Below are 72,089 nucleotides of genomic sequence, written 5' to 3'. Positions count from 1 at the left end.
CGCTAATTTATCAGCACAGAGTTTCAAGCATTTCGCAGAGACAGTGTCTGACCCCATTGCTTTCCTAGTGTTTTCTCTTTTGAAGAGTCTGTTTACATCTGATTGTCATATTGGTAGGGCATGCACATCTGGGAACAGGTTAGCAGATTGTGTCTGGCCTCCTGTGTTGTGTAGATACTGAGGCACCGCAGGGGGTAGAGACGTTGGCTGGCTGGAGGAGTGCTCAGTTTGCCTGTTGCACAGATGCAAATTATGAAAACTGACTTGGTGTGTTTGGCTTTTGTTGCTAGTGTCAAACCTGCAATAAAATGTATTCAGTTCATTTGCAAGCTGCAGGTTGTGTAGTGAGTGTGGAGATTTCTTTCTGTAGTTCATAATTTCAAGTAGAGATTTCCATATTGTGGACATTTTTCCTCAAGTTTTTTAGAATAATCTTTTTTTACATCAGTAATGGCTCTCTGCAGTTTGTATTTCACAGCTTGGTAGAGGACTTTATTGCCTGTACGATATGCCCTTTCTTTGTCGAGGCACAGCTACCTAAGATGTGATGTAAACCAGGGTTTATCCTTATTGTACCTGGTGCACTTTTTTATGGGGGTACAGGACTCTTCGCAATAGGTAATATATGATGTCACAGCGTCAGTGTATTCATTTAGGTCACTGGAGGATTCTTTAAATATATTCCAGTCAGTTAAATCAAAGCAGCTCTGTAGTTTTTCTACATCTTTACTAGTCCATTTCTTAATTGTGGTCAGAGAGATGTAATCAGAGAAAGGAAGCTGTTCTTCGGTGCACATATATGGGTGTTCATTACCAGCATAGCATCAATTATAAGCTAATCAGTGTGGACCTCTTTGGTCCAGGGACCCCGGTGCGGTCGCAACTGGCTTTTTGCAATATAGCATGTGTTCAGTACCTTCTATACACTCCATTCTAGAAATCTCAGCTGGAGACACAAGACTAGTTATTATAGCAGGGAGACTTCCTGATCAGGCCTGTGCATACTGGTGGGGAGTCGGAGCAACTTTTGGGTGTCTAGAGTTGGGAAAAAAAATTACCGATTCAGACTCCAACTCCTTATATATTCAAACTGTAATTAAAAGAGCAAATCTAATAAAATGTACTATATCTCATATAATAGTCATAATAAACACATAGGGCTTGATTCTAAACCGTGATAACTCATAACAGGCCAATTTTGCACGCATTTTCGTGTTTGCGTGCGATCGCAAATTTGCGCACGCAATTGCAAATTTGCGATCGCGCGCAAATGCGAACATGCATGCAAAAATGGTCGTGATATGAGTTATCACAGTTTTGTGAATCCAGACCATTGTATATACAGTAATAGCAGTGCTTAGCAGGGGAGGACTGGCCAGGGGGGAAGGGGGTAGATTTTCCCCCAGGCTGCCTCTCATTAAATTATTAGGGCTGATGAAACACTAGGCTGGCTGAAGGAAATAAAAGTGCAATTATAGAGCAATTAGAGGGGGGTTAAAGGGACTCCGAGCACCTCTTATAGGCATGCCTTTAAGACTCCGACCAGTACTGCAAAGTACTTAAAGATGCATACCATTCTGTAGCTTGTGCTCTCCTCTTTCATTTGATGCCATTCTACACCAAATAGTTTTCGTCCCATTTCAAATCGCAGCTGCCATCTTGGCTAAGTTATAACTTCCGGGTCACCCCTGTCTTCTCAGTTAGAGAAGTGCATCACTGAATGAAGCAGGAAGAGGAAGTGACACACATGGCCATTGCAAGAGGCTCCCCTAGAGAGGTCAGAGCATGACTTTATTGGAAGTCTTCTGTCTTAAAGGCATGCCCATGAGAGGTAAATGTAAACAGCAAGATGCAGAGCAGAGGCTTGCCTGGAGGGTCCATAGAAAAAAAACTCTGTCTGCTCTCTCACAATCATAGCTCCCAACTGCCCTTTCTTTTGAAGGGAGAGTCCCTCTTTGGACATAAGTGTGTGTGTGTGTGTGTGTGGGCTTTGAACCTTGGGGTATAAAGGTGGCCATACATCTGTCGACTCGGTGATCAATCAACTGTTTTGATAATTGCTATTGAACTGGATGAAAGTCGGTGCCACCACAAGCATGCTCAATTGACGATTTGACAGATTACGGGCGGAAATTGGTTGAATCTGAGATGCTCAGGGTGATGTGGTTGATCGGGTGAACAGTGGTACCGGCATACGATAATCACGAATGACGGAAACCACTGGCTGTCATCCCGTCAAATGCATTAGGTGACCCCCGATTGGCGATGCCTGTGCACAGTGTCGTTTCTACCACAGGGCGCAGGGGGGCGCAGCGCACCGGGTGCCAGACAGCCAGGGGGTGTCGCCACGACCCCCCATAGATGCCGGACTGAAGAGGGGAAGAGAAGCACTAGGAGGAGGGGTGACAGCAGGGATAGCGGCGGGGAGGGGGGACATATCTCCCCCCCCCTCCCTCACCTGGGTCCCCTCCTTCTGCCTCTCTTCTCCCCCCTCAAAATGCGGGCAGCGGGCCGGGGCAGTGGTCAGCGAGCAGGCGAGCGCGGAGAATACTCACGTTACTTCCGCGTATCAGCCTGGAACGCTGCGTCGCCGTCACGTGCCTTTCTGCGCCTCCAATCATTGGAGGCGCAGTAGAGGCACGTGACGGCGACGCATGTTCCAGGCTGATACGCGGAAGTAACATGAGTATTCTCCACGCCTGCCTGCTCGCCCTGTTTGCTGCCCGCTGCCCACATTTGGGGGGGGGGGGAAGAGGCAGAAGGAGGGGACCCAGGTGAGGGAGGAGGGAGATATGTCCCCCCCTCCCCACCGCTATCCCTGCTGTCACCCCTCCTTCTAGCTACATGGAGGGGGGGGGGGGCACTATTCTGGGGGCAGCTAAACTGGGGGCCACTATACTACCTAAACTGGGAGCCACTATACTGGGGGCTGCTAAACTGGGGGCCACTATACTACCTAAACTGGGGGCAGCTAAACTGGGGGCCACTATACTACCTAAACTGGGGGCCACTATACTGGGGGCAGCTAAACTGGGGGCCACTATACTACCTAAACTGGGGGCCACTATACTGGGGGCAGCTAAACGGGGGGGGGGGGCACTATACTACCTAAACTGGGGCCACTATACTGGGGGCAGCTAAACGGGGGGCCACTATACTACCTAAACTGGGGGCCACTATACTGGGGGCAGCTAAACTGGGGGCCACTATACTACCTAAACTGGGGGCCACTATACTGGGGCAGCTAAACGGGGGGCCACTATACTACCTAAACTGGGGGCCACTATACTACCTAAACTGGGGGCCACTATACTACCTAAACTTGGGGCCACTATACTAGCTATACTGGGTCCACTATACGGGGGGCCACTATACTAGCTACACTGGGCCTGGGGGTCACTATACTAGCTATACTGGGGGCAACTATGGGGGCCACTATATTACCTATACTGGGGGGGGGCACCATACCAGCTACAATGGAGGCTACACTGGGGGCAACTATACTATCTAAACTGTGGGCCACTATACTACCTATACTGGAGGGCAGCTGTACGGGGGCCACTATACTAGCTACACTGGGGGCAGCAGCTATGCTACCTATCCTGTGGGCAACTATACTAGCTATATTGGGGCAACTATACTACCTTCACTGGGGGCAACTAGCTACCTATACTGGGGGCAACTGCTAGCTACCTTTACTGGGGGCAGTGGTGGCACCGGGGGGGGGGGGGGGTGTGCTTTGGGTGCTGAAGCACCCCCTAAAATTCTTCAAGCACCCCCCAGCGTGAACTGACTTTCGGCATCTAATAGATGCCGTGTCAGTTCACCGCAGCGGCAGAGCAGGGCTATAGTAAAATGTCTGAAGCCCTGCTCTGGAGACTTTGGGAGTTTCAGTTGCTGGCTGCAGAGGATCGTGGGAGCTGCGCACCGGACGTAGGCCGGAACAGGAGCTCTGCTGCAGGTGAGTAAATGTTTTTGTTTGTTTTTTTATTTATATTAGCAGCCAGGTGTAGCGGTTATGTTCTGGCCAGGTCTGCTACGCGATTGACGTGTTTTCTGGACTGGTCTGCAACACGTTTGGATGTATTTTCTGGTCAAATCTGCTACATGATTGCATGTATTTTCTGGGCAAATCTGCCAACATGATTGCATGTATTTTCTGGGCAAATCTGCCGACATGATTGCATGTATTTTCTGGGCAAATCTGCCGACATGATTGCATGTATTTTCTGGGCAAATCTGCCGACATGATTCCATGTATTTTCTGGGCAAATCTGGCGACATGATTCCATGTATTTTCTGGGCAAATCTGCCGACATGATTGCATGTATTTTCTGGGCAAATCTGCTGACGCGATTGAACGTATTCTCTGGGCAAATCTGCACACATTACGTTTATTTTCTTGAGAAAACCTGCACAAGTATGTGAATTTTCTGGGGAAAGGGTCACCAAAACTTGGGTCCACTGTCTTTGCGTTGCACTTTTAAAGGGAACCCGAGGTGAGAATAATATTGAGGCTGCCATATTTATCTCCTTTTAAGCAATATCAGTTGCCTGGCTGCCGTGCTGGTCCTCTGCCTCTAATTCTTTCAACCATAGACCCTGAACAGGCATGCTTGTTTCTGGTGTGATTCAGTTCGCTACTGCAGCCAAATAGATCAGCAGGGCAACTAGTATTGTTTAAAAGGAAATAAATATGGCAGCCTCCATATCACTCTCACGTTAAATTACAGTTAGCTCCGCCCTCATCCGGTCATGGCCACGGCCATTTTTTTGCCCGTTATAGCGCCACCCATTTTTTGCCCCTTTACTTTTTTTTGGGGGGGGGGGGGGGGGGGCGTATAATACCCAGCACCGGGTGTCAAATGCCCTAGGTACGCCACTGCCTGTGCATTTATACTTTACCTGTCATGCTGTCCTGCAAGTGTCCTTGCTGTATTTCCGCATTGGCGCCCCATGTGACTACCGGCAGATAGCAAGTGGGACGCGTGTGTGACGCCATTTGGGCTGAGGCTGCCATGAACACGGGCCTCTAGTTTGGGTTTTCCACCCAGGCCAAAATGTCCCAGTCCTCCCCTGGTGCTTTGTCCACAAAAATGAAATAATAAACCAATAAAAAAAAAAACAACAACCAGGTTCTTTGTGCTTCTGCAAGAAAGCAGTCACCGTATTTTTAACATCTGATTGTGACTATATATCTGATGTGTACACAAGAATCTTTTATATATAAGTCTGATGTGTAGTTGTGTCACTAGTAGGGATGGTCATTGAGATGCAAATAATTCTGCGTTGATGCAGGTTTATGCAAATTTTGAATGCAAATTTGTGCACTTCTTTTGCTCTTGAAATCAGTCAATTTAATACATTGTTAAATTTGGAGTTGGTGACTACAAATTAAGTTACACAGTAGAACTATACATACAGTATGCACTATGCAGAGCTGTTGTGAATCCACTGAGAATGTTGTGCATGTTGAATGCAGGTATTGACTATCACCCATAAAACTGGTTCAGATTGTGCGTGAGGAATGGGTATTAGAGGTAGAATCCAGTGCTGCTCGGATACCCCTTTTCAAAATCCGGATCAGATTCGGATCCAGATACCTAGGTATCCGATCCGGGTCGGATATCTGAGTTCAAAATTTCGGATAGTATCCGGCGGATTCAGATATCCGGGTAGAAAACCTGAAGTGGCCTTTAAATTGCTTTAAAAAGTTTTTAGGGTATATGAGGCATGTAGCATCATTATTTTGTAAAGGGGAACACTAATTGATGATGTGGGGACTTAAAATCCCCGCCCCCCCCCCCCCCCCCCAAAAAAAAATGGCTGTCAATTAACATTAGGCCTAGGTTCCAGACAGCGATCGTGCAGCCCACATTGTGTCCAAAGTCCAACCGCACAAATGGGACATGGCAGTTTTCAGCCAAGACACCGCCAACAAATTACGCAGCAATTTTGTTTTGGGTTAAATATAGGTGGTATCAGTGGCCTGTGGCAGCCTGGCGGTGGGAGCTGCACAGGCAGCAGGAGCAGGGAAATGCAGCAGCAGCAGGTGTAATGTGTGCCAGGAGCATGCCGGACGTAGCACGTTGCAATTGGCACTTAGCACGTGCCACGTGACACGTACCCAGTGCTGGTCGTAATGGAGAAAGCTACGCTTACGGATCATTACGCGTAATTTTACGCTATTACGCATTACAAAATTACGCTTACGGCATAGACATTCAATTTCGGTACATGTCTGTAATTACGCATAGCACTTACGCAATTACGCGTAAGTATACCGTAATTCAGGTTATTACGTTATAGGCTTACGCGTAAAATCCTACTAGCAATTAATGCGTAAGGTCATGCTGCCAAGCGGAAAAGTTGACGCATGGATCAATGTTAGGTAGCCGCCGACTTTAAGGGTTAATAGCAAAGCCCCCTTAAGTGCTAAGAGCCTCAAATTTGGAGAATATATTAGGAGATCAGAAGGAATAAGAGGAAAAAATTTTTTTCAAAAAGACCTTATAGTTTTTGAGAAAATCGATGTTAAAGTTTCAAAGGAAAAATATATACATTTAAAAACCCGCCGACTTTAACGGTTAATAGCAAAGCCTGCTTAAAATTTAGGAACACCAAATTCACAGGGTATATTAAGGGGATCAGTGGGAATAAGAGGAAATTTTTTTTTTTCAAAAAGACCTTATAGTTTTTGAGAAAATCGATTTTTAAGTTTCAAGGGCAAAAATGTCTTTTAAATGCGGAAAATGTCCATTTTTTTTGCACAGGTAACAATAGTGTTTTATTTTCATAGATTCCCCCAAGTGGGAAGAGTTTTACTTACTTCGTTCTGAGTGTGGGAAATATAAAAAAAAAACGACGTGGGGTCCCCCTCTTTAACCCCTTGTCCCCCATGCAGACTGGGATAGCCAGAATGCGGAGCACCGGCCGCGTGGGGCTCCGCACCCTGACTATACCAGCCCGCATGGTCCATGGATTGGGGGGTCTCGGAAGGGGAGGGGCAGCCAAGCTTTCCCCTCCCCCTCCGAGCCCTTGTCCAATCCAAGGACAAGGGGCTCTTCTCCACCTCCGATGGGCGGTGGAGGTGAAGGCCGCGATTTCCTGGGGAGGGGTTCATGGTGGCATCTGGGAGTCCCCTTTAAAAAGGGGTCCCCCAGATGCCCACCCCCCTCCCAGGAGAAATGAGTATAGAGGTACTTGTTTCCCTTACCCATTTCCTTTAAGAGTTAAAAGTAAATAAACACACAAACACATAGAAAAAGTATTTTAATTGAACAAAAAACATAACCACGAAAAAAGTCCTTTAATATTCTTAATTAACCATTAATACTTACCTGTCCCTTTAAAAGCCAGTTCCCACGCAATATCCTCGGAAATATACTAATCAGTTACAATGTAACAAAGTTATTACAATGTAACAACTTTGTTACTTTGTAACACCACCGCACCCGAAGTCACTCGCCGCTCACCTGCCGGCCGCCGCATACACGCTAGTCCCCGCTGGCTCCCGCCGTCCACTCCGCCCACACCTGTCACCCATATACATGCTGGCACCCATGGGTGCCAGCATGTATATAGGTGACATGTGGGAGAGGCGGGGAGGGCAGCGGAGCCGGCGGGGACTTAGCGTCCCTTCACCCGACAGAGCTCTGAGCTATATTAGCTCAGAGCTCTCGAAAGCATCTTTGTAGTTGGGCTCCAAGGAGCCCCATTGGTCCTTAGCAGACCAATGGGGTTCCTTCAAATCAGAAGGAACCCCATTGGTCTGCTAAGGACCAATGGGGCTCCTTGGAGACCCAAATACAAAGATGCTTTCGAGAGCTCTGAGCTAATATAGCTCAGAGCTCTGTCGGGTTTAGGACGCTAAGTCCTCGCCGGCTCCGCTGCCCTCCCCGCCTCTCCCACATGTCACCTATATACATGCTGGCACCCATGGGTGCCAGCATGTATATGGGTGACAGGTGTGGGCGAAGTGGACGGCGGGAGCCGGCAGGGACTAGCGTGTATGCGGCGGCCGGCGGGTGAGCGGCGAGTGACGTCGGGTGCGGTGGTGTTACAAAGTAACAAAGTTGTTACATTGTAATAACTTTGTTACATTGTAACTGATTAGTATATTTCCGAGGATATTGCGTGGGAACTGGCTTTTAAAGGGACAGGTAAGTATTAATGGTTAATTAAGAATATTAAAGGACTTTTTTCGTGGTTATGTTTTTTGTTCAATTAAAATACTTTTTCTATGTGTTTGTGTGTTTATTTACTTTTAACTCTTAAAGGAAATGGGTAAGGGGTACAAGTACCTCTATACTCATTTCTCCTGGGAGGGGGGTGGGCATCTGGGGGACCCCTTTTTAAAGGGAACTCCCAGATGCCACCATGAACCCCTCCCCAGGAAATCGCGGCCTCCACCTCCACCGCCCATCGAAGGTGGAGAAGAGCCCCTTGTCCTTGGATTGGACAAGGGCTCGGAGGGGGAGGGGAAAGCTTGGCTGCCCCTCCCCTTCCGAGACCCCCCAATCCATGGACCATGCGGGCTGGTATAGTCAGGGTGCGGAGCCCCACGCGGCCGGTGCTCCGCATTCTGGCTATCCCAGTCTGCATGGGGGACAAGGGGTTAAAGAGGTCTGGGAGGGGGGACCCCACGTCGTTTTTTTTTTTATATTTCCCACACTCAGAACGAAGTAAGTAAAACTCTTCCCACTTGGGGGAATCTATGAAAATAAAACACTATTGTTACCTGTGCAAAAAAAAATGACATTTTCCGCATTTAAAAGACATTTTTGCCCTTGAAACTTAAAAATCGATTTTCTCAAAAACTATAAGGTCTTTTTGAAAAAAAAAATTTCCTTTTATTCCCACTGATCCCCTTAATATACCCTGTGAATTTGGTGTTCCTAAATTTTAAGCAGGCTTTGCTATTAACCGTTAAAGTCGGCGGGTTTTTAAATGTATATATTTTTCCTTTGAAACTTTAACATCGATTTTCTCAAAAACTATAAGGTCTTTTTGAAAAAAAAATGTTTCCTCTTATTCCTTCTGATCTCCTTAATATATTCTCCAAATTTGAGGCTCTTAGCACTTAAGGGGGCTTTGCTATTAACCCTTAAAGTCGACGGCATTTTTATATTATACGGGAGCGTAATATTACGCGATTATGGCAGACTGTGTAATTTCAATGGGAGTTTACTGTCTTACGCGTAATTTGTTACGCGTAAAACGTAACCCCACGGTCTACGCGTAATTAATTACGCGTAATACCGTAACCTTACACGTAACGCTTACGGTGCATTTGTAGTGAATTACGATGCGTAATTACGCTAATGCGTAATTTCGGCCCAGCACGGCACGTACCAAGGGCCACGTGACACGTGTCACATGAACAGGTGGGTATGCAGTGATTTGTATTACAAATGTGCAGCTGCCTGTCACACACACAGGTACCATCAACAGGTGCAGTGACACTGCGTGCGCTCACGTAGGTAGGTAGGTGTACTGAACAGGTTGGTATGCAGTGATTGGTATTCAAAATGTGCAGCTGTCACACACACAGGTAGTCACTGAATGTGCTGGGCCAGGCAGTGGCATAGTAGGAATTACCAAGGGGCCAAGGTCCCAGCAGCAGCTGCGACTGATTGACTGGGCTGTATATGCAACACAAGTGTCTGTGGGACACACACACAAAAAGCAAAAAACAGATCACAAGAACATTAGCTCTCAAAAGAGCTGTTGAGGATGGGGAGTGCTTTTTAGCAATAAGATCAGCAAGAAGGAGCAACCTAACAAGCCTAACACAAGAGCCTAACTAAGCTTTCCCTATGTCAGCAGCAAGGTTCTCTCCCTTCTCTAATTACTGCAGCCACACGAGTGAGTGAAATGGCTGATGTTGCCTCACTGGAAGCCAGTATCAGCTGGATTTCCATGTATAGCTCCACTCTCTATATCAGATATAGAGAAGGTAAAGGCCTTTTTTCTGCAAGGTGGTGGAGCTACACACGGAAACCCAGCAGATATTGGACTCCAGTGAATCTTATTATACAGGTGAGATGCTGGGGCATTCACATTGGCAATGACAGGCTGGGATGGCTGACAGTGTAGAGTGTCAGCTTCCTAGCCAGGAGTTTTTTGTTCTCAAAAGCAGATGCCTTCTTGATATAGCTTTAAAATTCCTATGCTTTGGCAGTGATGAGATGCCTAATGTTACATACTTTCAATCAACAAAATTATAATAAGAATATAAGAGGATTTGGACTTGGTGGAATCATAAATGTTGGATGATTTTTGTACTGACTCCAAAGCCCTGTATATTAGGCACAACCCTGGCACAATCCCTATCTGCTGAGCATAACCATGGTGATGACTTCATCTATGCAAACATTTATTGTGTGAGCTGATCATCAATCATCAGCCTGAGAGACTCCAGAGGTACACATTCATGCTTCATTCAGTCAATAGTCTTGTGTTTATGAGTCAGACACCTGCTGTCCAAATGCTCACCAGTCAATCAGATTATGAATCCTTTTTCTAATCAGTTGTGTACCATGAAACAGAAGCAGAGGCTTTCTGTGCCTCAGGAGCAAGCAAACCTTTCCATGCAATTTCTAGTAGGAACCCCTATCATCCCGGGCCCACTTGTTCATATTCTCCATTCTAAAATAACACCTGCCCCTTTTGAGGGTATGAGAGCAATAGAGGTATATCTACAGGGGGATCCAACTGAAAATGGCGCCTGTGAATAATGGCGCCCGGTGTTGTCGCTAATCCGTTTGTCGCTTATCGCTATTTAACGTTAAAGCCTTATCGTTATTTAGCGTTAACAGACAGAACCATCTTTGTACCTATCCCTAACCCCTAGACCCCCCACCTGGTGGTGCCTAACCCTAACCACCACCCCTGTGGTGCCTAACCCTAACCACCCCCCTGGTGGTACCTAACCCTAACCACCCCCCTGGTAGTGCCTAACCCTAAATATCTCCTGTTGGTGCCTAACCCTAACATTGACAGTGTTACATTAAATCCATTCACCGTTTTGCAGTTAAATAACTTCTGCAGTTTGGCTTATGTAGGTTAGCTATTGATAAATAACGTTACTGTGTGTCGTTTTTCTTCTTTTTTCCATGCGCCGTTGCAGTACTAACGATAAATAGCTATAAGCGTATCTTTTTAATGTGGCGCCATTTTTATGCATAGGCGCTGTGTGCCATTATTCACTGATCCGCTACAGGGGGCACACATATCCTACAATACCGTTGATGCTGCATCTCCGCCCAGTGCCCACTCTGCATGCTGGAAGTGAATGTTAAAGAGAATCTGTATTGTTAAAATCGCTCAAAAGTAAACATACCAGTGCGTTAGGGGACATCTCCTATTCCCCTCTGTCACAATTTTGCCGCTCCTCGCCGCATTAAAAGTGGTTAAAAACAGTTTTAAAAAGTTTGTTTGTAAACAAACAAAATGGCCACCAAAACAGGAAGTAGGTTGATGTACAGTATGTCCACACATAGAAAATGCATCCATACACAAGCAGGCTGTATACAGCATTCCTTTTGAATCTCAAGAGATCATTTGTGTGTTTCTTTCCCCCATGCACTGAAGTTTCAGGCTGCTCTTTTCTTCCTGCAAACAGCTTTGCCCTTGTTTGTAATTCCTCAGTATGTGAAAGCCCAGCCAGCTCAGAGGACGATTTATCCAGCTTGTAAAAGATAAGAGAGAAGAGAGAAGCTGCTCTAATCTAAATAACACACAGGCAGTGTGCAGAGAGAGGCCTGGAAGGGGGAGTTCATAGCAGAACCACAACACTGAAGAACTTGGCAGCCTTCCAGACACAGGCCGACAAGTCTGACAGGGGAAAGATACATTGATTTATTACAGAGACAGTGATAGTATAAAGTGCTGCAGTTAGCCAGAACACATTAGAATAGCTTTTGGAACTTGTAGGATGATAAAAAACAGGATGCAATTTTTGTTACGGAGTCTCTTTAATGAGAGCACTGTAATACGAGGACTGTCCGTTACTGGGGGTCCTGCCTGTCACAGAGGTGCATCCATTTACAGGGGGTTTGGTCTGTCAGGGGAAGTACTTTATGTTACCAGGCTTCCTGTCTGTTACAAGGGTTTGTTAAGGGGATGCGGGAAAAAAGGGCGCAGGCAGCTAGTGGACAAAAAGGGCGCCGCCATTCACTCTCATAATAAATAACGTTTAATGGGCGCCGAGCAGGAAAAAAGGGCGCCGGAGATAAATAACGTTTACAAACGGCGCCCGGAGATTTTTAATGATTTATAACTGTGCTTGTGGTGATTTACGTTTATAAAATGCACCCGTGCCGAATAACGTTTATAAAAATATTAAACATATTTATCTTATTTAACTAATTAAAACATTATTTAAAGTTTTATCCCTTACTGTTTGTAAAACATTATTATTCACAAAATAAAGTACGTAACGTAAATTGCAATATATTTTTTGCAGCCACAATTAGTAAAACATTATTATCCACATAATAAAGCGATAAGTAAGGGGGGGGGGGTGGTTAGTGTTAGGCACCACCAGGGGGGTCTTAGGATTAGGCACCACCAGGGGGGTCTTAGGTTTAGGCACCACCAGGGGGGTCTTAGGTTTAGGCACCACCAGGGGGGTCTTAGGTTTAGGCACCACCAGGGGGGTCTTAGGTTTAGGCACCACCAGGGGGGTCTTAGGGTTAGGCACCACCAGGGGGGTCTTAGGGTTAGGCACCACCAGGGGGTCTAGGGGTTAGGGATAGGTACAGGGAGCGTTCTGTGTGAGAGTAGGCTTAGGTATAGTTTTAGTAAAATGTTAGTAATACTTACTAATGTTTTACAACACTTATTACTAACGTAGTTATATTTATATCATCGTTATAAAGAATATTTTCAGATTTTATGATAAGAACAAACCATAAATGAAGGTTATTCACAATAATATACAATTATAACAATTAAACATATATTATCGTTTTTTTAATAAACGTAATTATAAGTTTCACTTTTGAAACAGGGAAGATTAACGTTTTCACAATTGCCGATTTCATAAACATTATTTAATGATTTATAATTTTGTAAAACATTATTTGTAAACGAAATATAGCACACTATTTTTATAAACGCTATTAATGATTAATTATTAATTAGCGCTATTTCCAAAAAAGTTAGTTTAATCTATGATTCTCTCCAGATATACATATAAAACTTCATAAAATCTCACACTAAAAGTAGTTACTGTGTTAAAACAAACATTAATACTCCTCAATCAACCCCCAAACCATCATGCACTCGTCAATGATAGCACACACTAATATACGGATATAGAGGCTGGACACTACTGATTGGCAATTCTCACTTCCCGTGATAAACAAAACATGGTTTGCTAATGTCGATTTCAACAGCTATTTCAAAAAATAGATCGTAGTGTAGGATCCTACCTTAAGAAAAGAATGCCGGTCGACCTTATGATTCGAAGATACTGGTATTTCCGGTTAGTGGATGGGTCCGTTCTCAATGGATTTATCCTGTGCGGCATATACTAACAGTCACGGTTTAGGTGCACCTTCTTCTGACTTAGTTTCAGGGCAAACTACATTTACTATGGTACCTCTGAACCATGGAAACTCTTCTTACGGATATTCGAGCTATACGCTCAGCCATGCACTTCAGGGCTTCTCTCTCCAGTCAGCTCACGACGTTGCTCGGCGGCCTACGTCACTTCCTGCTGGCAAGTCCAGTGTGACGCTCGCTCTCTATCCCGGCAAGCCCAGAGCGGTCTCTTTGGGTGACGTCACCTTAAAGAAGTAGGACCTTTAATACGGAAATGGTCGCTTTAGCGCTATTGCGGCCAACCTGGCTCCTATACTTCAAAGACAGCTTATTTAGTTTCAGGAGAACCTCTACGCGTTTCAGCTAAAAATCGTTAGCCTTCATCAGGAGGAATAATTCTGCCGAGTGTGGCTCATCCATTTATACAAGTCTCTGCCCATATGCAAATGTCACTCCGCCCATCTGATAATCACACTCATGTGGATGTATGCAAATCCTTCCGTGCTGTTGCGATGTCACATGCTTTATTCTGCTCTGCCTATTTGCCAATCTGAATAGTTCGAATTTATCAAATAAAACAGATCTCATATTTAATCAAAAAATGTAAAAACTGCAGATTGACAAGTAACCATGGGAAGGTCACTGAAGTTATCACGCCAGCGGGGGTGTCCTTTAAAATCAAAGATTCTATGACAAGTAACACAAAGGGGCTCATTTACTGCATCCAATGTCCCTGCCACAAAAGATATGTGGGCAGGACGAAGCGATCATTACATGAACGCATAAATGAGCATTTTAAAAATATCCTTAAGAAAAATGATAAGCATCCACTCTCTAACCACTATAAAGAGAAACATGGTGGGAAACTAAGAGGCACTACTTTCTTTGGTTTAGAGGTGATAAAGAGGAGTCCCAGGGGGGGAGATTTTATCAAGAAGATGTCTAAAAATGAATCTAGATGGATTTTTCAGCTGGACACACTGATGCCAAAGGGCCTTAATAGCGAGATGGAAACATTCGCATTTTTTGATTAAATATGAGATCTGTTTTATTTGATAAATTCGAACTATTCAGATTGGCAAATAGGCAGAGCAGAATAAAGCATGTGACATCGCAACAGCACGGAAGGATTTGCATACATCCACATGAGTGTGATTATCAGATGGGCGGAGTGACATTTGCATATGGGCAGAGACTTGTATAAATGGATGAGCCACACTCGGCAGTATTATTCCTCCTGATGAAGGCTAACGATTTTTAGCTGAAACGCGTAGAGGTTCTCCTGAAACGAAATAAGCTGTCTTTGAAGTATAGGAGCCAGGTTGGCCGCAATAGCGCTAAAGCGACCATTTCCGTATTAAAGGTCCTACTTCTTTAAGGTGACGTCACCCAAAGAGACCGCTCTGGGCTTGCCGGGATAGAGAGCGAGCGTCACACTGGACTTGCCAGCAGGAAGTGACGTAGGCCGCCGAGCAACGTCGTGAGCTGACTGGAGAGAGAAGCCCTGAAGTGCATGGCTGAGCGTATAGCTCGAATATCCGTAAGAAGAGTTTCCATGGTTCAGAGGTACCATAGTAAATGTAGTTTGCCCTGAAACTAAGTCAGAAGAAGGTGCACCTAAAACGTGACTGTTAGTATATGCCGCACAGGATAAATCCATTGAGAACGGACCCATCCACTAACCGGAAATACCAGTATCTTCGAATCATAAGGTCGACCGGCATTTTTTTCTTAAGGTAGGATCCTACACTACGATCTATTTTTTGAAATAGCTGTTGAAATCGACATTAGCAAACCATGTTTTGTTTATCACGGGAAGTGAGAATTGCCAATCAGTAGTGTCCAGCCTCTATATCCGTATATTAGTGTGTGCTATCATTGACGAGTGCATGATGGTTTGGGGGTTGATTGAGGAGTATTAATGTTTGTTTTAACACAGTAACTACTTTTAGTGTGAGATTTTATGAAGTTTTATATGTATATCTGGAGAGAATCATAGATTAAACTAACTTTTTTGGAAATAGCGCATGTTCTCTGTTTATAATTGTATTTCTAACTTTTCGAGGGTTCTGGGATTACCCCTTTTTGAACGTGCAGCTCAATAGGTATAACTTCTCGCAGCGCCTACTCCCATTGACAATTATTAATTAGCGTTTACACCCCGCGCCCTTTTTGTCCGGGCGCCCTTTTTGTACGTACGCCGACTGCTTGGATATTACTGGTGTGCTGCTTTTCCCTGGGGAAGGGGGGTGCAATCTGTTAGTTGCTGTCTGTTTTAGGGAGAAGTCTTATGATTTAGGGGCTGGTTGTTACAGAGTTTGTAATGGGGTGCTGTTACAGGAAGAGGGGGGAGCCATCTGTTAAAATCATTGTTGGGACTGGTCTTTTACAAGAGACATGCATGCTGCATAATCATGTTATTTGGGATAAAAGCCTTTTGCAAGGCACTGTATATACTGACCTTTTGCCTTACTTCAGTCTTGCAAGCCATCCTTCAGTTCAAGTGGGACACCCAACTGAAGTTGAGACTACATCTTAACGTTTGTACAGTGATCCCCTCTTACGACACACACCCTCATCTCCAACCTGGGGTGCCGTTTTTGAAGTTTGCTAGGGATATTGCTTTCCCTAGATACCACTGGATAGCAAGCTGCTTCCTTTGGTAGCTTGGTACCATTTCCTTGATGTTATATGTCATCCATTATGGTTTAATTTAATCCCTGGATAATTTCCCTCTCACACCAGTGTTGCAGTTAGCAGAGGTTAGTGCTGTCTTGCTTTTGAGAATACAGTTCAACTAAATTTACTTAAAGATACTGTGTCTACAGAATGGTACCCAACCAGGATTAAGGTGAACCCGAGATGAGAGTGATATGGAAGCTGCCATATTTGTTTCCTTTTATGCAATACCAGTTACCTGGCTGTCCTGCTGATCCTCTGCCTCTAATACTTTTAGCCATAGACCCTGAACAAGTATGAGCAGATCAGGTGTTTCTGACATTATTGTCAGATCTGGCAAGATTAGCTGCATGCTTATTTCTGGTGTGATTCAGACACTACTGCAGCCAAATAGATCATCAGCGCTACCAGGTAACTGGCAGTGCTTAAAAAGAAACAAATATGGCAGGCAGCCTCCATATCACTCTTATCTCGGCTTCACTTTAATAAGATCAGACCGCTGCACCAAAAAGTAATTAAGTCTCTATTAAGATTCTCTGAAGCTGGAGAACCTAAGGTGTCTCCTACACATGGGCTGTCCCGGCAGTTACCATGACTGTTTGTTGTCTTGTATTTGCATGTTTATTTTGTTCCACTATTCACCTATCATTTCCCTAGTGTTCTGAACCATACTTCAACTGCTAAAGTGAAGATATTAAAGTTAAAGCTGGAAATCACCTAAAATCTGTGTTATATAAAAATGTGCATTTAGGTGTTCCCTGTTACTGGCTACACTGCTTTTTCATTGCTTGGTAACCACAACACTACACAACCACCACCTCCTATGCTTCCTACATACAGTGGGATGCAAAAGTTTGGGCAACCTTGTTAATTGTCGTGATTTTACTGTACAAATCGTTGGTTGTTACGCTAAAAAATGTTAGTTAAATATATCATATAGGAGACACACGCAGTGATATTTGAGAAGTGAAATCAAGTTTATTGGATTTACAGAAAGTGCGCAATAATTGTTGAAATAAAATTAGGCAGGTGCTTAAATTTGGTCACTGTTGTCATTTTATTGATTCCAAAACCTTTAGAACTAATTATTGGAACTCAAATTGGCTTGGGAAGCTCAGTGACCCCTGACCTACATACACAGGTGAATCCAGTTATGAGAAAGAGTATTTAAGGGGGTCAATTGTAAGTTTCCCTCCTCTTTTAATTTTCTCTGAAGAGTAGCAACATTGGGGTCTCAAAACAACTCTCAAATGACCTGAAGACAACGTTTGGTCACCATCATGGTTTAGGGGAAGGATACAGAAAACTGTCTCAGAGATTTCAGCTGTCTGTTTCCACAGTTAGGAACTTATTGAGGAAATGGAAGACCACAGGCTCATTTCCAGTTAAGGTTCGAAGTGGCAGACCCAAAAAAATCTTAGATAGACAGAAGCGAAAAATGGTGAGAACAGTCAGAGTCAACCCACAGACCAGCACCAAAGACCTACAACATCATTTTGCTGCAGATGGAGTCACTCTGCATTGTTCAACCATTTGGTGCACTTTACACAAGGAGATGCTGTATGCAAGAGTGATGCAGAGGAAGCCCACAGCACAAACAGAGCTGCTTGAGGTATGCTGAAGCACATTTGGACAAGCCAGCTTCATTTTGGAATAAGGTGCTGTGGACTGATGAGTTATATGGGCATAATAAGGGGCGTTATGCATGGAGGAAAAAGAACACAGCATTCTAAGAAAAACACCTGCTACCTACAGTAAAATATGGTGGTGGTTCCATCATGCTGTGGGGCTGTGTGGCCAGTGCAGGGACTGGATATCTTGTCAAAGTTGAGGGACGCATAGATTCCACAAATTTATGTCTGGAGGTGGATTAAGATAGTGGAACATACAAGTCTAGATATAAAATTATAAAGCCAATAATCTTGGTAAATATAACACCAAACCAATTCCTATCAAAAGCGTATAAGTCTTATTAATCAAAAAATTCAAAAAGGTGAAGAGTGCTTAAAAACAGCATGGGATGGCCACCCCGTCACAAACACTTCATACCAATCCACACAAACCTACACACACATCACGGCCGTATGATGATTGCCAATATATCACAATCTGACCACATATAAAGTTCCAATTGAGCCTCAAAAAACTTCAGATGCCACAAGCAGCTTTGTTAGTCCAAAAGCAACAGGTCAAACAGCAGAATACAATCCAGCACATAGATAGGGTTACTGATCTTCAAGCAAGCAGACAGTAGCAATGTTAATGGCAAAAGCTTAACTTGTAGTGATGTGCTGCCATCGCCGCATCAACAGTAGCTCGGAGTTGCAAGCACATTGCATGTATTGTACAGTCTCACCGACTCCGGAAGACATCGAGTGCTCGGCACGTGCTGCAGGGCTGAGGCATATCGTAGTTGTCAGGTGGTGATAACTTGCGTGGTCCCAGGTATGGCGTGCGTTGCGGTGGAAAGGCATATCTAGCAAATTTTTGAGATGAGACAGAGGGACACTTAAGCCATGCCCCTGCCCCACCCCTGATCACGCCCCCGTCACACCCCTAGTCACACAACACCATAAAGATTTCATAAGAAAAATATTTTGCTTTATAATTCAAACCCCTGGTCCTTTCTATCCTGTTTATTTTCCGCCATATTAACATTTTAAAATTAGTAATATATCAATGTAAAGGATGGGAATAAAGTTTAAAGTCAATCAACACACATTTTTAGTAGAGAAATATATATATATATATATATATATATATATATATATATACACATAGAAAGAGGGGCAAACTCCTGAAAGAGGGACAAATGAGGATGAAAGAGGGACAGGGCTCCCAAAGAGGGACTGTCCCTCCAAAAGAGGGACAGTTGGGAGCTATGATCCTGTGCAGATGACACTAATCATGTCAGGGGCGTAACTAGAAGTCACTGGGCCCCTCTGCAAGAATTTGCATGCCTTCCCCCTGGGTGCCCGCTCAGGGCCATTGGGGGGGGGGCAGGAGGGGTCACATTATGAGGGGAGAGCATTGGACATCGGCGAGGAGGGGGGACAGTTCCCCACCCCCTCCCTCACCACGGGCTCTCCTCTCAGCCCACTCCCCTCCAGCAATAATCACAGTAGCAGCAGCTGCGGGAAGCGCCGGCAGCAACACATACCTCCATCCACCGCCGGAGGTCTCCGCTTTCTCAGTGCTTCACACTACTTCCTGTTGAAACAGGAAGTAGCATGAAGCACTGAGAGATCGGAGACCTCCGCGATGGAGGTATGTGTTGCCGCCTGCTTCTGCTGCCACTGTAATTAATGCTGGAGGGGAGCGCACTGGGAGGAGAGCCCAAGATGAGGGAGGGGGGGGGGGACTGTCCCCCCTCTCCGCCAATTTCAAATGCTCTCCCCTAATGCTGCAACCCCTCCTGCCCCCTCAAAATGGCCCTGAGCGGGTGCAGCGGCGGCATCCCCTATTGTTACACCCCTGAATCATGTCCATTTATCTTTATTTTCAAGGTGTACTAAACACTGACTGTCAGCAGGAACTCAGCTGAGAGGGTTTAGACTTTGCCTTCACTAATATCATGTGCAATTGACTGCTATGGTAGAATGTCAATAATTTGTGTGATATCCAATAATGTATAGAATATAGTGGTTTATGCAATGCCATAGTGCTTAGCATCGGTGTGTAATGGCGGAGTGTGCAGTGGCACATTGTTTAGATATTATGTGCCACAGCACTCTGAAAATTTGCATAGTATTTGGATGTTCTGTGTTATAGAACTGCGAGCATCTGCATAGTGTTTACATTTGTGTTCAATGGCATTTACAGTTTGTGCACAGTGCCATTGGGATGTGCTAGTTTTGTTTGATGTGGAGAACGTCTTGCCACCTGCTATGTCTCTTGATGTAAATTCTGTGACTGGCTCCACCCCTCTTGCACAGGCAGGCACCACAGAGACATGATGGGTATCTTATGGCAGCTCTGGCTCCCTGCAGTTGCTTTTCACACTCCGTGATTTCCTACATAAGTGCTCTTCTCTGGCTGCTCTTCCCCATAATGGACGAGAGCATTTAAACTAGCAAGGGTCACGCATGCCTTGTAGAATGAAGTGCCCATGCAAAGCCATGAATGAGTGGCTTGTTCTGCTGGGCATGAGTGGACCTTACTGGTGCATGCCTAGTAGACATGCACTTGTCCACAGCCAGGAGCTCTGCAAGAAGAACAGGGTCCTGTGTCAGAACAATGGGCACAATAAGGAGCCTGGAAGTCTCTGGACCATACAAAGAAAGGCTTTCAACTACTGAGGTAAGTATAAAAAATGTACTCCCTTCCCCATTACAGGTTTGTTTAAAATATGTTTCTTACTGGGGCCTCTTTTCAGCCTGAGTGTGGTGGATGCAGTCAAACATTGGTGCACTCTTACCAGTGACTGACAATGTGTGTGGTTCAGTTTAGTCCGTTTAGCCATGAAATAATAAAGTTATGTTAAATCCAAACACACCACTGTTTTTCTTGTGAAATTCCCAAAAAGTTTGATATGTCACATGACCCTCTTCCTATTGAAAAAACAAAAAGTTGGATTCAAAATGGCCAAATTCAAAATGGCCACCATGGTCACCACCCATCTTGAAAAGTTTCCCCCCCTCACATATACTAATGTGCCACAAACAGGAAGTTAATATCACCAACCATTCTCATTTTATTAAGGTATATCCATATAAATAGCCCAACCTGTCTATTGTTTTGCTCATTCTCATATGTTTTCCTAGTAGAAAGCTGTAATTATCTAGCTTCTTAGTGCACAGCAATGTAGAATGGAAGAGAAACAGTTATTGATCAGCAGACCTCATGGCAATCACACCAAGAAGAACTGTTGAAAACATTCACTTCATCACCATAGAAACACCAAGAAAGATTTTTAGGTAAGGATCAAGGCGTTTTATTATACACGCGTGGCTATTCTCTAAGGCTTACATTCAGACCAGTGTTACCCAGTTGGCAGCACAAAGAGAAGAGAAAGTCTCCTCCCACTCCCATCTCTTATATAAACTTCTTCTCTGGTCACAGGCGGTGCCATCTGAACATCACATGTAGCTGTCTCCCATTCATAGTCTTTGCCTCTTTGCAGTGCTTCCTTATCCTGCTACTTTCACTTTCACTGTCTGGGCGGGCCTGCTGTATAACTTTCTATTCCCAGCCAAAATTTCATTTCTCAAGAAATGCTTTGTCCTCCTGAGTTTCAGTATCATCACAGGAAATACTGGTACAGACCGGTTCTGTGTCTCTTTCAGAAGACCCGGCAATAACAAGAAATCTCGCCACAATGATTTGCTCTCATTTTTATAGTATACTAAAAAGCTCTTAATATATATATAGGAATACAGAGTACAGAATTATTAGGCAAATGAGTATTTTTACCACATCATCCTCTTTATGCATATTGTCTTACTCCAAGCTGTATAGGCTCGAAAGCCTACTACCAATTAAGCTTATTAGGTGATGTGCATCTCTGTAATGAGAAGGGGTGTGGTCGAATGACATCAATACCCTATATCAGGTGTGCATAATTATTAGGCAACTTCCTTTCCTTTGGCAAAATAAGGACTTAACAGGCTCAAAAAAGTCAAAAATAGTGAGATATGTTGCAGAGCACTCTTAAAATTGCAAAGCTTCTGAAGCGTGATCATCGAACAATCAAGCGTTTCATTCAAAATAGTCAACAGAGTCGCAAGAAGCGTGTGGAAAAACCAAGGCGCAAAATAACTGCCCATGAACTGAGAAAAGTCAAGCGTGCAGCTGCCAAGATGCCACTTGCCACCAGTTTGGTCATATTTCAGAGCTGCAACATCACTGGAGTGCCCAAAAGCACAAGGTGTGCAATACTCAGAGACATGGCCAAGGTAAGAAAGGCTGAAAGACGACCCCCACTGAACAAGACACACAAGCTGAAACGTCAAGACTGGGCCAAGAAATATCTCAAGACTGATTTTTCTAAGGTTTTATGGACTGATGAAATGAGAGTGAGTCTTGATGGGCCAGATGGATGGGCCCGTGGCCGGATTGGTAAAGGGCAGAGAGCTCCAGTCCGACTCAGACGCCAGCAAGGTGGAGGTGGAGTACTGGTTTGGGCTGGTATCATCAAAGATGAGCTTGTGGGGCCTTTTCGGGTTGAGGATGGAGTCAAGCTCAACTCCCAGTCCTACTGCCAGTTTCTGGAAGACACCTTCTTCAAGCAGTGGTAGAGGAAGAAGTCTGCATCCTTCTAGAAAAACATGATTTTCATGCAGGACAATGCTCCATCACACGCGTCCAAGTACTCCACAGCGTGGCTGGCAAGAAAGGGTATAAAAGATGAAAAACTAATGACATGGCCTCCTTGTTCACCAGATCTGAACACCATTGAGAACCTGTGGCCCATCATAAAATGTGAGATTTACAAGGAGGGAAAACAGTACACCTCTCTGAACAGTGTCTGGGAGACTGTGGTTGCTGCTGCATGCAATGTTGATGGTGAACAGATCAAAACACTGACAGAATCCATGGATGGCAGGCTTTTGAGTGTCCTTGTAAAAAAAAGGTGGCTATATTGGTCACTGATTTGTTTTGTTTTGTTTTTGAATGTCAGAAATGCATATTTGTGAATGTTGAGATGTTATATTGGTTTCACTGGTAAAAATAAATAATTGAAATGGGTATATATTTGTTTTTGTTAAGTTGCGGTAACGATCGGTGTCAGCACACAGAGAGAATCTGATCATTGATGATCTGCAGAATCATCAACAATACAGATGTATACTTGATTATGGATGATTTGCAGAATCACCAATAATACAAGTATGACTAACCTCTGGACACCTAATAAAGTGTAAGTGTTTGGTTTAACTGTAGGCTATCTCCCGTGAGGTGGGAGATACAGGCAGCTTGGCCGAGAACCAACTGAGGGGCAGGTGGCTCTGGGAAGTGCAGGGACTATCTCCTTGAGAGAGGGAATAGTGAGAACCTGGCAACCAGGGATATCTGGATATCAGATATAGACTGTACTGCAGCCAGGGGACTCCAGGAGAAGAGGCCACTAGCTGCTAACAGGCCGGACTCTCTGAGGAGCAGGAGTCCTAGTTGCAACTGACACTTGGTGGAATTGTGTCACTGCTAGTACAGATAGACTGAGCACTCAAGGGGTGAGTGACTGCCTGGAAGGTCGGGCAGGCCAGGTCGGCAACACACGAGCAGATAAGGTACAGAGACAGAAGGCTGATTCGGTAACCGGGTACAGGCAGGGTCTGGCAACAGGTAGGCAGATATGCAGAGGTACTGAATCAGAAAGCAATAGAGAGGTCGACAGAGCAAATAGTCATAACAGAAATAGAGCAGAGTCCTAGTCTGAGGTGTGAGGTCCGTGGTCTCGACACCCAGGAACTAGTCTAAAGTAGAACACAGTTATGACACAGTAATCCTAAGCTTGGGTGTGAGATCCTTGGTCACAACACCCCGGAACTGGTCTAAAGTATAACACAGCAATGACACAGTAACCCTAAGCTTGGGTGTGAGGTCCTTGGTCACAACACCCTGGAACTGGTCTAAAGTATAACACAGCAATGACACAGTAATCCTAAGCTTGGGTGTGAGGACCTTGGTCACAACACCCCGGAACTGGTCTAAAGTATAACACAAGCGTAATCTGGCTAAGTGTGAATTCCCAGGTCCAGCTGGTTCTAACACACTGTGGGATCTGACTGAGGTATGAGTGCTCACACATAAGTATTCGCAACGGCAGACAACCTGAGACTGACCAGCGAGATCTATATATAGTGCAGCGCTCCTCAGCGCCGCCCAGCACCACTCAGACAATCAACAGCTGCGCTGGGATCAGCTGATCGACCTGATCAGCTGATCCCTCTCCTACTGGCATAAAGGTCCTGCCTCCCAGCGCGCGCGCGCGTAGCTCTCCATCTGTGTGCACTAGAAGGCTCAGACAAACCAGACGCATGCTGCTGTGCGGAAACCGCTGGTCTGAACGCGGAGACAGCCGCCCCGCTGCCAGACCGCGCAGCGCATCTCCGCAATCCATAAATAATTATGCACAGTAATAGTCACCTGCACACACAGATATCCCCCTAAAATAGCTAAAACTAAAAACAAACTAAAAACTACTTTCAAAAATATTCAGCTTTGATATGAATGAGTTTTTTGGGTTCATTGAGAACATGGTTGTTGTTCAATAATAAAATTATTGCTCAAAAATACAACTTGCCTAATAATTCTGCACTCCCTGTATAAAGGATATAAACACAATTCAATTATGAAGACTATATCAATTATTTCCACAGAACAAACAAGCTTTATTCATGACTTACAACACAGACACATGATATAATAAGATACATTTGCTACACTAACACTTTGACCCTGTGGTTATAGCTGATAATGCATAGATATACACATAATTGACTGTTGTTGCTAAATAAACATTCCCACATTTCCTCTATGCTTAGTGCCAGCTGTGTTCCTTCTTTGTGCACTGGGGAGATTGGTTGGGGGCATTTCACCGTATTTGTTCTCCTTGTGTTTCCTCTGGGTGTAGAGCCAATTTTCTCTCAGGTTGACCTAGCCTGTAGGATACTTCACCATATACCAAATGCCATTGCCTGTAATTCCAATTCAGGATTTTACTGTACCCTAACCTAGTTAGCAGAGATTGCAAATTTTTCAAGATTATTACTGATAACAACTACTGTCCTTGGTTGGCTCAGTTTTATGTTGCATGCTATTTGCAACAAACTCCGAAAAATTATCAACTACGTAATCATCCCAGCTCCTTGGTAAGGGCTGTAAAATCCCGACTTCAATTAACACAAGCCCACACACAGCGCAGTTCCCCTGTGCACTATGTGCATACCGGAACTAAAGTGGCAAGTGGAGGGGGCGAACATAAGGATGGGCAGAGAGGAGGAAGAAATGCCACTTCCTTCCCGCCTATTGTCACAGACGATTGCGGGGACGCAGGCGCGTCCTGTAACCGCCCGTGAAGAAAAGAACGATCGCACTCGATTCCTGCATCGATTGCGCTTCAGATCAATAGAACCAAGATTTGATGTGTAGTATTCCTCTGCCTAGGAACAGCTGGGGGATCTGTCTTAGCTGAAGTGACAGCCTGGGGGGAAGGTGTTAATTAGCTTGGACATATTCCCTGTGGAAGGCACAATTTCCCTTTTGGTTCTGGGAACCAGGTGACACTTAGCTGATCTCATGGAGATGTTAATTAACCAAAGGATGCCTAGGTGCAGCCAAGCAGGCTACGAATCCACGGGGGGTCTTGACACTTTGCTCCCTAGTAAAGATCAAAGGAAAGTCAGCTGTTAGCAGCTAGAACACAACCTCAGTCTCATGGCATAATCCATAACTTCCCAGATCTGTCATATTTCTGGGGTTCCTGAGATGGCAGCTTCGCCAAACGTGGGGGAAGTGTAGCATGAGCCCCGGTGCTGGTTCTGAGGAAGTTTCAGAACATTCTGAGGTAAGGACTGCCAGTTAGGCAGTTTGAAAATGCCCTGATGATACCACAGGGGTCCCACCCCTCATGTCTGGTATCAGGGCGCTGGGTAAATCGAGACAGACCTGAAAATGTTAATAAATCTGCCCTGACCTGTACGGTTCTGTGAGATAGAGCCCATATATGGGTAGATATGATTTCTAGCCCCAGTACAAGGGGAGGGCTCATCTCATCTTTGAAGGGGGTGTATGGCTCCCCGCCCTCACTCCCTCCTACTGAAGCAGGGGCATAAGAATGGCTGAGGACCCAAACTCAGTGTCCTCCACACTGAAACATCTTGCACTCATCAGATGCCAGCTCGAGGATATGCTGGCATCCACCTGGTCTGAACTCTGAACTCTGGACTTTGAAACCAAGAACTTTATGATTCTTCCCACAATAAGGACATCTTTCCAGGAACTAAGTATTTTTCTCCCTTCTTTTATTTTTCATACTGGCTATTACTGTTTTAATAATTGTTGATTTTAATAATTGTCTGTATATATTAATTATTTATATTGCTGTGAATAAAAGACTTCCTCCAAGTCATTCACTGTTTCGCTACCCTGCTTATCAGCACACACAGAAATGATCCCGGGTCTCTGAAGATACGCTACTGTTTGTTTGTTGTTGGCTAGACAGAATATCGTCTGTTTAACCGTTTTATCCGCAGGATTAGTCAGTCAGTTAGTGGGCCCCACGGTCCCATGATAACCGCGGTGGTGGCAGTTTACTCTGAACCAGTGGGTGAAGTGGTAATCACCCGTGTCTCACAGGCTCCCTTCTGAGTTGTCTGCGGCTAATTCTTAACGGTTCCTGCGCATTGACTGCGACCAGAGTTCGCACGATCTGTGCGCTGGCACCGTTTAGAAGGCTAAGTGCGGTCAGCCACTAGGGCTCCAGTGACAGTGTTAGGCAGCGGTTGGGATCTGTGTTGTGCTGAAAGTATCTACGATAGCGCTAGCGCTATCGAGAAACGAACTAATTCGTTGGTGTAGCTGGAAGGCAATATATTTTTTATATATATACAGAGAGACTGTGTAGCCAGTACCCCTCCCCAAAAGTTTTATTTTATTTGGCGTGGAAATGTCCGGGAACTACAAGAAAATGTGCCTGGCGGACCTGCAAAATCTTTGCCAAGAGAGAGGTATTGATGTCGGCCGCAAGAAACAAGGGGACCTGGTAACGGAATTGTTTCAATGGGATACCCAGCAACTGCAGGAGCTGGATGTGTCTGCTGAGGTAGACGCTGACCCATCTGACTCAAGGCAAGGGGAACCAGAGACTGAGACTCCTGACCGTACAGAGGTTGTGCATCCTGAGGGCCCTGCATCAACAGTTACGCAGGAGAATGTCAGTGTGGACCCCAATCCCAGAGTTTCTGAAAGTACTCGCCTGGAACCGGCCAGTACTGGACTGTCCGTTTGTACTGATCCGCAAATGCAGCAGGCATTACAAAAGCTGATGGAGACTGACCTGGACAAGTACCTGCAGTACATGCGTGAGGAACGCCAATCTGCAGAACGCAAGGCTGCTGCTGCTGCTGCAGAACGCCACGCGGAGAGGGATGCCGCTGAGCAACGACAGCATGAGCTAAACATGGCAAAAGTGCAACAGGCCAGCCGGAGTTCACCGCCCAGCCTCCCTGCTGAAGGAGCTGCACCACCCGTAAGTGCAAAGTTTAAATTTGCTAATATTGAAAAAGACACAGACATTGACTTGTTTTTGCGGTCTTTTGAAAAAGCATGCCGTCAGTATCGTCTGTCCCAAGACCAGTGGGCCAGACATCTGACACCTTTGCTGCTCTACAAAGCGCTTGATGCCTTCGCAGAATTGCCTGCGGAGAAGGATAATGATTATGCTGCTATAAAAGACGCTATCATTACTAAGTACCAGCTGACGCCAGAAGCCTATCGGAAAAAGTTCAGGGCCTGGCAGAAAAAGCCTTCTGATTCGTACCGAGATGTGGCCAGCAGCTTGCTCACCACACTCCGGCAGTGGACACTAGGCCTCACCAAAGGGTCTTATGATGTCCTGGAGGACTTGATAGTCCTGGAACAATTTCTGAACATTTGCCCTGCTGATGTACGCCAGTTTGTGCTAGAACGCAGGCCGGCTTCAGCAACTGTCGCTGCAGACCTTGCTGAGACTTTTGCAACTACCCGGGTGGTTGATACCCGCAGAACTGTCCCATCCAGCTGGAGAGGAGGTCAGCCCCATACCTCAGCAGACCCTCCTGCCCCTGTGAGCCGTCCGCCCCAGAGGCCACCCAGCGCAGCTGCTGCACCCAGGCCTGCAGCGCCTGGAGAGGTCACCTGTCACTACTGCCGCCAGCCCGGACACATGAAATTCGACTGTCCGGAGCGGAGACAGACACCACCAGCACCTGGATCATCTGCATCACCTGCACCTCACCCACAGCAGAGGCAGCCCGCCAGCGAACCACAGCCTGGATCATCAGATTTTGTCCTGTTTGCCCGCGGAAAGGAAATCCGCGACCGAACCGACCAGCAGCAACTTGTTAGAGTGAACGGCAAAGTTGTCACCGGATTTCGAGACACCGGAGCTGACATCACGTTAGTTCACTCCCATCTTGTGCCAAAGGAGAGCATCAGCTCCAGCCGATCCCTTGCCCTTACTGGAGTAGAGGGCACCCTTTTTCACATAGCCCACGCGACAGTGAAGCTGGATTGGGGAGTGGGAGGAATCCAAGAAAGGGTTGTTGGGGTTATGAAGGATCTCCCAGTCCCTGTGTTGCTGGGGACTGATTTGGGCAAGCTTGTGTCCTACTATGAACCTGCCACGACCGCCTTGTCGCTCACGGAAGGAGACGGACCCTCCACCCACCACCAGGTACTTTATACACTTGGGGGAGCACCAGGGGGAGGTGGGTTGAATGTGCCCAGTTCAAGGGTACCAGGTTCAATAGTGCCTGCTTCAAAGGCACCTGAGTTTGATGTACAGACTGTCTGTTGTGATGATGCTGTAACTGTACCTGAGTTTACTGTACAACCTGTCTGTAATGAAAAAATGTCTATACCTGTCAATGTCATTACTGCATGCAATGATGATTTGAGTAATGTCCGTCTGTGCCATTCTGACAGTGTACCTGTGCTAGCAGTACCGCGCAGCTGCACTGCTCAGAACCCGAGCTCAGAACAGGTGGAGGGGGTTCCGGCCTCCTCCCCCTCCTCTGACCGCAGGGATGAGACCTTTCAGCCGCTGGCCTCGTGTGACATGAGCCAGTTGGCTGAAACTGACAGCGCCGTATTCTCAGCCGCACTACAAAGTGACCCAAGCCTGGAGGTGCTCAGGCAGCAAGCCGCTGAGCCCCTCGCAGACGGGGCCGCTTTCAAGGTGTACTGGGAAGGTGGGAGACTGTACAGTAAGTCTGTACAGCCCCCTACAGGTAGATCCCACGCGAATACCAAGTGGCTTGTGGTCCCGAGTGCGTTCAGGGGACATGTGCTGAAATCCGCACATGGTAATCCTCTGACAGGGCACTCGGGTGTCCGCAAGACACTCGCCGGTATTCGGAACCAGTTTTATTGGCCCCGGATGAACAGGGATGTAGCAAACTACTGCAGGGCATGTGCCGTCTGTCAGGAGCTGGGAAGGTCCAGGGATTCCCGCGGGGTTCCCTTAGGTCCACAGCCACTTAGCAGGGGAACCCGGCGTGGGCTGGCTGTTGACCTAACCAACCCACTGCCCGTTGTCAGCAGTCACGGCAGACACCACGTCCGACTGCAGTGGCGCAAACGCCCTGTCCAGAACGGTCCATGTTGGGTCAACCCTGAGGGTAGCAGACCGCGACCGGTCCAGGGGAACCGAGCCACAGGCTCCAATAGGTTTTCCCGCCGTACCGGCAACTCGAGGCCCGTCAGCCAGGTTAGCGGCGCCGCCACACATCTTGCGGATGAGTGGCTGAGCCGCAGACAAGGGGGAGGGCTGTCACGGACGATTGCGGGGACGCAGGCGCGTCCTGGAACCGCCCGTGAAGAAAAGAACGATCGCACTCGATTCCTGCATCGATTGCGCTTCAGATCAATAGAACCAAGATTTGATGTGTAGTATTCCTCTGCCTAGGAACAGCTGGGGGATCTGTCTTAGCTGAAGTGACAGCCTGGGGGGAAGGTGTTAATTAGCTTGGACATATTCCCTGTGGAAGGCACAATTTCCCTTTTGGTTCTGGGAACCAGGTGACACTTAGCTGATCTCATGGAGATGTTAATTAACCAAAGGATGCCTAGGTGCAGCCAAGCAGGCTACGAATCCACGGGGGGTCTTGACACTTTGCTCCCTAGTAAAGATCAAAGGAAAGTCAGCTGTTAGCAGCTAGAACACAACCTCAGTCTCATGGCATAATCCATAACTTCCCAGATCTGTCATATTTCTGGGGTTCCTGAGATGGCAGCTTCGCCAAACGTGGGGGAAGTGTAGCATGAGCCCCGGTGCTGGTTCTGAGGAAGTTTCAGAACATTCTGAGGTAAGGACTGCCAGTTAGGCAGTTTGAAAATGCCCTGATGATACCACAGGGGTCCCACCCCTCATGTCTGGTATCAGGGCGCTGGGTAAATCGAGACAGACCTGAAAATGTTAATAAATCTGCCCTGACCTGTACGGTTCTGTGAGATAGAGCCCATATATGGGTAGATATGATTTCTAGCCCCAGTACAAGGGGAGGGCTCATCTCATCTTTGAAGGGGGTGTATGGCTCCCCGCCCTCACTCCCTCCTACTGAAGCAGGGGCATAAGAATGGCTGAGGACCCAAACTCAGTGTCCTCCACACTGAAACATCTTGCACTCATCAGATGCCAGCTCGAGGATATGCTGGCATCCACCTGGTCTGAACTCTGAACTCTGGACTTTGAAACCAAGAACTTTATGATTCTTCCCACAATAAGGACATCTTTCCAGGAACTAAGTATTTTTCTCCCTTCTTTTATTTTTCATACTGGCTATTACTGTTTTAATAATTGTTGATTTTAATAATTGTCTGTATATATTAATTATTTATATTGCTGTGAATAAAAGACTTCCTCCAAGTCATTCACTGTTTCGCTACCCTGCTTATCAGCACACACAGAAATGATCCCGGGTCTCTGAAGATACGCTACTGTTTGTTTGTTGTTGGCTAGACAGAATATAGTGTGTTTAACCGTTTTATCCGCAGGATTAGTCAGTCAGTTAGTGGGCCCCACGGTCCCATGATAACCGCGGTGGTGGCAGTTTACTCTGAACCAGTGGGTGAAGTGGTAATCACCCGTGTCTCACAGGCTCCCTTCTGAGTTGTCTGCGGCTAATTCTTAACGGTTCCTGCGCATTGACTGCGACCAGAGTTCGCACGATCTGTGCGCTGGCACCGTTTAGAAAGCTAAGTGCGGTCAGCCACTAGGGCTCCAGTGACACCTATAATCAATGTTCTGCTCAGGATGACTGAGCAGAACTGGGGTCACAGGTGGCTCTGGAGGGGGAGGATGGTGCTGTGACATATGTTGCAGCACTGCTAATAAAACAGTATTAAAAGTATATTAGGGGTAAAACTGAGTCAGGGGTACTTTAAGTAAACCTGAAATGAAAATAATAATAATAAAAAAAAAAAAATACTTGTCTTGTGTAAGTAGAGGGAATCCTGTGGATAATCCTCGAGCCCACCATTCCTGCACAGGGTCTCTCTGAATTTATCTGACAAGAGTCGGTCTGATATGCTTCCATGCCCGCACTCCCGTCCGCGTAGAAGTGCGGCCATACTGTGCATGCACGAGTACTTCAGGGGCGTTGCTAGGATCCTAAGAGATCAGGGGCACTTTTCACCTTCTATTGGACCACCTCCCATGCTCCTATAGGCCTCCCATTCAGGCATCACAACTCCCAGCATGCCCCCATAGAACAACCACAACTCTCTGCATGACCCCATAAGGGTCACAACCCCCAAGCTTGGCACCACAGCTTGGGACCCCCAAGCTTGGCACCACAGTACTCAGTATGCTGACAGAGGAACCACAGCACCCAGCATACCCCCCAAAGCACCACAGCTCCCAGCATGCCCACCATTGAGGCACCACAGCTGACTGGGGGACATCCAGGGCACCCCAAAAAAAGATCCAGGGCACGTGTCACTGATCTTTTTGGCAAGCAACACCCCTGAGAGTAAGGCCTGTGCAGTAGCACAAAGCCGCTTGTGCACAGCTTTTTTTTATCCATTCACAGACAAAAGTGTGGCCCCAAAAGAAGAGAGGACATATTTCTGGAGCATCCAGAATTACCACTACTTTGGTAAGTATCCATTTTATATTTTACCTTTATTTCTTTACAGGTTTGCTTTAAAAAGACATCCAGCATTTCAATGGACATAAACACAATAGAAATAAACATGTCTGATTCCGTAGACCACTCCCTACATGCATATATATATATATATATATATATATATATATATATTTTTTTTTTTTTTTACTTTGTTTTATTGATCCTAGGTCCATACAAGATGGTGGCACTTAGCACTGTGAATACTGAGGGCGGAAAGATCTCCTGTGAGACGCCTGAAGGAACGGTTATCAATATCAACATCAATCAGCGCTCCTTCCTGGATTGCATGCTGGATGCTATAAAGACGGTTAAAGTAGTGAAGAAAGCAAACGGAGAGAGCAAACCAGCCAGACAGACTGGTTCCGGAATAGCCTTGGGAGTTGGGGTAACTATACTGCGTGTTTTTCATTTCACTTAAATTAGTATATTTTTTCTTGTTTTTGGCCCTCTAAACCTAAGTGTGTCTTATAGTCCGAAAAATACGGTACACTGAACAAGGTGAGACTAGATTTACTTGTCCCCTTTGTGCATTGCAAAGCATGACATGGGACTAGGAGGATGCTGTGTGTACAGGGACAGGGAACTGGTTAAAGGGAACCTGAGATGGGCCGTGTGTGTGTAATTATACCTACCTACCTATTCCTCACCGGCTGCTCCTTTCTCTTGTAACTACCCCCGGCAGTAGTTCTGCGCCTGCACAGTCCGCCACGGCCCACGTGGCCACAATTGACAGCGGCAATTTGCACAGCCGCAGTAATGCCCCGCGGTCGGCCTGAATACCGAGCGGCGAGAGCGGAACAGCAGCGAGGGGCGAAGCGGTCGGCGTAGGACAGTCGGCTGCAAGGGGCTGGAGAAAGCCCCAGGTGAGTAAAGCTCATTTTGAGTATTTTCCCTGATAACTCCTTTAAGCCTGGTGCACACATCCAACTTTGACTAGCCAATCACCGACCAATTTTACCACTTTCATATGGTATGAGAGCTTACCTACACAACCTGTTCATAAAATTCAAAATCTGTTGACTCTCATTCTGCATGGAGTTGGCCAGTCATTGGTTAATAAAAATTGGATGTGTGTACCATGCTTCAGCGTTGGGGTCCTGCAAAGGTCAATACTAGGTCCAATCCCTGTCAATTTATGTACTTATGATATAGTAGATGGAGACAGAGTCATGTTGCCATCTTCACAAATTATGCAGAACTATAAACACTAAGCATGATAGTGACATTTTACAACATGCTGTCAGTATGGCCCCATTAAATAGGGCTTGGACTAGGACTACGGAACCAGATAGCTCATGGTGAATCCGCTGGTTTCGGTGCAGGGCAGAGATACCTGACAGCCGTTTCATGCTATGCACTTCTACGGAGGCTGTAACCAGGATCCAGCCCCCATAGAAGCGCATAGTGTGAAACGGCCGTCAAGCATCTGGACCCTGCAAAGATCGTATATTTAGCACCTTTATCGGTATGAAGCGTTTGTGATGTACATTATTTTGCCAGTTTATGATGTAACACAGCAAAAATAAATTTGAATAAATGTGTATACATGGCCACTTGTCACCAGGGGGCAGTGTGAGACAATAGCTGCTTTCAGTTTCTAGATCCTCTGCTCTGCAGAGAGAGATCAAAGCATTCCAAAGAATTTACAGCACAACAGTTCTGCCGACTGAAGTCAAATGCAGTGCACTTATCCCAAATGACAAAACTCTAATAATTGAAGCTGCTAATGGATTAAAGGATCTTGCTGTTGAGAATGAGGAACTATTCTGTATTTAAAATGGGAGAGCAGCAAAATAGCATACCCACTGTTGGCCGCTACTGCAATTGTTTTATACAGGTTTATGTAAATAATAATGGTATATATTGTATTTATTTTGCTTTAGGCCTCCTTCATCACTTTGGGCTGCATATGTGTCACCCTGTCCACCATACTTGCTGTTACTTTTCCAAGCCTGACAATCGCATATGCAGGGGTTCACTTTTGGCTGGGATTTCCGGTAAGTGTCATGTATGGCCAAATAAACTAATGTAAGCAAGAGCAAGAAACCTACACATGTGACTTTTTATGCACTGTAATTACTAAACAGATTTTTAGATACAAAGGAGACTTTTATGACGCTTCATCGAACGCTTCATTGAGTAAGCACAACATTTTTCATATATCTATCTAAAGATAGACGTATTGAACATTTTCTCTGAGCTGCAAAAATGGTGAGTCATCCTGAGGAACAATATAATGTTCTGCCAGGGGGAGCCTGCCAATCTTTAACACAGCAGGAATGCCTTAAAGGACACCTGGTCTAAGAGGTATATGGAGGCTGCCATATTTATTTCCATTTAAATAATACCAGTTGCCTGGCAGGCATGCTGATCTTTCATGCCTCAGTAGTGTCTGACTCGCACACCTGAAACAATCATGTGACAAATTCAGTCACACTTCAGTCAAATATCCAATCTGCATGCTTGTTCAGGGTCTATGGCTAAAGGTGCTAGAGGCAGAAGATCAGCAGAACAGCCAGGCAACTGGTATTGTTTAAAAGGAAATAAATATGGCAGCCACCATATCCTTCTCAGGTCAGTTGTCCTTTAAAGCAGACCTGCAACTTGAAAGGATACCCGAGTTAAACCTAAAGTGTTCCCTTGTACTTACCTGGGGCTTCTTCCATCCCCAGTAGTCTTGTAGGTCCTGGCCCTGGGCTACCCTCTTGCTCCTCTTCTTTGATCAGCTGTTCAGCCCAGTAAGTACACAGGTTAGCTAATTTGCGCACCACTGCGCATGCACTGGCCCAGTTGCGTGCCTTCTTGATCATGCCCCCTACATTGTGTGCATATGCAGTATGTTAAGACTCTTGACTGTCCATGGGAGCACAATCAAAGAGGTACACTGCCGGGCTAGCGCATGCGCAGAAGTGCGTGACTTAGCTTAGTCATGCACTTTACCGGGCGGCACAGCAGTTACAGTAAGAGGACTGCCCAGCCCAGGACCTATAAGACTGTGTAAGTAAAAGAGGACACTTTAGGTTCAACTCGGGTATCCTTTAAAAAAGAAAGTTTGATACGTCAGTAGGGAGAAGCCTCTGGATGCTCCCAAAGGCTTCCTCAATCCTCCACAACCACTCCGCTGCTGGCCAGGACCCTCTTCATCTTTGCCGCTAGGCTCACTTCTGTGAACAAGCGTGGCCGCACCGTGCAGATACTACTGGGTTCGTACCTGCGCAGTACCACTGAGCCAGTTGTGCATGGAGGGGAGCACAGCCTTGAGCAATTTTTAACATTAAATATAGTTTTAGAGGGTCCCAGTTTAGTGTAGGAGGCCTAACCAGAGCCAGGCTTCCCCTACTGAGGTTAGCATCTAAATTTTTTTCGCTGGTTAGAGTTACCATTTAAGGAACTGCATTTAAACTCTTGATACGACTCACTTTGCAGGTACAGAAAAGGTGTTTTTTAGTAATCTTTCAGGACAGACTATGAACTCTCTCAATTGTTCCGTACCCTGTTCTCTCCTGTGCTTCTGGCATGGCCAGTTTCCACTTGTGCCGGCATCTCCATGACAGACCCAGGACTTGGTCTGATGTGAGTACACATTTGAATATCTCTAGCCGTGCCATGCAGAGCTATGTGGATTCACATGTGTAACGCCAAACAATGCTGCTGACTTCTGCTTTTTGATTTCAATAGGCTGCAATTTACCCGTTTCAATACGTGTGCAGAAAATCACCCCTAGTGGAAACAAGCCCTTATTTTGTTTGTTTTCTATCTGTACAACACCTGCCCCATGTGCTTTTACATTGCATGTATACTATTGAGGTCGGAAGATTACATACACTTAGGGCAGGTATGTCTATCTCCAATCTTTAAGGGCCGAGGTCCTCACATATTTTTGGCACAACTCAAATTGATTGATGGGACTGAATCAGGAAAGGTGTGGCTCATCAAGTAGAACACATCTCTCCATTTCCCTGTCCAGCCTAAACACTGGTATGGATCTGGCCCTCGAGGACTGGAGTTGGACATCCCTGCCTTGGGGTGAATGCTTTAAAGGGAATCCTTACTAAAACCTTACTGGAAAAAAAAAAACAGAAGTGGATCCGAGATGAAAAACTAACTATAAAAAGTAACTTGTCTATATATTGTATCTAAAGTGTAGATAGTTTACACAGCAAATCTAGCTGCAAACAGCTTCAATAGTTTATGATTAGTTATTCCTGTGATACAATGAGGGCAGTCATGTTCTGTTTGTCACAGGCTGAGGGCTGGAGATCAGCTTGCCTGTGTGTAATGTGACAAATTCAGTCCCCTCTCCTCCTCCCTCCCTCCCCCCCCCCCTCATCTGCCTCTGATAACTCTGGCTAGTAACCTCCTCCTGCCCAGACTGAGCTCCCATAAGCCCTTGTTACCTGGGACTGAGTGCCAAGGCACTCTAAAAAGCTGTGGGCGAGCCTTGTTTAGTTTATAGGGAATTAGAGTATTAAAACAAAACAAAAAAGGTATTTGGTTTGAGGAATGCCCTATAAACTATACGAAAGGAACACAATTATGCAATGAGTAAAAGTTTATCTCGGATCCACTTTAAGGACAGGGAAGGCTCTTGGTCCTACAGAGCCATCCCGTTCCTATCCTCATCCCCTCGTTCCCCTGCAGGCCCTTCCATTTAAATCTCCCGCCGCAGTAGGCTTCGTAAGTCCGGGTGCTCCCAAAGATGGGAGGCTCTGTAGTGCGCACGCAATTGCATGAGAGAAGGCTTTCGCGCATGCGCAGTATGGAGTGGCCCAAGACTTCCAAAGCCCACCCAAAGCAGAAGAGAGCAGTCTCCGACCCATCGGTCAGAGACTGCTAACGGGGAGCGAGTGAAAGAACCCCGGGATGAGGAGAGGAACAGAAAGGCTCTATAGCACCAAGAGCCTTACCCCTCCTTAGATATCTGTTTGCTTGTTTTTTAATACTTCGCTTCAGACTCCCTTTAACCACTTCAGCCTAACTGGAGAAAATTTTTCGTCCAGTTAGGTGCGCGCACTCCTGCGGCCCCCCGTGCGCGCTCCCACTACCGGCCGTTAACCCAGCGAACAGTGAAAGGGATTATAGATCCCTTTCACTGATCGGACCCCCCAGAGAAAAGCCGACAGCGTCTCTCCAGACGCTGCAGCCTTTCTGCATTTCAAAAAGTTACCCTGCTTCAATCTTCTTCCTGGGAGCGAGCTCGATCACTCCCAGGACTATTTGACTGTGGCCATCTTGTGGCCAAATAGTAAATCTACACCCACATACATTTTACAATACACAAACACTTTTTCACATTAAAAAATAACTGATTACCTCCCACACCAAAAATTACTCACATACAATGTTTAATTTAAAACATTTTTTTTACAGTAATAAAAAAAAAACCATAAATAGTTACCTAAGGGGCTGAACTTTATAAATATGCATGTCAAAGGAGTGTATTAATATATATTTTTTAAATTATGGGCTTGTAAATAGTGATGGACACAAATTGAAAAATTGCACTTTTACTTCCAAATAAAATATCGGCGCCATACATTGTGATAGGGACATCATTTAAATGGTGTAATAAGCGGGACAAATTGGCAAATAAAGTACATGGGTTTTAATTATGGTAGCATGTATGAATTTCAAACTATAATGGCCAAAAGCTGAGAAATAATAATTTTGTTCCATTTCTTTCTTAATATTCCTGTTAAAATTGATTTAGAATAAATTAATTTTCAGCAAAATGTATCACCCACAGAAAAAACAAGATAGATCCATTCATTGCGCCAAGTAGTGATAAAGTTATTGGAAAATGAATGGGAGGTGAAAGTTGCTCAGATGCAAAAAAAATGCAACCCTGTAGGCTGAAGTGGTTAAACCTCACTATATGGCCCCTCCCCAGATTTTATGCTAATAGTAAAAGTCTAAATTTAGCATATCATTTAAAGGGAACCTGAGACGAATAGTTATTAAAGATTTACACATACCAGGGGCTTCCTCCAGCCCCCACCGCACCAAACGCTCCCACGCCGTCTTCCTCCACCTTTTCGTTGTCCCGGTAGAAGCCCTGTAAATGGCAGCTTATTTACACTGGACATAAAAAAAAGGAAATACATAGTTCTGCAATAAAAGTCATTGGATGACTTAATAACAACATCAAGAAGGTTTCACATCCAGTGTATATAAGTTATATTCTAAGTTTTTGTCAGTATACAGGAATCAGTCTGAGGAAGGCTTCATAGCCAAAAGCTTACTACTTTTCTTTTAAGTTAGCTAATAAATGGTATCATCATGATTCAAAACTTCTTGCATTTACTGATGGCTAACACAGTACAACACTCCACTGCTTCTTTGTATGTTGAGTCATGTGTTTACACAAGTGTTCAGCCTTCAGCTGTATGTCTGTAGCAATGGGCAGTATTTACAGTAAAAATGCTCAGTTGCCTGACAGTCATTATTTATTTTTATTTTTGTCTTAGATGCTCTGCCCTCTCTTAAAGTGAACTCTTGCATAGAGCAGAAGGAAAACATAGAGAAATGCACCCTGTATGTATTTAGAGAGTTTAGCCTGTCTAATTTACTGGATGCCCAAACTTCCGCTCCGGTGCCCAAATACCAATAAAATACATTGGCGTCTATGACGGTGCACAATTAGTCCACTTGCTGCAAGCGCCCAAATGTACTGCTTCGGTGTTTCATTGCTACCTGTGTGAGATTGCATCGCGTGGTTTGTACAATGCTCACATTCTCTAGATCAGCTTTGTGCTTCAAATCCGTATGTGACCACCATCTTGAGTGCCTATGGTATGGCGTCAGTGTATGAAATCGTTGTAACTGCCATTTGTGTATGAGACTGTTGTAACTGCCTCTTGGCCCCACTGGCAGTACTAAAATCTTTGCAGATTTGTCAGTAATTATAAATAAAATGTTTAAGAAATATAGCAATATCTAAGCATGCTGATTATAAAAGCAATGGATGGAGGGCTGTGATTATATTGTGGGTGATGAGACCTAGTTGTAGTAAATACTATCATTATCTCCACATTATCTCTAATCCTCAATTCTTCTATCCAACTTCCCCTTATAAAATGTATCTCTACATGATTGACTATTTGCAACAGTCCACACAGTGCTTTGAGGCCGGTTTCACACTGCATCTCTGCGGTAGCGGAGCGGTTTGGGGACCGCAACGCACCACCAAAAACGAAACTTTGGGGATTACTGTGTTAATACGTGGTAATCCCCGTCTGGCACCAGACCATACAGGAAGTGATGCTCTCTAGCACTCACTTCCTGTGACCGAATCGATGACATGCACGGGAGTGTATTGTTAAAATATGCTTCTGCGCATGCACAACGGGTGAAACTTGTGGTTGTCATTTTAAAATGCGTCGCCATAGACTCACATGACGGTTTGCCTCACGCCGCCGCAGGTAGTTGCAGGAGTCGCACGGTAAGTAGGTACATGCTCACTTCAGATCAGGGACTTCTGATGTACTGCGTTGTGTGTAGGGTGATATGCCTCATAAACTTATTGCCCTGGCATTTGGCTGCGTAAAATGCAGCATCGCGCCAGTGTAAAAGGCCCCTGTGTCTTCTGGGAGAAAAGCAGTATCATTTTTATTGTTTTAATTTTCCTAATATTACTTCCTATCTTGCAGTTTATGGCCTGTGGATTGCTGAATGTTGTGACCTACAAATATCCCAGTGCACTCTGGGTAAGTGGTCTGCGTATAGATTTACATATACTCTATATGCCATTTTCGTTTCAAAAAACACGAATGTATTGGAAGTAAAAAATCTTGTTCTATGAAAACTTCCACATGACTGTCTGTTTCACACACAAGAAAATTCAGTATTAGGGCCAATTCACACTTGCTGATCGCAAAACGCTAGTGATTTTGCTAGCGTTTTGCTCTGGCGTTTTTTTGACGATTAACGCCCAAAAAATTACTATTTACACCTGGCGATTTTTTAGTGATCGCGTTTTGCACTTCTATAGCACTAAAACGTGATCGCCGGGAAATCGCCTAAAAATGGTGCAGGCTACACGTTTGCGTTTAGCATTTTGGGGCGATTTGCTGCGATTAGCGCAAATCGCCCAAATGAGAATGAACCCATAGACTTGTATTACCCTAGCGCTTTGAAAAGCGCTAGTGTTTGAGCGTTTTGCCGAAATCGCCGGTAAAACGCTCAAGTGTGAATGGGCCCTTATAAACCAGTTCAAGATAAATAATTTCATTCAGTTATAGATAGAGTAGGAAACTTTTTCCTTCTTTCTCATTTTTGTTTATTCCCCCAGCCCATGTTCCCACTGAAAAAAAAATCCCCTCCCCCACTTCCTGTTCTGAAGATTTCCATTTCTTAACATGAACTCTGGTTGTCCTAAGGACAGAAAATGTGAAACCGCAACCTAACATTTGGTGGTGAGGGATATACAATTAAAGGGGCACTACAGCGAAAAATTGTAAAATTTAAAATATGTGCAAACATATACAAATAAGTACTTTTTTCCAGAGTAAAATGAGCCATAAATTACTTTTCTCCTATGCTGCTGTCACTTACAGTAGGTAGTAGAAATCTGACAGAAGTGACAGGTTTTGGACTAGTCCATCTCTTCATAGGGGATTCTCAGCAAGGCTTTTATTCTTTTTAAATATATTCCCAAAAAAGGATTTAAACAATGATGTAGGCCAGCTTCCCTGCTCCCTACACAGTTTTTTTGGCAGTTGGACAGAGCAACTGCCATTCACTAAGTGCTTTTGAAAATAAATACTATATATCTCTGAGAATCCCCTAGAAAGAGATGGGCTAGTCCAAAACCTGTCACTTCTGTCAGATTTCTACTACCTACTGTAAGTGACAGCAACATAGGAGAAAAGTAATATATGGCTCATTTTACTCTGGAAAAAATGTACCTCTAATTTGTATATGTTTGTACATATTTTAAATTTTACAGTTTTTCGCTGTAGTGCCCCTTTAAATATAAATTTGTGTGTGTCTGTGTTGAAGAGATTTGTCATGCCTCCAGTTAGGACAGTAAGATAGGTCAATGATGGATATAGCAATAACATTCTAAATACGTTCTACACATTGTACAAAGCATACAAATATATAGCTAGAAAGGAGGTGCCCCTTTGAGTTAGGGAGCTCACATGCATGCAAACAAATTGTATTTGATGCTAAAAGGGCACCGGAAGTGTGCTCAACAATACCGGTTGATTCACTAACATAATAGTGCGAGTAACCTCCTGTTACTCTCGCTATTTAATCGGTCTGCATGTTACACATGCTACTGGCAGTGTAATTAACATCACTCACCGGAGCGCACACGCTGCTGCTCTACTTTACACCCGCTCCACTTGTCCTTCCCTGTGCCCCTGTGGGTTCAGTCATTTTAAAGGACATGATCCACTTTGATTGGCCCAATAGGCTGCCTGTCCCGCTTGCTTGAAAAACACAGCCAAATGTCTGAAACTAGAGATGTCGCGAACCTCAAATTTTCGGTTCACGAACCCCGTTCGCGAACTTCCGCGGAAGGTTCGGTTCGCGCGAACGTTCGCGAACCGCAATAGACTTCAATGGGGAGACGAACTTTGAAAACTAGAAACACTTATGCTGGCCAGAAAAGTGATGGAAAACATGTTTCAAGGGGTCTAACACCTGGACCTCCAGGTGGCGGAGTGGGATAGACACCAAAAGTCCCGGGGAAAAATCTGGATTTGACGCAAAGCAGCGTTTTAAGGGCAGAAATCACATGGGGCTTGATTCACAAAGTGGTGCTAACCTACTTAGTGCGTCTAAAGTCTTTAGACTTGCTAACCAGGGTGCTAAGTAGGTTAGCACCGGATTTCTCAATCAGATTGCGTGCTAACTTTGCGCGCGCAAAGTTTTATGTCCCTTAGGCTTTAATGGGCACTTCGCACGGAGCGCCCTGCGCTCTGTGCAGTGCGCGCGTAAAGTTTTACGCGCGAAAAGCTTGTTTGGAAGTGCTAAGGGGGTTTTCACAGGCGTGCTAACAGTTAGCACCGCTTTGTGAATCAAGCCCATTGAATGCTAAATTGCAGGCCTAAAGTGCTTTCAAACATCTTGCATGTGTATACATCAATCAGGGAGTGTAATTAGAGTACTGCTTCAGACTGACACACCAAACTCACTGTGTAACGCACCGCAAACAGCTGTTTGCGTAGTGATGGCAGTGCTGGATAGAGATGTGGCGAACGTTTCCCGAACCGTTCGCCGGCGAACATCTCTAAATCCATGGGCCTCTTACTACTTCCGGGTCGCAATGTCCCGGAGTAGTACGCCTGCGCTGCCCGGCGGAGCGTGTCCTAGATCGCGCTCCCGTTGCCGGGCACTCTCTGCGCATGTGTGTGATGTCATGAGTGACGTCACGCTCATGCGCAGAGAGTGCCCGGCAACAGGTGCGCGATCTAGGACACGCTCCGCCGGGCAGCGCAGGCGTACTACTCCGGGTCATTGCGACCCGGAAGTAGTAAGAGGCCCAGAGAGGTTCGCCAGGCGAACTGTTCGGCCCAACACTAGTGCTGGACTGGTGCGCAACATGGCCAGAGTGCAGGCCGTGGCGGTTTTCCAGCACATATGTTCGCCGGGCTGTGGTAGCTCAATGATAGAACAACAGTGACTGTCCAGCTGATCAAATTTGCTCTGTCCACAATGAAGCAACGACCTTATTATCGTCTTGTATGTAGGTAGGCATAGTTAGGAGTCCCAGTATAGGTAGGTAGGCACAGGTAGGTGTCCCAGTATAGGCATACTGTCCAACAGTCCCGATTTGGGCGGGACTTACCCGGTTCCCGCCCCCTTGTCCCGGGTCCCGCCTACTCATTAACAAGTCCCGTTTTTACCATCCTTCCTGATAGGGACACATACCAGGTGTCTACCATGCTTGTCTTTTTAAGACAGGGGTCTGTCTAATTGTGCAAATACAAGCAGCTTATGTCCTGCGTGACATACACAGAGATCCCAGACCTCTCCTACTTCCCTCCCCTCTGTGTGTAGCTGTTAAGAGCTTTCTCCTCCCTCCAGCCAATAGAAACACAGAGGCAGCCCTGCCCACCCCGCCCCCACAAGCTCGTTCAGGCACTAGAGATGGGAAGTTCGGATCTTTTCAATGATCCGGATGATTCGAATCGGATCATTGAAGAGATCCGGATCTTTGATCCGAATCTCGGATCATTTTACTACCGAAGCATTCGGGGGTGAAATGAATAGCAGGACAGGTCTTTCCCTGCTGTGGACAGGAGAAGGGGAGGGGGGTGGACCAGGGCCGGATTTGTACTTTTTACCGCCCAAGGCCAACTATACCGTCTGTATGGTTGTTATCTCTGTGTGCCCCAATGAGAATTTTACTTACTTTCATTGGATGTCCCAGACAATAACTATTTCAGTAATACCAGTATAGATTATAAATTATGTTTTCCATAAGAACTTTTATGTTATGTTTGTCATCTCATTATTGATGGACCCATTGTGTACCCATGAGAGTTAGGCTGATGTGTACCTGCAGGATAGAGCTTACAGGTCTTGTAGGGATGACACAAGTACCGGACAGAGAGTTCAAAGGTTAAAGCTGTCCTTGTAGATAGGGATGACTGCATAGAACGTTCCTGCCCCTCAGTGAGCTGCCCCTAAATTTCTGGTGCCCTAGGCCATGGCCTATGTGGCCTTGCCAGAAATCCGGCCCTGGGGTGGACACACAGAGAAGGGGAGAAGATGGACAGAGGGCAGGGAGTGGACAGAGAAGGGAGGAGGGACGAGCAGAGAGCAGAAATGTTTGTTTGCACACAATACCCACATGCTGCAATCATGCTTTACATGTATTTCACATATATGTTCATCTGTGTACTTTGAAAGCAAACGTCGCAGTGAAAGAAAGCATTCCCCGAAGTGAAGTGCAGCTGTTTAGTGCCGAGTGCAGGAGGATCATATTGCCTTTCAATCACAGTGCCTGCAAAGTTACTGAGCTGTGCTGAGCCAAAAGTTTCCAATGTGATCACTGTGCAGCACTACAGAACAGCCAGCCTATAATGGGCAGCACATGGCAGCCAGTATGTGTGCTCTACACATATCTGGCAGTGGCACCGATGTCCCCTCTCTCTCATCTACCTGTGGCTGCAAGGCTGCCTCCCCTCCAGCTCAGCGATCCATCCCTGCTCTGCTTCCAGGACCCCGCTGCCCGCTGAGAGCGGGCGTGTCGCTCCTTGCCCCGCCCCTTTTTCGATCCGAATCACTCATTTTGATGATTCGGATGATTCGACTCACAAAATAGATTCGGATCAAAGATCCGAATCGTTCATGATCCGGACAACACTATCAGGCACGGAGGACAAGCATCAGACTGCATCTGGGAACAGAAATCAGCATGACTCCCTGCACTGAAGTTTTATGGTAGGCAGAGGAGATAACACTGGTCTCAGTCACACAGATCACAGCAGCCTGTCCTGTACTGCAGAGGCTGTGAGTGTGACTGGGACAGATGGTGACAGACCAATCTGTTCACACACACAGCTAAAATGTCATTCTTATTAATTTTTATCAAACAAAACAAATTTCCCTTCTTAAAACAGTGTGTGCATGTTTTGTGGAGTGAGCATATGATGTCTCCCACAATGCATCACTGCTGAATATGAAAATTATCTTGTGTTGTCTCTGTAAGCTAGCCACACTTAATCAAATAAAGTGGAACTTTTATCAGAATCATTGGCGAGCTGCAGACTTGTTTCCCCAAAGCACAGTGCCTGAAGGCATAGCTCCCAAGTCCCAACTGTCCCTTTTTTGGAGGGACAGTCCCTTTTTGGAAGCCCTGTCCCTCTTTCCTCCTCATTTGTCACTCTTTCAGGACTTTGTCCCTCTTTCTATGTAAATATATGTATTTCTATACTAAAATGTGTTTGATTGACTCTAAACTTTATTCCCATCATTTAAATTGATATATTACTAATTTGACAATGTTACTATGAAGGAAAATGAACCAGGATAGAAAGGACCAATGTGGTTTGAATTATAAAACAACATATTTTTCTTATGAAATCTTTATGGTATGTGTGACTAGACGCATGGTGCGGGCGTGACCAGGGGTGTGTCAGGGGCGTGGCTTAAGTGTCCCTTTTTCTCAACTCAAAAAGTTGGGAGGTATGAGTATAGGTAGGTAGGCATAGGTAGGTGCCTCAGTAGTTAGCTAGGCATAGGTAGGAGACCCAGTATAGATAGGTAGCCATAGGTAGGTGTTCCAGTATAGGTAGGTAGGCATAGGTAGGTGTCCCAGTATAGGTAGATAGGCATAGGTAGATACCTCAGTAGTTAGCTAGGCATAGGTAGGAGACCCAGTATAGGTAGGCATAGGTAGGTCCCCTAGTATAGGTAGATAGGTGTCCCTGTATAGGTAAGTAGGTGCCCCAGTAGTTAGGTAGGCATAGGTAGGTGTCCCAGTATAGATATTTAGGCAGGGCCTGGCTGGCACAGTAATAACAATTACCAAGGTCCAGCTGCAACAGATAGGGCTGTATAATGTCAGTGGCAGTGAGCAACACAAAAAAAAACACATCAGGAGAACATTAGTTCTCAAAAGAGCTGTTGAGGGGTGCTATTTTAGCAATAACAATCAGCCAGGAGCAAGCTAACAAGCCAAGAGCCTAACTAATCTTTCCCTATGAGAGAGTCTGATGCAGCTGTCCCTTCACTAATTACTGCTGGCACATGAGTGAGTGTAATGGCTGGCGGAGCCTGCCTAATATAAGGGGAGGAGTGGCTCCAGGACTGAGTGTAGCCTGATTGGCTACAATGTGCCCGCTGACTGTGATGTAGAGGGTCAAAGTTGACCCTAAAGGAGCATTATGGGGCGAATCAAACTTCCGCAAAAGTTCGCCTTCGCAGGCGAACGCGAACCACCCAAAGTTCGCCTGGAACCGTTCGCTGGCGAACCGTTCGGGACATCTCTATCTAAAACCCTATATTCCCCACCCCCCACCTTTCAGTTGGCTAAGCTACCACATCGGTTTTTCCAAAAGCCTTGCCAGGCCAGTCCCCAGGACATAGGGACATAGCGGCTGCCAGGGGCTGGAGAAAGCCCCGGGTAAGTAGTACTATGGGTAGCGGGAGTTGCTTGACGACTCCTTTAAAATTAAATGTATTAAGATAAACAAAAAAGAGTGCATCTCAGGTACCCTAAGGGTAAAATTAAAAAAGTACTGTGTTTTTTGGACTATAAATGCACTTTTTCTACCCCAAAAGTGGGTTGAAAAAATCCCTGTGTCCGAATACAGGGAGTCCCCAACTTATGGTCCCCAATACGAACCGCCCACCCGCCTGCACTGTCCTGCTCCACTCCCCCTGTGCAACTACAGTTAGCAGTGGCGTGTATCACTCACCTGACCCGAGAGTGCCCGCGGTGATCAGCTGCTTCTCCCTGCACCAGTGGCGTATCTAGGCAAGGCAGCGCCCATGGCAAATACTAAAATTGCGCCCCCCCCACACACACACACTCCTACAATCAACAGCATCCTGCCTAACCTTTTTGGACAGGGTAACCCCTTCATGCAGTCAGAACACACACGCACACACAATTACCAGAATGTAACAGTCACTATGAAATAAATTAGGCTATCCTTCTGATCCACTGCCTCCAATACTTTAAGACAGGGAACATACTTGACTCTTTTCATACGCGTTTTCTGCACAGAAAAACTGAAAACTCATGTTAATCAAGGGGCTAGTTCACACTTAATGTGTTTTTCTTACACAGGAAAAAAAACTGACATTCTGCATGATAATTCTGCTCATTTTGTCAGTTTTCTGTATCAATTACATTAACTGTTGTGAAAAAAAAGCACACGTTTTTCTGCAAAGAAACACACTTGGTGTGCAGAAAATGTGCGCAGAAAAAGCTGAGTTGAAAACTAAAAAACAAACTCAGCACACTGAGATAAGGCTGAGGAATGTGTGAATGACAGAGCTGAATGGATGTGAGATCTTGTAACCTCCAGACCAGAAGCTTCTGCTGCTTTCTCCGGGGACTGAGACATGATCTCTTATTAGGGAGTGAGGGAAAACTTCGGAGCTCACCTCTCAATAGCTTGTAATGTAGATATATGACAAAGACTGAGAAGGGCAGGCTGCTGGATGATTGTTATTCCCTTAGACTCAGGAATGCTGTCAGCAGCTCTGCGCCCCTCCTCCCCCCGATGATTGAAGAGGGAGGTCGCCTGGGGCACGTGTCATGTCTGCATCCCTCCAGATACGAGTCTGCCGTGCACTACCCGGAGTCCTGCTCCGCTTCCTGTGTGTGTTGTAAGTAGCTGCAGCCGTGTGCATCACTCACCTGATCCGAGGGTGCCGCATTGATCAGCTGCTTTTTCTCTCTCGCTTACTCTTTCCACCTAGTGCCAGCACTTCCTGATCATGTCATTACACACGCGACCGGCAGTACGGGGAAGGAGTGAGCAAGAGAGGAGAGGGAGTGGAGGAGGACACAAAGGGGGAGCACAAAGGAAGACACAAAGGGGGGGGGGCATGGAGGAGGACACCAGGGGGCACAGGAGTAGGACATCAAGGGGGACAGGAGGTGGGCACAAGGGGGGACAGGAGGAGGACACAAAGGGAAGACAGGAGGAGGAGGACACCAGGGGGGGCAGGAGGAGGACACTGAAGGGGGACAGGAGGAGGACACTGGGGGGGACAGGAGGAGGACACTGAGGGGGGACAGGAGGAGGACACTGAGGAGGGGCAGGAGGTGGAAACCAAGGGGAGACAGAAGGAGGACACAAAAGGGGAGACAGGAGGAGGAGGACACTAGGAGGGACAGGAGAAGAACACCAGAGGGGATAGGAGGTGGACACAAGTAGGACAGGAGAATGATACCAAGGGGGACAGGAGGAGAACACCAAGAGGGGCAGGAGGAGGACACCAAGGGGGGCAGGAGGAGGACAATTATTGGGGGGAGAACATCTACTGCATTTTTTCCCCTGGTTTTTGCCCTCTAAACCTAGGTGCATAGTCTGGAGTGTCTTGTTAAAATATCTAAAAAAAACATACAAATAACCCCCCACAAGTTAAAAAGTCTCAACTAGGAATACACCCATTACGCGACAGGGAATACAGCCCACACTAGCTGTAAAGAGAGTAGTGGCTTGCTGTGAAGCCAGGACTGAAAGTACACCTGAACCAGTTAGGCTTTAGTCAAAAACACCTGATCTGCAGAGGCTTAAGCTATACACACATACGACAACAATCGTTCGTTGTGAACGACGAACGATCTTTTAATTAATGAAAGAACGACTTAAGCAAAGGTAGTTTTTAAAAGAGTGTAACGATCTGATTGTTTGCTAACGAACGATCCGGAACAACGTCACAGTAGAATACAGGAAAATGCGTGTTTTCTGCGACAGGCTAACAATTATTATATCTTCTGTACAGTGAAGATGTCACCACTGGCGTAACAATAGGGGAATCAGCCCCTGCCCCCGCGGGGGGCCGGGGCCCCCCTGGGGCCCGCTCATGGCCATTTTGGAGGGGCAGCTCTCCCCTCATGCTGCGACCCCTCCTGCCCCCCCAAAAAAAACTGCCATGAGCGGGCCCCAGGGGGGGCTGCTCAAATTCTTGCAGGGGGGGGGCAGGGACTTCTAGTTACGCCCCTGGATGTCACATACTGTTCCTGGAAGTGACATCATAGAAAGTTCCGCCCACACGTAACGAACGGTTCAAAACGTACGTTACACTATAAAACTAAAGTTACGTATATGACATTACAGTACGAGAACGCATACTGTAGGTATGTAGGTAGAGCATTTAGATAATACAGCGTTGAAAACACATAAAAAAAAAACCTCTGTCCTGTTTTAGTGTCCATTAAAATTACAATTATGGTATAATCATGGAGCAATTAACGTGTCACAGGACACATTCATAGAACAAACGTTAAATAACGAAAACCACGTGTTGCGCTCGCGCATTAAAATGAAAAGTTCTATGGTGGTATAATGAAATGCGCATGTCAAGCCTAGTACGAACGACCGTTTTGTAACGATGTACTAGTTTTGCAAACGATCGTAGTTTAAAAAAATCTGCCAAGGCAGATCTTTTGTTTTTAACAATCTAGCACGTCCATCGTTTGACTTAATGTTCGTTGGAGGTTTTTTTAAATGATCGCCGTTTAAAATGATCGGGGAACGATTGTTTCAAATGACTATAGCCGTATGTGTGTACGCAACTTTAGAGGCAGGGGTTAAGCAGGACAGTCAGCTAATCTGCATTGTTTAAAAGGAAATATGTCAGCCTCCATATTCCCTTTTAGTTCAGGTGTACTTAAAGTTGTAATGATGGTAAATAAGACGTTCACAAACCTTAAACACTGATATATAATATAGTAATCAATCCAAACAAATACAACAAAGTTCAGTCCATAGCAATGTATCCTGCAGCAGCAAAGCAGCTTAGGCAGCAATTGCCAAGTAAGCAAGCAATTACCAAGTAGCACAATGTCCATCAAGCCTGCAATAGGCAAAAGTCCAAGTAAAGCACTGACTGCCTGGGAATGCAAAGCTGTGTGGAGAGGTAGAACTATAGAGAGAGAGAGAGAGAGAGAGAGACCCAGAACACGCCTTAGAACATTAAAGGCTGGTTCATAAGCAAGAACAGAGAGCCAAGACTTCCAGTTCCATGCAGTTGCAACAATTTACCCAATGGGCGTTGCTTGGGGCTCACAAACCTTTATGTGTATTTTATTTATATGTATTTCTATTTTTTGCAGGGAACTTTTTCCTTTGTTTCACTGATGGGTAGCCTGGCAGTTTCCATTACTGGCATGGTCTTCTCAGCTGATGACATTAGTAACTTTGGGTGGAGGAACGACCTGGTACCAAAGTGTAAGAGCGTTCTGGAAAGTGTGAATCAATATCGCAATTATGACCGTTATGACCGATATTACTATGGGTACAGAACAACAGAACCTCCCAGATACTATCCTACTTCTACCAACTGGAACCTTCAGGATTGTGAAAGAGGATTTGAACAATACCAGGTATGTGGTGTGTGTGTTTGTATGCCCTATGGCTGTAAAGAAAAAAAAAAAACATAGATCCAGGCACATTGCCTCAAGTTAAGAAATTTTAATAAGGGAGGTGCTAAAGAGGGTGTGACCAACAAAACGGCAAGGTGAGTTAACCCTTTGCACTCTCACATGCAAATATGCATGCAATTTTTTTCACAGAAATCGATCAACCAGGAACCACGGCTATTCCTACAGCTAAGTTAAAAGCCGGAGTCTTTGTTACCAAGGAATACTTTCACTTGCATAGTCGCATACACAATGCAAAGCCATGCCAGTAGTCATATGTGTAACATGTACAGTCAGCGCCGGCTTTAGACTCTTTGCCGCCTGAGGCAATCTTGCAAGGATGCGCCTGCCCGCCGCCGCTTACCCATACCCCACTTACCAACCATCTGGAGACCAGACCAACCATCTGGAGACCGCTCTGTTTTCTTTCCTGCTTGTCATATCGCGTCCTTCGATCTGTCTTTTACAGCAGGGCTACAACAAAATGGCCGGCAATGTCCACAAATGTGTATGCTGGCGGCCATTTTCTTGTAGCTCTGCTGTAACAGAGCGGAGGATGTGATATGACAAGCAGGGAACGTGGCAACACATACCCGGGGCTGCCATATCTGGGTGGCTGTGCTTCCAGACGGCAGTAAGGTAGGCAGTGGCAGGCCAGGTGCACTCTTCTCTTTCTGCTTCTTCCTCGCACCGCCCTCACACTTCCGTTGCCTGAGGAAGCTGTGTCACCTTGCGTCATAGGCGGAACAGCTCTGTGCATAGTACAAACATTTATTGCATCAAACCTATCTGAACATTAGGGCACATATCCTGCCGTTCTCTCTTAAGACAGATAGTGCATCAAACTAATCCCCACAAAGGAGCTAACAAAATATATCCATGTGCACCATGCGCATAACACTTTAGGGCTCGTTCACACTGACAAACGCAGATGGCTGTGCGGTCAGAAAGCAACGCCCGCAATTGCACTGCCATCTTTGCTTCCATGCATTGCGTTGCTGATCCCATTAACTACAGTGAATGGGTTAGCGAGGCTAGTGACGCCTCTGGGAGGAGGGAGTGCACTGGATTACACCCTGGCCACAGGGGTTACTTATATAAAAATACATAGATCAAGGAGCATCGCTTCAAGTTAGGGCATTTAAATAAGGCTCGGTTCGCATCTGCGTTTTTTTGCGGAACCCGTCATACAGATCCGGCCATCTGGATCCGGGAAAACAGTCCATTTTTACAGCCAGTGTGCTGTAAGACGTCAGTTTTCCATAGGTTCCTATTGTGCTGCAAATCCTTCAGTTTCCATTCCGCTGGGCAAAACGGTCTGCAAAATTAGGGCCTGCAGAACTGTACAGCCGGATCCGCAGCAAAAAGCTAATGTGAACCGGGCCTGAGTTATAAGGGAGGTTCTAAAGTGGGTGTGGCCAACAAAACAGCAAAGTCAGTTAATGGGTTAGGGTTAGGGTAAAAAGAAAAACAGAAATGTTTACTATATAAGTCTCCTTTGACACTGGCAAATGAAAACTGCCCAATAGCTGCCAATCACTGACCTGGTAGCTAGTTAATTAACAGATCTGTCACCTAATTGATCAGCAAACCTGCAATACTTCTATCTTCTTGATCAGAGATTTGCAAATTAGGAGAATTTTTGGCTCAAAGCAATAATAATCATAACATCCACCCTTAGGCCTTGTTCACAGTGGTGCAGTGTAACGGCCACTTTGTACACAGCTTACCGCAATGCACCACCTATACAGTGCGGCAATAGCATTGCAGTATGGTATACCGCTAAATGTGCAAGTTAACAGGTACAGTAAAGCTTACTTTTCATTGACTATATGCCTCACTGTATGAACATAGGCATAACCTGCGTTACAACTTTTTCGTTCTGTTGTGTTCTGGGTATACAGGGAGCACAACACTGCATCCCACTGTGAACATGGCCTTAGATAAACTTCATTATTCTTTGCTTTCAGTCTTATAGATTAAGATGCAAAAAAGTTGTCAATTCACTAGTTTGAACTAACTGAACTGAGCAGAAATTTATTTGCCACGGGATAAAACCTTCAGTGGATCATCCTATATAATAATCACCCTGTGTCTCTGCATCCTGTCCCTGTGTGGGTGCACGTCCGTGTGTTTGCGCTACTGCGCATGTGCCGCATGGATAACCTTTTAGGACAGGAGCAGAATGGGCCAGGGGGCCGGGCGGGCGTGTGTGCGCATGCGTGGCGGGCCAGTTGCATTCGCGTGCGTATGCGCGCTGACATGTATAGGCGGTGACAGACCTAGAGCCCGTTTCTAAATGGGCTTAGGTCACTAGTGGAAATATAATGGGATTGATTCACTAAGCGAAATAGCGCGGGCAACCTCCTGTTGCTCGTGCTATTAAATCAGCGCAACTTATTTTTTCTTTCCATGCACGCTATGTGCGCTAGTGGCAGCGTAGCGTGCATAATTAAACAGCGGATGCTGCTTACCAAGGCCGCGCGGTAGTGCGGTTGCTACTATGTTAATTAACATTGGGCTTGATTCAGTAGAGTTGTGCTGCTAAAGCATAACATTAACTGCGGGTGGTCCTGCTTCTGTGAAGTATCACAGTAGCAATACTTCACTTGTGGCCGCTACTGTATTAATTTACATAACAATGTAAATAAATACAGTAGTGGCCGCGAGTGAAGTATCGCTACCACAATAGTTCACCCGCAGTAAATGTTATGCTATGTAAGGCGTGCATAGCGCGCACTACTGCTCATTAAGCTGATGATTTATAAATCATGCCCATAGTAGCGGCTGCACTACCGCACGGCCTTGTTAAGCAGCACTCGCGTGCGTAGCGTGCATGGAAGGGAAAATTAAGTCATGCTGATTTAATAGCAAGATATTGCTCTCACTATTTTGCGTAGTGAATCAACCCCATTGTCTGATGTCATTCCAACCCCATTTCACTGCAAAAGACTGCTACAATTTTTTCAGAGCAGCTGAACAGTTACTCAGTGTTCCTCTGTGCCCCATAACTGTAGTTGTAATTTACAGAACAAAATTAAGATGTTCAGAAATGGATTAAGGCCTAGTGCACACCAAAAACCGCTAGCAGATCCGCAAAATGCTAGCAGATTTTGAAACGCTTTTTCTTCTTTTTCTGTAGCGTTTCAGCTAGCGTTTTGCGGTTTTGTGTAGCGGTTTTGGTGTAGTAGATTTCATGTATTGTTACAGTAAAGCTGTTACTGAACAGCTACTGTAACAAAAAACGCCTGGCAAAACGCTCTGAAGTGCCGTTTTTCAGAGCGGTTTGCGGTTTTCCTATACTTAACATTGAGGCAGAAACGCATCCGCAATCCAAAATCTGCAGCAGCCCGGGAGTATGCGTTTCTGCAAAACGCCTCCCGCTCTGATGTGCACCAGCCCATTGAAATACATTACCCAAGTGGATCCGCTCCCGCAAGCGGATCGCAAACTGCAGCCGAAACGCTCTGGTGTGCACTAGGCCTTTGAGGACATGGGGCCCTAGGCAAGATAGTGGTTTTTGCCCACCACTGATAGTAACCTGTATTTTTTTAGTAAGGTGGGAGCTTGCATCCCCCGAGCCCCTAGACTCTCCAGGCCCTAGGCAAGTGCCTAGGATAGCCTTGTGGATGATCCGGCTCTGATGGTGAATTATTGAGAACAATTATTATTATTATTTAGTATTTAGTGCAAGGCAAGAGCGCTGACCACTATGCCACCGTGCTGCCCGTGCTATTTTACAGAATAGGGCTGCTACCAACATAGCACTCTGAAGTTAAAGGGAACCTAAACTGAGAAGGATATGGATTTTTCCTTTTAAACTAATACTAGTTGCCTGACTCCCCTGCTGATCCTGTCTCTCTAATACTTTTAGCCACAGCCCCTCAACAAGCATGCAGATCAGGTGCTCGGACTGAAGTCAGACTGGATTAGCTGCATGCTTGTTTCAGGGTTGTGACTCAGACACTACTGCAGCCAAATAGATCAGCAGGACACCAGGCAATTGGTGTTGTTTAAAAGGAAATATCCATATCCCTCTCAGTTAAGGTTCCCTTTAACAGGCCAAAGGTACCTTTGCTGAGCAGGTGATCTGCAGGAAGAGCTTGTATCATGTCACCTTTTGATCGGTAACCACAAATGTTGAGTTCCACCTCTGTACATAACATTACTTCCTCCTGTGGGGATTCACACTGTCAAATCAGTCTTTCAGTTTCAGAAGCTCCACTGAAGATGATGGAAAACTAGAGATAGGAAATGTCTAGATAGATGCAGACGTTTAAAAAGAAACCGTAACCAAGAATTGAACTTCATCCCAATCAGAAGCTGATACCCCCTTTTCCATGAGACATCTATTCCTTTTCACAAACGGATCATGAGAGGGCTCTGTATGGCTGATATTGTGGGGAAACTCGGTATGATGTCAGGACCATTGTCCTGACAGTTTACTGTCTGTGAACCTCGTTGCATTCTGGGAAATAGTTATTTACAGCTGTTTCCAAGTGCCAAAAAGCAAGCAGCATCTCCTTCCAATGACATCACCTGCCAGCAGTAAAATTGTCACCATGCACGGGTGTAACAATAGGGGATGCAGCCCATGCTCTCGCGGGGGGCCCCGGGTCCCCCTGGGGCCCGCTCAGGGCCGTTTTTGGGGGGCTGAAGGGGTCGCAGCATGAGGGGAGAGCTGGGTGGCACGTCGGTGGGGAGGGGGGACGGTCCCCCCCTCACCTCGGGCTCTCCCCTCTGCGCTCCCCTGCAGCATTGAATAAAGTGTATGCAGGCGGTGGGGCAGCGGCAGATACATACCTTCCGTGCGCTCCAGTGCGGACGTTTCTCCCTCTAGCATCTGACGCGACTTCCTGTTTATACAGGAAGTCGCGTCAGAAGCTAGAGAGAGGAAAATCCGTGGAGCTCACGGAAGGTATGTATCTGCAGCTGCCCTGCTGCCTGCATACATTTTATTCAATGCTGGAGGGGAGCACAGAGGGGAGAGCCCAAGGTGAGGGAGGGGGGGGACCGTCCCCCCTCCCCACCAACGAGCCACCAAGCTCTCCCCTCATGCTGCAACCCCTCCAGCCCCCCCAAAACGGCCCTGAGCGGGCCCCAGGGGGGGCCCGCTCAGAATTTCTGCAGGGGGGCCCGGCAATTCCTAGTTATGCCACTGTCACCATGTGATAAATGTCAGAATGTAAATCAGGGAGAGGAAAGATTTTACAATGGGCAAACACTGACTAAATAATTTATACAAAATTATTGTAAAAATGAAGTACTTTTTTATTACATTATTTTCACTGGAGTTCCTCTTTAAATGGATGGAGATTACAGTTACATCGATGGGGCTCTGAGTAACCTGGCTGACAGGGGCATAACTAAAAATCATGGTGTTCTCAAGCAAAACTTTGATACGCCCCCCTTAAAGGACAACTGAAGTGAGAAGACCATGGAGGCTGCCATGTTTATTTCTTTTTAAACAATACCAGTTGCCTGGTTATCTTGTTGATCTTCTTAGTTTTTAGCCATAGACCCAAAACAAGCATGCAGCAGATCAGGTGTTTCTGACATTATTGTCAGATCTGACAGATTATCTACATGCTTGTTTCTGGTGTGATTCAGACACTTCTGCAGTTAAACAGACCAGCAGGGCTGCCAGGCAACTGGTATTGTTTAAAAGGAAATAAACATGGCAGCCTCCATAGTCTTCTCACTTCAGTTGTCCTTTAATGTTCACAATCCTTTCCTTACCTCCCCTTGGTCACCTCACAGCCTGGAGGCCATCTTACAAGGGTCACAAAACAGTGTGGCTATCAAGATGTTCATACCATAATGTGTAGCCACAAATTATTTGCTCTGCAGTATCACAGGGAGGGAAAGTTAGTAGTTCCCCCCCCCTCCTCCACACACACACACACACACACACCTCTGGGCTTCCCAGTCCCTACACTCCCAGTGGCTGCTCCTATGTTGTTATGCCCCTGCCTGCTGACTTACAAGAGTTGCTTCCTTAAATTTGCCATGCAGCAGCCTAGTTAGAATTCTTTTTATTTAAGTTTTTCTTCCCCTGCTTTCAATCAACTGAGCCTTCCCTAATGACTCCGCAAGCTCCAACACTTCAACCAAAATCAACCAGGGGCCTCAACACACTACCAAAAACAGGTCTTCAGGGATTACCACCTTAGTACACAGTAATCCCCTTCTGGCATGCTCACTTCCTGTTTGCGAATCGAGGATGTGCTCGGAAGCATATTGCTATAATACATGCATGCACGAGGTGAAAAACTGCAGCCGCACCGCAGGCAATGTGATTTAACCCATAGACTTACATTGCCATGTGGTAGGAATGCGGTAAAACGCAGCACCACGCCAGTGAAAAAGGCCCCTGAGGTGTAAGGGAGCCTGCCTTTAGAACATGCAGAAATTAAAGGAACACAATCGATTAACATATTTTTTTAACCTGGGATTAAGAGACTACTTGAAGTGCTGGTAAATAATGAACTTGCTTATCTCTTTTGTTTACTATATCACATTCTTTTCACTCTAACTGACAGCAAGTCTGCTCTAATCTGAGGGGAGAGTGAACAGTGAGGGAAGGGGGAATTCCCTCACAGTGCATCTGTTAACCCTGTGTGTGAGAGAAAGCTCTCAGCAGCTGCCTGTGTCCTGTGTCTCTGACCGAAGTGTCTGAAAGAGTAGAGGAAATGTAACTTGTTATAAATATTTGTAATTGTCTGTGACACCACAGCTTTTCATACTTTTTTTCTTTTTTGCTTTTAGAGAAAAATACTCCGGCTAGGTGCACACATAACAGAAACGCTAGCATTGTGTAAAATGCTGTGTTTTATGCAGCAATCTTAGTCAATGAGCCGCAGAAAAAAACACATGGGTAGATTGTAAGCTCGCAAGGGCAGGGCTCTCACCCTTTTGTGTCATGGAATGTTATTAATTCAATTGCTTGCACACTGTTAGACATTTATACATTTTAGTCATCATGTTAAATCAAGTTGTAATCAGCAGTGCTGTATCTTGTATCAGTGTTCATATTTGATGTATATCATTGTCTGTATCATTATGTATCCCTTGTTTGTTTTCTTACATTGTACAGCGCCACGGAATATGCTGGCGCTTTATAAATAAATAATAATAAATAATAATGGGTATGCGTAAAAGTTTTGTTGCATATTATGCATGAAAACATCAAAAACGCACATAATGAAAGTCAATGGAAATGCAATGTATTGCGTTTTGTATGTGTTTTTGATGCGTTTTTTTTAAATAAAGTTTTATGATGTATTTCCACTTCCTGTTGTCTTCCTAGCCATTTGCATAAAACTCAATATGAAAATGCATACAAAATGCATGTGTGTTTTGTATAGGAGAACCGCAAACGCATAAAAATGCATTAACCACTTGAGGACTGCAGTGCTAAACCCCCCTAGTGACCAGGCTATTTGTCGTAAAATAGGCCACTGCAGCTTTAAGGCTAAGCCGCAGGGCCGCATAACACAGCACACAAGTGATTACCCCCCCCCCCCTTTCTCCCCACCAACAGAGCTCTCTGTTGGTGGGGTCTGATTGCTCCGCCCATGTTTATTTTTTTATAATAAATATTATTGTTTGTTGTTTAAAAAAAAAAACTGTTTCTTTAAATACCCTCCCTCCTTACAGCCAGCCAATTATGGCGATTGGCTGTCATAGGCTTCTGCCTATGAGAGCCGATCGCTCTCTTGTCACACGGCTGTCCCCAGTGCAGCGCTGCTGCTGATCGCAGCGCTGCACCATGTAAATAGACGGCAATCAAGCCGTCTAACAGTCTCCTGAGCGGCAATAGCCGCTCGGAGACTGAAGGCGGGGCGGAGCTCCGCCCCCCAAGCAGGATCTCCTGCAAAACAGAGCCCCAGGACTTTACGCCAATCGGTGTTAGGCGGTCCTGGGGCTGCCGCCGCGGTCACGCCCTTTGGCGTGAAGCAGTCGGCAGAAGGTTAAAGACATATATCAAGGTAAACAGCACTGGGAATAAAGTTGCAGTCTTTGATGGTATAAGGTAACCTTTAATATGTATAAAATAACCTGTAAACAATTTAAGGGGTATAAAATAACCTGTACACAATGTAATATTGGTTCAGGACCAAGATCAATAGTACCTTAGTAAAATCACATAGAATGCATTATTCCACATATATTCTAATGATACAACACGGGTATTCTCAGGAAGACAGCAATGTGTTAAAGGTTTTCACCACAAATGCCTGGACGAAAATGCAGGTTTCATGTATCATACGCTCAGCATTCAGCATTCACACCTGAGCCACCCGATGCTCATAAAAATTAGAAGATAAAACTGATTAGGATTGCTTAAAAAGAAAAAATAATAAACAAAAATAAATAAATAATGAGAGTAAAAAACTCTTCAAAGTGCTCAAAAACAAGGCCTGTCAGCACCAATCCAAGATCCAGACTGTGATTGCATTAAAAACATACATGCGGCAAAAAAAAAAACCCGCAAACGCACAAAAACCACAATAAAAACGCACTAACAACGCACACAAGAAAACGCAATGCACATGACAGAAAACGGGACCTTTCCCGGTATGTTATGTGTGCACTTACCCTCTGTAGTCTGGTATGCAAAAAAAAGAACACTGACTGTGCATTGAAGCAGACACCGCTTTTTAGAATGATTTCTTCTAATAGAACTAAATCCTACACACAATAAATTAAAGCTTTTGCCTCTGGTATTTAACATGAAAAGTAGGAAAATGTTAACACAGCTACTTAGACATTATTTGTACATTGTCATTTTAGAACACTCGGCTTGATAATGTTCCTTTGAGAAGAACTGCTGCAATTCACACCCATTGCACGTCTGAAACCCACTCAGAAACATCCCACATTTTAAATGTTTTTTCTACTTCCATTACAGTGATGTGGGAAGATTTGTACTCATTTATTCACCTAGTTTGGTAAATAGGATCTTATGAATAGAGACGTTCCATGAGATGTAAATCATGTTCTCTTCAAATTTATATGCAGCTTGAAATTGGACCATTCAAAAATATCTTCCTGTCAATTTTTTGTGTGTGCGCAAGTTCAAACTGCAGAACATTTATGTGACATTAGAATAAAAGGAGAAATAATTTGGATCTCATTGATCAACCGAGGGGACATGTGACATGATGAGATAGACATGTGTATGTACAGTGCCAAGCAAACAAATAACTAGGCTGTGTTACCTTTTTCTCTTGCTCTGCCTGAAAAGGTTAAAAATCAGATATTTAAGTGACAGGGTTTTTTTTTTACGCAGATGCATTTTTCATGCGTATTGCGTGCGTTTGTACGCGTTTGTACGTGTTTCTATGCGTTTTTTTAATTAAATATATGCAAATCATTAGGATGACAACGGGAAGCAGAAACACATCAGAGATCTTTACTTTTTAATTAAAAACCCTGCAGAAAACGCAACGCTTATGCGTTACCCTAGACTTTTATTATGTGCGCTTTCACAGACAGGCTGCATATTATGCAACACTGCAAGCGTCTGCAGAACGCTTACAGTAAATTGCAGGTGGAACGCAGGTCCTTCTGCCTCCTATAGACTAACATTGCTGCATAAAACGTAGCTTGGAAGAACAAAGAGAAATCGAGAGCCCGATATGGTGTAGTATTGTTAAGTTGGTTGTGGTTAAAAGCAAAATATTTAGATATACTCACAAACATGGGTTACCCATAGGCAACCACTTCAAGTGCAGGTGGGGAGTATTAGAACCTGACCCCACTCAGGTTTTTAAGATGTCGCTCTCTGTAGATAGGAAACGGGGTAGCACCCCTCCACCGAGGGTGGACTCAAGATTTCAGCAAGGCTTGGTGTACAGAGGCGCCAGAGTAGAATAAAAATCTTTAAAACCCGTCTAAAAGAGGGGGATGTTCAGGTGGACTTACCTCCCTCAAAAATATAAAACTCAATTGAGTCACAATATATCAATACAAAAATATTTTATTAAACTCCACTTAGTGCAACGCGATTCACAGGTGTGGTCCTGCTTCATCAGGCAAACAGGAGTATAACTCAATGGGTCTAGATGCAGAAGTGAGCGCCTCTGTGAGCGCCTTTGTGAGCGCTCACTTCTGCATCTAGACCCATTGAGTTATACTCCTGTTTGCCTGATGAAGCAGGACCACACCTGCGAAACCCGTAGCACTAAGTGGTGTTCAATAAAATATTTTTGTATTGATATATTGTGACTCAATTGAGTTTTATATTTTTGAGGGAGGTAAGTCCACCTGAACATCCCCCTCTTTTAGACGGGTTTTAAAGATTTTTATTCTACTCTGGCGCCTCTGTACACCAAGCCTTGCATAAAACGTAGCGCTTTACGCTCCACCAGCGTTACTGCCATGTGTGCACCTGACCTGAAACGCAGAGTTTTCGCCATGTGTGCACCCGGCCTCACTAATTAATAATTACAGCCATAAAACATTTTCCTGTCAGTGAATGGCTTCTGAGAGCAGAGAAGAGATAAATAGGGTCAACAATTCATAAATTTGAGCTCTGATATACTTCAATGAAGGTGTCATTGAACAGAGACAATAAAACAGTAAAAACTAGATTTAAATATAAAATAAAAGTGTGGGATATCTAAAAAAAAAAAAAAAAAAGGTCATTTTTAGGAGCAGGAGGATAGATACAATTGTTTTTCTCATCAGTTATTTTTCACCTCGGATGTCTTTAACCACCTGAGGACCGCAATGTTAAACCCTAAAGACCAGGCCTTTTTTCTTAAAAAGGGCCACTGCAGCTCTAAGGCCTCGCTGCAGGGCCGCACAACACAGCACACAAGTGATTCCCCCCCTCCTTTTCTCCCCACCAACAGAGCTTTCTGTTGGTGGGGTGTGATCGCCCCCCAGATGTTTGTTTATTTTGTGGCAAATATTTGTGTTCTTTTTTTTTTGTTAATAAAAACATCTTTTTTCTAATTTATATGTTGCCCCCTCCCTCCCACAGCCAACCAATCAGCGTGATCAGCTGTCATAGACTTCAGCCTATGACAGCCAATCATTATCCTGTCTCCCAGGGGGACAGCCGTCTCACACGGCTGTCCCCAGTGCATCGCTGCCATGGATCGCAGCACTGTACAAACAAGCTAATTATTTCATATAAGAGTGGACTGTGAGTGAACTGAAAATCATTAATGTTTTTATGTACAAATGTTTTAAGAAGGTGTACACAAAATAAACTTTAAAAAGTACTGCAGCTATATGCTTTTCTGATTCTTTGTTTGACTTTATTTGTTAGGTTATAATGTGCTAATAGTTCTGTTGCATGCAAATTGTATGCAGCTTGGCCTCCTGCCAATTTTGATTGGCCCTATTCTAACCTGCATACAATTTGCATACAATTTTCAAGTAAGCCAACATTAAATAGGTTCCATTTATAGTGCTGTATACTGTTTGGTTTCCATCGCTCTGCGATCGTGGTTTTCTGTGTGTGATTTTTCACATTCGTTAGCGATATTCTGTATTGTGGGGAAATATATAATGTCATTAGAAGCGGGTACATTATGCGGAAAAAGCAGAAAGTTGTTCCTATTTAAAACACGGAAACAGAACGTGAACGAATGCAGAAGAGAAGACTTCCGATTCACGAGTGATCCATTGGCTTTAACCTCCTTAGCGGTAACCCCGTGCTGGACACGGGGTAAGCCGCCGGAGGGTGCCGCTCAGGCCCTGCTGGGCCGATTTTCATAATTTTTTTTTTGCTGGACGCAGCTAGCACTTTGCTAGCTGCGCCAGCACTCTGATCGCCGCCGGCCCCCGCCCGATCGCCGCTATCTGCTGCGGCGCGCCCCCCCCCCCCCCCCAGACCCCAGCGCTGCCTGGCCAATCAGTGCCAGGCAGCGCCGAGGGGTGGCCCGGGACTCCCAATGACGTCCCGACGTCAGTGACGTCGGTGACGTCATCCCGCCCCGTCGCCATGGCGACGGGGGAAGCCCTCCAGGAAATCCCGTTCTATGAACGGGATTTCCTGATCGGAGATCGCCGAAGGCGATCGAAGCGGGCGGGGGGATGCCGCTCAGCAGCGGCTATCATGTAGCGAGCCCTCGGTTCGCTACATGATTAAAAAAAATAAAATTTAAAAAAAAACTGCTGCGCTCCCTCCTGGCGGTATTTTTCATACCGCCAAGGAGGTTAATGGTGACAGCTTTGGTGTGGGTTTGGCTGCGGTATAGCACACGCGGTATAGCACACGCGAATCTAACAAATGTGTTCCATACCATATGTCACAATAATAAATAGGGTAACCAAGCAGCTCAGGGTGACCCAAACCACTAGGAATGTATAGGGGGAAAAAGGGACCGAAAAGCCCTCTTACTAAAAAAGCAATGCTTGGTGTGATTTGCTTTCTTAAAGAGAACCTGTAACAAAAAAAAAGTTCCCCTGGGGGGTACTCACCTCGGGAGGGGGAAGCCTCAGGGTCCCAATGAGGCTTCCCCCTCCCCTGTAGCTGCAGGCAGTCCAGCGCTGGCTCCCCCGAAGTGTCCTGGAATCCTCCCTCGACAAGCCTGACAAGGGCTGATAAGCACTGATTTATTTACCTTTCCTGGCTCCAGTGGGGGCGCTGTTGCGGCTCTCTGCACGGAGATGCGCAAAAATAGACGATCTCCGTCGGGTCCACTATACAGTAGAGCGGCCTGACAGTGATCGGCTATTTCCGCCTATCTCCGAGCGTAGAGCCGATACTGCACTTGCGCTGGAGCCGGGAAGGTAAATATTTACATCCCCGCTGTTTGGGAAGCTTTATCTCCGCCGCCATGGGACCAAGGAGGATGGGGGAAGCCTCGATCGGATCCGGAGGCTTCCCCCACCCCAGGCGAGTACCTCCCAGGGGAGGTCTTTCTCAGTACAGGTTTTATTTAAAACAGAAGGAAATATGCAATAATTCAGCTATAAGTGAACATTTGGGGTTACCCACAATGCACCACTACTGAATATGCAAATTATCTCTTTTTGCCCCTGTAAGTCAAGCTCGCATCCAGAACCGCTGGTGTATACCAAGCCTATAGCAATAATAAATAGATCAGTATGAATGCCATGTAGTACCTGACCTCTTGCATTTCCTCTCTTTTATGCACAGAAATTTCTGTATGGGATAGTCATCCTTTCCTTGCTCATAACAATCTGGGGTGTCTGCCTCTCAGCTGTAACTCTGGGCTACAGACTGAAAGAGATGGTCTATGCCTGCAAATGTCAGGTAAGTCGTGGTAGATTTACACACATGCATGTTACATAAGGAAGCACCGAGATAAGTGATGGCCATAAATTACGCCTATGCATAATTACACATTGTAATTTGCAATTATGCAATGTACCATATTTTTTGGACTATAAGACGCTCCTGACCATAAGACGCATTTAGGTTTAGAGGTCAAAAACCTGGGGAAAAAATATATACTAAATCTGGTGCATCCATATCTTGTGAATTATGCCCCCTTTGTACCTCATGTTCCCTTGTACCTCTTGTGTCCCCCAAATGTCCGCCTCTGTCTTCCTTGTGTCCTCCTCTATGCCCCTTTGTGTCCTCCTTGTGTCCTCCTCTATGCCCCTCTGTGTCCCCCTGTGTCTTCCGTTTGTCCCCGTGTCGTCCTCTGCATGGGCACAGTACAGGGGGTCCCCTACATTGCGGCAGGTTGGAGGTTAGTATTGGCAGGCGTTCACAAGTCAAGAACTCCCTGCATTTGGACTATAAGAAGCAGTGACTTTTTTTCCCTACTTTTGGGTGAGAAAAATTGAGTCTTATAGTCCAAAAAATACAATAATCGTAATGTGAAATTTGCTGATTACGATGGAAATTTTTTTGCATGCAAACGTAATCGTTAATCATACGTATGCACATTACCATAATTTATGCATAATTTCGGAAGCAACAGTTTCAGGCAGATTTTTCGCATTTAATATTTGAATAATACCTGCATGGGTGCAGTAAACTAGCTAAATAATGCAATTTTTTCGCATATGAATGCATTTTTGCATTAATTATTTAAATAATTGCCACACGTGCAGTATACTGGCTGATGAACACAAATTTATTTTTGCATATGAACGCATTTTTCCATTTGAATATTTAAATAATAGCTGCATGTGTGCAGTATACCGGCTGAATTTATTTTCGCATACCAACGCATTTTGCGCATTCAATATTTAAATGTATGCCTCGATCCCTTCCACTTGTGGAATGGAAGTATACAGAGAAGCTACATCCCAGCTCACCAACCAGATTTCATCTGCCGGATCAAATTTTAAACACGACACCTTCTGAAGAAAGTCTTAAGTGTCCCTAATGGCACAGACTAACCAGCAAGCTCATGGAGACCCAGAACTCATTGGAGTGTGTAAGGGACTACACTGGTCCTAAAAGCCCCCTTACTAAGATGTTAGAAAAACAAAAGTTTGCTTTCCTAAAACAGAAAGAATTTGCGATAATTCAGCTCACTCCAACCTGAATTATCGCAAATTCTTTCTGTTTTAGGAAAGCAAACTTTTGTTTTTGTGTCCCTAATGTAAGAGGGTATGCCTCTGATCAGTGGGGACAGTACCTTATCCAATAGTGTGGCGCTGGGTGTAAATATAGAGCCAATGCCTGCCACTATTGGTCAGCCCAGGGTTTAGTGGCATGTTTATGCACTTTTGGAAGAGTGTATAACACCGGTACAATAGGATTCTGCACAAAGAGATAATCACCAAGGTCTCTGTGGAGTCGTTGTTGACGCATAGCATCATCCAAGATGCTGTGTAACGCAGTCTTAAGCTGAGGGGAGGGGTTACCTGGCAGCATCCTGTACACCCTATCATTAGATAATTGTGACAAAATCTCATTTATATAGGCACTAGTGTCCATGACTACCAGGGTCCCGCCCTTATCAGCTGGTTTAATAGTAATGTTTCCCCATTGACTGAGTTCATGTAAAGCTGATTTCTCTTGTTGGCTCAAATTATTAGTTGAAAAGTCCTTCTTGTCACAAGAAAGTAAGCGGTTAATGTCCCCTGTTACCTTCTCCACAAACATCTCCACCCCTGTATAGGTTGTTGGAGGCATAAATCGACTTTTTGAAAACAAATTTGATTGTTTACAGGACAGTGTGGAACTTGAAAAAGTTCTCGTGATAAAATGGGTCGAGAGCCTTATCTGTCTGAACAATCTGTAAACATCTTGTTTGAGGGTAAATGTGTCCATAGTACATTTAAAAATAAAACCCAGTCCTTTATTCAGGACACATACCTCATCCGCAGATAGTTCAGCGCTGGAGAGGTTCATGACGGAGTTCAACGTCTCTGGCTCCGTGTGATCAGGCGTTCTGGTGGCTCCTGTGATGGCGATGGACTGAAACTGGCCCTGCGGTGTTTATGCCCGGCCCGGTGGTGATGTCCCCGCCCCTTCTTCCTCAGTGGGAGCGGCATAGTCCCGGGCCTAAAAAACGGACTGTAGAGGTGGAGGAGGAACTGGAAGTGGGTATCAAGGATGATGACGATGCACACTCAGTGCGTGCTGCACGCCAGTTCCGCCCACCGCTTGTGTTCCTCCGATTGTCTTCCTGATCCCTTTCGAACTTGTTGCGCTTGCGCTGTTGGATGGCAGTGCAGAGGTCCTTCAGTGTTTTGTCAATACGCTCCTTAGTAGTGGTAAACTCCTCTGGAGTCAGAGTCTCACGCAGTTCAGCCTCCGCTTGTGCAGCGCGTGTGTTCAGATCAGATAACTATTTTTGAATAAAGGCAATAGTATTTACACAAATATGAGAAGCTTCACTCATTTTAGTGAGCTTTTGTATGTTCTCATTTATTTCTTAAAGGACATCCAAGGTGACATGTGACATGATGAGATAGACATGTGTATGTACAATGCCAAGCACACAAATAACTATATTGTGTTCCTTTTTTCATCCTCTGCCTGAAAGAGTTAAAAATCAGATATGTGACAGTTTCTATCTGAGTCGGGACCGACTATAGCGTAACCCTCACTAAGGAATAAGAAATGGCAGCCATGAAACACTTTCCTGGCAGTAAATGGCTTCTAAGAGCAGGAAAGAGATAAAAAGGATCAATAGTTCATAGATTTTAGCTCGGACATACTTAAATGAAGGTGTCATTGAGAAGAAGCCATGAAACAGTAAAAACATAAAAAGTAGATTTAGATATAAAATAAAACTGTGGAATATCTAAAAAAAAGTCATTTTTAGTAGGAGGAGGACCGATACAATTGTTTATCTCATTAGTTTATTTTCACCCTGGATGTCCTTTAAGTTTTAGTTTCTTGCTAGCCTCCTACACGTTCCATCACTCCTATAAGCAACTTTTTCAGTTCAAGTAATGAAAGGAATATGTAGGGATTCACAGATGATTCACCAGCTTACTAACTATGCTGGACCATATTATCCAGTATTTAAACAACTTGGTCACTCTGAGTAAGAGTAGGTTCACACTCGTAGTTAAAACGTAATCGTGGCTTCATTTTTGGGCCTGGACCAAAACCGGAGCCACGGATACCAATGTTAAAAGTAGCAGCAGTCTTCACTCAGTCTCAAAACGGATCTGTGTGCGTTCCGGGGGATCCGTTTTAAAAAACTGAACGCAGAGTCCGGACTTGTCGGGACTTCGGCAATCTTCGGGAGCAGAGTGCTCCGAAAGACTGCCCGCTCTGTACTGCAGTGCACATGCACGAGCACACCACGCACTCGCACATGTGCAGTATGAAGCGGCCTGCCTTCGGGAGCACTCAGCTCCCGAAGATTGCTGAAGTCTCCACAGCGGCGGAAGTGAGCATTCTCCAACTACTACCAACGGGGGTCATAAAGGGATACTGTAGACCTAGTCAGCAACAATACTCAGGCTGTGGCATTTTAACTATGCTCAGTCTGTAACAAGGGGGCCAAAGTGTGCCAAGACGATATCCCCCATGTCATTTCACCACCAGTCTTAACTGATGACACTCGGCAGAATAGATCCATGCAATAATTCTCCATTCTTGTGTTGTCTAGTTTTGGCAAACCTGTCCAAATTGTATCCTCAGTTTCCTTTTCTTAGCTGACTGGTGTGGCACCCAATGTGATCTTCTGCTGCTGTAGCTCATCTGCTTCAAGGTTTGACAGGCTGTGTTTTCAGCAAAGGTCTTCTACATACCTTCGCTGGTATTCTATATACCTGGGCTGGTACAAGAGGTTATTTGAGCAATTGTTGCCTTTTGACTTTTTAGTGTGCCCATTTTCCTCTGACATCATCAAGGCATCTTTGGCCAAACAACTGAAATATTTTCTCTTTTTTTTTTCTAACCAATCTCTGTAAATACTGGAGTTGTTTGTTTATGAAAATCCCAGTTAATCAGCAGTTTCCGAAATCATGGATGTGTTGTGGAAGGGCATTCCATAGGAGGGGGGAAGCACATGCAAAATCTTGTATACGTGAATGTGAGGAGGTGATTCTAGAGGAGGTCAAAAGCAGGACATGTACAGATCTGAGATTGCGATTGAGTTGGTATCTAGAAACTAATGAGGAGATGTACAGGGGAGAGAGATTGTAGAGTGCTTTGGAGGCCAGGGTTAAGCATTTGAACTGGATCCTCTGGTTAATTGGTAGCCAATGAAAAGCTTGACAGAGAGGAGAAGCAGCAGCTCATCCTTGGCTTTTTTTATTGTTGGAAGTGCCTCATCAATTTTTTTATTACTTAAGCACCTTGAAAGTCACACAGGAGTGCTTTCAAAGTGATGTCTGACTTTTTAAAGGACTTCCGAGGCCACAAAATAAATGCACTTTTCCTTACCTGCGGCTTCTTCCAGCCCCTAGAAGTCATTTGTGTCCTTAAGCGCAGCTCCTGTCTTCTCCGGGGTCCCGCTGGCAGCCTTACGCACTAACGGGCCCACGTCATCAGGAGCGTACTTCTGCCAGTGTCATGGGTGCGTTTTCACATGTGGTAGGCGGGCACATTTGCAGAAGACCCAATTCTTCAGATGCAGCCAACGGAACCCTGGAGAAGACCGAAGCTGCACCGAGGGACACAAATTACTTTTTCCAGGTAAGTAAAACTACATTTATTTTGTCGCCCCAGAAGTCCTTTAACCACTTCAGGATTCTGCGTACGCTTAAGTACGCCCCTGAATCCTGAAGTGGATTCCATGGAGCGGCCGTTCCATGTCAGTTCACGGAGGGTGTCTCCGTGCACACCCTGCGAGCCGCCGATCGCGGCTCTCAGAGTAAATGTAAACACGCGGGGAAGATCTTCCCCAGTGTTTACATATATACGGCGCTGCTGCGCAGCAGCGCCGTAGAGGAGATTGGCGATCCCCGTCCTCTGATTGGCTGGGGGTTGCCGGCATCTGATAGGCTAAAGCCTATCCCATCAGGCGCAGGACGGAAATCCGTCCTGCGCCGCTCACAGGGGGAGGGAGAGGGAGGGAAGGAAGGGGAAGGAGGCCAGGAAGCGCTGCGGAGGGGGGCTTTGAAGAGCCCCCCCCCCCGCAAGCACAAGCAGCCGGCGGCGATCAGACTCCCCCAGCAGGACATCCCCCTAGTGGGGAAAAAAGGGGGGAAGTCTGATCGCCCTGGCTGCTATCTGATCGGTGCTGCGGGCTGGAGGGCCCACGCAGCACCGATCAGAAAAATACCCCCCTGGCACAGAAGTAGTTAATGAAACACAAACACTTATCAAGTTTACTGAATAGATCTGTGCAGGAGGATATGTTTGTCATAATTTGGTTTAACACATTTTTTTCAGTACATGTCATGACGTGAAAGGAGATGTAGTCAATTTCCAATGATTTGCAAAAGCAAAGCATTAATTAACGGATGTTAGCTATCTGGCTTTTAAGTTTTGTGGTGACATCATATTTAATAATCATACAGAACCTATATCTGTACTATAAAATACCAGTGAACAGAAATAATTAACATGTATTTTCTGGCCATTTTTCCATTTTGCAGAAAGCTGAAGGAGAGAATGAAGACAAAGATGAACCCATGTTGCCACCAAACCCTGTTGGTGACGTCTTTGTTGCCTAAGGGCTACCGGTCTTCTCTGAACACAGCCCACACTTCTCATCTATCTTCTTCAATCTTGCATACTATAGAGTGCCCTCTCCTGCTTGATTATCTTAGTCAAATATTACAGCACAAGTGTGACTTTATGCTGCTGGAATAAAAATGCAAAGCGTAGTAATAGGAAGGAATTGTTAATTGAGAGCAAATCTATGTATACAAATGTTTAACCAAATTATGTACTCTTATTGATTAAAAATAATTGAATGTACTTTTTAAAGTGACTGTTAAGTGCAGGAATATTGCAGGGGTTCCCTCTGGTGAAACGGGCCTCAGTTGGTGGGGGGGGGGGAAAGCACCTCCTTGACTCCTGTGTAGGTAGAAGGGCTAAATTAGGGATCCGTTTAATAAGCAGTTCAGTAATGAAGAACAGTAGTGAAGATGTTTAATAAAGAGCCCTATTATAAGGGGGGAACTATAATTGTGGGAACTATAATGAGAATCACTCAGGGCCCTTTTCCACTTGCGGCGATTGCGATGCTGAATCGTAAATCTGTAGCGATTTTTAAATCGCTAGGGTTTGCTAAATAACATAGGAATCGCATAAGGTAATTTCCACTACCGCAATTCAATTTTTACTAAAACGTGATCGTGCCGCGGAGTGATTTTTGCCGCAATTTTGCTATGCAGTGCATTGCATAGCAAAATCGCAAATGCTCAAAAAAATTTGCAACTTGCTGAATCGCTAGCGTTTAGTGCAAACGCTAGCGATTGCTAGTGGAAAAGGGCCCTCACACAGGTTACTGTAATAGGGAGTACTATAGAGAAGGAACAAAGAATGGGGTCTAAACAAAAAGACTTTTACAGTTTACTTGACAGGCAGCCTATTGGACCAAAGTGCGGGGATCTTGTCCTACAAAGTGAAGCAACCCCCAATTCAGCAGGCTAATTGTACCAGCTGTCAGTCAGTGTTTCTCCTGTCTGGTTCTCGAGGAAATTGCTGATGTTGCTGAAACCAAAGAGAAGCTGAAGACGAGTCTGACACTTCCGCTGCTCGGTGGATCAACCGTATACACATCACCATGGCAACATGGCCCTCTGCTGCGCATGCGTGCTGTCCCTGTTTGAAAATTATTGTATGGCTTTCACAGAATCACATTTTAAAATATGTGGCATTTATGGCTCTCTCGGGCCAAAAAGGTTCCTGACCCCTGATCTATGCTGTAGTAAAGTTAAGCTACCACCTTGTATTTTACATGCATTAGGGAGTGGGTCAATAGCAAATGGAACCCAGGAGACACAGCTGCCATTTTTGAAACTTAGACTATTTTCTCAGTAGATTACACAAGTAGCCAGAATGGGCTGCACAGGTTGTGGAAAGGTTCTATGCGATGTTTATGACTTTTTTGAAAGGATTTTTCTTTTTGGGGATAACTTTACAGCTTGTTTTAAGCAATTTTTTTATGTGTTCAATAAAAGATACTGCTCTTTATGAATGTCTTTCACATTATTTTACCCAACCTTAAGGGTTCTACATAAACTTGAAGTAAGTGTACGACTACACACGTATTATGCAACCTTGCTTACCTATCCCTTATCTCTACTTTACACATCATGAATCAGTGAGTTAAAACAAGATGACAAGTCCAACTATTCTTCTTAAAACAAACAAAAAAAAAAATATGACAAGTCCAGCTGCTAACGTACTGACCATACCCTTCCCCAGCCATGCACTGACTCAAGGGTGTAACTTCAGTGGCCCAAACCATGCAGGAGACCAGTTGCAGCATGGACTAGGTAAATATAACATTGCTTGCTGTGCTCAATCTGCACAGGAAGGGGGGGGGGAGAGGGCAAGCCATTAAAGCCCCACCCCCTCACTAGGGGGCTATTGTTACACCATTGCACTGACTAAGGCCACATACACACATCAGACTAAAGTCTTTGGAAAATGAAAGATCACAGACCAATCTTACCACCCTTCATGTAGTATGAGAGCCATACCTTTCCAGTCTTTTCTATGGAGCTGAACTCCCCATCAGAAAAAATCTTTGCAAGATGCTGCACACACAGATGCTGTACAGACACAAAAGATCAGTAGCTGCAAAAGATCTGTTCCTGCCAAAAATCCATTCCTGCAAATTGCAATGATAGTCTATGAGATCTGCAGATCATCATACACACATGATTTAACTGACATTCATCTGCAGATCAGATCCACCAGGATGGATTTTCAGATCTGCAGATGAATGTCAGTTAAATCATGTGTGTATGATGATCTGCAGATCTCATAGACTATCATTGCAATTTGCAGGAATGGATTTTTGGCAGGAACAGATCTTTTGCAGATACTGATCTTTTGTGTCTACAGCATCTGTGTGTGCAGCATCTTGCAAAGATTTTTTTCTGATGTGGAGTTCAGCTCCATAGAAAAGACTGTGTAGAGTATGGCTCTCATACTACATGAAGGGTGGTAAGATTGGTCTGTGATCTTTCAGTTTCCAAAGACTATAGTCTGATGTGTGTATGAGCCTTAACACTGGTGACAAGGTTATATGATGATGTGGGTTGAGTGTGTAGTTTGATTTCCACCACCATGTAAGAAGCAGGGTCATAATCAAATATTTTGACATGTTAAAGGCTCTACAACACTTAAAGGGCCCGTTTTCACTAGAGCGAAGCTGCATGCGTTTCCTGCATGCAGATTCGCTTAGCCAATACAAGTGGATGGGACTGTTTCCACTTGTCAGGATTTCTGAGTGTTTTTCTGTGCAGAAAAAATCTGCACGGCAGACCCATCAGAATTCGCATACCACATACCGCATACCAATGTATTTAATAGGAAATTCGCATGCGGTTTTGGTATGCGAACTTTCATGCGAATTCGCATACGATTTTGCATAGAAACAATGGAAAAGCACACAGGCACTGCCATGGTTAAATTTGCATACATGGTC

The 72,089-nt window shown here is 45.2% G+C and overlaps 1 protein-coding gene across 1 annotated transcript; it reads left to right on the top strand.

The window, feature by feature from the left end:
• The first annotated feature begins 31,850 nt into the window (after positions 1-31,850).
• Positions 31,851-70,624, top strand: LOC137534229 (transmembrane protein 176B-like). The gene is made up of 7 exons (XM_068255635.1): positions 31,851-32,030; positions 32,231-32,448; positions 33,947-34,060; positions 39,713-39,769; positions 49,819-50,088; positions 63,248-63,364; positions 69,079-70,624. Exons 2-7 carry the CDS (start codon positions 32,242-32,244, stop codon positions 69,154-69,156), a joined length of 843 nt encoding a protein of 280 aa, XP_068111736.1. The 5' UTR covers positions 31,851-32,030; positions 32,231-32,241; the 3' UTR covers positions 69,157-70,624.
• Positions 70,625-72,089: the final 1,465 nt, after the last annotated feature.

The sequence above is a fragment of the Hyperolius riggenbachi genome, chromosome 10 (genome assembly GCF_040937935.1).
Source record: "Hyperolius riggenbachi isolate aHypRig1 chromosome 10, aHypRig1.pri, whole genome shotgun sequence".
In the NCBI taxonomy this organism is placed as follows: Eukaryota; Metazoa; Chordata; class Amphibia; order Anura; family Hyperoliidae; genus Hyperolius; species Hyperolius riggenbachi.
Note: the sequence above shows the minus strand (reverse complement) of the source record. Positions and strands in the feature narration are given on the sequence as shown.

Bases quoted from the DNA above. Each gene is read 5' to 3' on its own strand.
- LOC137534229 (XM_068255635.1), top strand. From the start codon at position 32,242: ATGGTGGCACTTAGCACTGTGAATACTGAGGGCGGAAAGATCTCCTGT. The intron at 39,770-49,818 runs GTAAGTGGTCTG...TATTTTTTGCAG, and splicing joins AATATCCCAGTGCACTCTGG to GGAACTTTTTCCTTTGTTTC. The intron at 50,089-63,247 runs GTATGTGGTGTG...TTTTATGCACAG, and splicing joins GAGGATTTGAACAATACCAG to AAATTTCTGTATGGGATAGT.